The following is a 72,089-nucleotide window of genomic DNA, read 5'->3' on the forward strand; positions in this document are numbered from 1 at the left end:
TTGAGCTATGCCTTTAACATTTTTGTTATATGGGTTAAATTAGGTGTTTTTTTTTTTCCTTATAAGCATGTTTGATTTGGTTTTCTATTACTTGCAAAATAAAAAGATTAACTGATACTCTATCTTACACATTGCAGATTTTATTCTTCTAACATTTGCTTCTTGGGAAGGAAAGATGACTAAAACAGATATATGTCTGATAAGACGGACTGAAAAAGAAGGGAGAAAGAGAGAACAAATAAATATGAAATGATAAATTATCTTTGCTTAAGTTTTACTTAGGTTTCTTGTATCAGTATTCACAAACGAGATTAGTCCAGTAGTTTTCATTTTGTTCAAAGATATTCAAGTTTCAGATTGATTTTGTCTTGTATTTTATCAAAATATGGGAACTTTCTTTTTCTATTGCCCAAACAAATATCAAACATACATAGAATTACTACTTCTTTCACAGTTTGAATTATTGATTTGTGAAAGAGTCAGGACTTTTTAAATCTTTCTGTTTTTACCTTTAGATTTTTTTGTGTGTTTTGTTTTAGTCTCTTTTCTATTTCATTTTCTTTTGTTCTTACATTTCATTTTCCTTAATATGATTCTATTTTATTTTATATTTCAGAATTAAAGGCATGCATTTACCACACAGCACTATATTCAATATAGTCTAAGTGACTATATTTTGGGGACTCAAAATATTTCTAGAACTGGTAAATTCCCTGCACAAGAATCATCTTATAGTTGAGGCTGGGATGGGCAAAATATCTCAAAGCTGATCTTTCAAGGGAAACTGCTGAGAAAATGAGCCTTTGTCTATTTCTCTCTGTGACAAATTCACTCCAAACCTCAAAAAGTGGGAACCTAATCCTGATTAAAATGTGTTTCCTTAGTTTAAATTAATGTGTATGTAGAGCAGGAGACTTGAATTTTTAGTAGTGTTTTTCAGCTTTGCCTGTACATTGAAATTTCAAGGAGGAGGCTTAAAAATATGCTTGCTTAGGTTTGAATCCCCAAGATGTCAATGTAATTGGTCTGGGCTATGGCCTGTGCATTGGAATTTTAAATGTGTCTCATGTGATTCAATGTGCTGCCAAAGTTGAAAACCATCATTAGGTGGAAGCCAATGCAGTAAGAGAATACCAAAGGCCTTCTAATATCTCTTTTTCTAGTGCATTTTAGTCCTCTCCTTGAATACCATGAAGTTGGAATGTTAAATTTGGTATGAGATATTTATAGCTATATGCATTTCCTTTTGTAATGTATGAGGTCTCATAGAGATAGACTAATATTAGGAATGAATAATTTAGAGTAACCAAGGGTTCATCTACTTAGGGTTTCTTCTCTCTTCACCCTGCTTCAGGGTCTACAATCCCCACTGCTCTTTTTAACTAAATCTATCAGCAGAATGCTTCTCAGCAGGGGTGCTATGATTTTTTGTTTCTTGTTTGTTTGTTTTGTGGCAGACAACTTTATTTTGTGAGAGAGATGGGTCTTGGATTTCAGGATTCCTCTTTTACTAAGCCAATTTTCTGTCTTAGTTGTTGGTGTTTTATCTTCCAGTTAATGCATTTTTTCCTCATCTGTCTGCCAATAAGACCTATCATCTCTTCAAAGTTTCTTCAAAACGGTCCCTTAAAATTTTATCCATCTTTGCAGGACTTTGCCATCCAGGTGCTTTTGCCCACTAACTGGTCACTATGGATATTCAAATACCAAAAGCAAGTGGAAGACTTAGGCATAAAAGCAAATATATAATCTAGAATGAGAATATAATCATTAAAAATGGTGAACATGAAGCTGTAAAGAAACCATGCTAGTTTGTATGAAAATTTTTGTACAAGCTAAATACAGATGAAAATGAGAACTTGAGTAAAAATTTCTTCAAAATTGTCTATAATGATAATTCTTGGCTTACTAAAAGAGAATTTTATATTTTATTATTTCTTAACCTTCATTTTTATTTTATTTCCCTACTTGGAATCCAAAGACAGTGCATGCAATAACATTCTTTCCTCTATAATTTTCAAACAAATAATTTTTTTGCTAGACTTTAGCCAGTTTATTGAAAACATAATTACAAAGTCCTTTTCTCTTTATTTAAAGAACTGTTAATATATAATTATATTTTCAAAATAATATTTTTACATGATTGTAGATTTTTGTAGCTTTGTAGCTTTGGGGGTCATATTTTAAAAAATTATTAAGGAGATTACAGAGTATGGCAATAGGAGAAATACATTATATCAAATAGCAGGATTTTCTTATATTTTATTTCTGTTACAACCAAAAAGTAAGAATAAATATTACATGAGGTCACATTTTAGAGTGTTTCAATTATCATGGCAAAACAACCCCCCCCCCCCAAGATATAGTTGCTTAAAATAGCAAACGTTTTATAACCTCATTTTCCCATGGATTGGCTAAATTGAGCTCAGTGTTTCCTCTGCTCCATAGAACAGTGCAACTGGTACTGTAGTTATCTGGGAGCACAAACAGATCATTTCCATGACTGACAGGTAATGCTGACTATCAGACATAGATACATATGTTTGCAACATGTAGCTTGGTCTTATCAAAGCATGCAGGCTGGGTTGCAAGAGGGAGTGCCCTAAGTTCAAGCATTCTAAGTGGGAGAGAAGTTGCCAGTTACCTTAAAGACTGGGCCCAGAATAGGTTCAGTACTATTTCCAACATAGTCTATTGGTGAAGTAGTCATAGCCCATTTGGGAAAAAGTCGGGGAGAAAATAATTTACAGTTCTTTATGGGGAGAATGGTTTAGAATTTATAGTTATCTTTAATACAATATAGCATATTTCTTGTTAAAAATTATTTACAGTTCATCCATCTGCCAAATATCTCCAGCCTCTCTTAAGAACCCACATATTTTTATCACATTATGAAATCAAGATCAGAATTTAGGATTTCACCATCTAAATCATGTCCAGGTATGGATGAGATTCATGAGGCATAGGTTTTCTAAATTTGAAGATCTGTCAGATAAAGAGACCAGTTATCTTTTCTCTCACATAACCATCATGCAAGATGAGGCAAGGAAAGAGAAACACAACAGACAATTTCATTCAAAAAGGTGAGAAAACGAGATTCACAGAACAGTTACTGGTCCATGGCAATTCTGAAATATAGCCAGACTTACGTTTTCAGTTCTTTGATTATACCTCAGGTTTACCACATGGAAGTTTTTCTCCACAGCTCTGAGTCCTGACCTTTGTTTGGGATCTTGCTTCTGCCCTATGAGTCCTCCTTCCTTTTCCATATGGAATGTTTCAGATTGACAGTTGAGTTACTTTCACATCCATCTTCCTGCCCATAGAAATTTTCAGACCCCAAATCCATTTTTCAATTTGAACTGTATTTTACATCTTTGTTAAACTTGGTTGGTTTCTTATTCTTCCTTTGGATAGAAGTTATTTCTGAAAAACTCTTCAATGCAGGACCTTCTCTATTTTGTCTTTAAATGCAGAACATTGTGAGACAATGCCCTTAAGCTTCTTGGAGGTGCTAGCTCCAGTAGAGTGAGTCTAATCTACAAGCTCATAAAATTCTTGGAAACCTGGTCTGGCTAAAGGGTCAACCCTCCTATTCCTTTGAGACACTTGCCATCAGCCATAATACACTTCTTTTTCCTGTTAATTTCCATCATCCTAGTCTCCCCTAGTTATTCTTCAGATAACTTCCATTCTATCTTAAAGTAGTTTCATCACTTTTGTTTTGGAAAGGAGGAAGGGGTAAAATCATTTGGCTATAGTAATGGAGAATGAGGAAATGTAGAAATTAATTCACCTTAAAGCCTGGAGGAAAGTGAGACTTGAAAAAACAAACAAGCAAATAAAGCCACAAGCTCAGCTAGGAAGGATTGTGAAATTTGTGATTTGAATGGTAGTCCAGTTTTATTTCAGACTGAAGAGAGAAGGAAATGTTATGAGAAGTTGTTGGAAATACCAGAAAGTTTGCAGATCATGGAGTAGGAATTCCAGAGGAACTAGCATAAAGTTGGAGGTCTGTGTTCTATTATAGAATTTAGGGTGATGGTAGATAAAATTGGAATCTATGATTTTGGGAAAACTCCAATGAGGGAGGTTTATACATTCCCTGAATTGTAGTGTGTACATGTGACCTACTTTGTTCAGGGAAATAAAAGCAAAATTATGACATGCCATTTCTGAGTAGAAGCTTTCAGAGAAGACCATAGCTAGCCATACCTTCTTTCCCTCTGCCACAATAACCAGCAATCTTCCAGATTGACCCAGCTTCATCAGTTGGGTTTCCAATGGGAAGGACACCTGGACCAAGGCCACACTGGACCTCAAATGACCATGTAGTATGAATGAAAATAAAGCTATGTTCATGCAAACCACAGGGAGTTCCAATACCACTGTTACAACCACATAAACATGCCTATTCTGATTGATATAGGCAGTGACTAAAATCAGCAGGGAGGCACAACAAAATGAATCCTAATGATTTCTGAGATGAGAGGGATTTCTTGCTATGATACAGAATGTTCCCATCTAGGTATGAATGTGAAAAGATTGCTCCATGAGCCTTAATGTTATGTCATATAATAGGCTCCCAGGGCATGATTCTTGGAGCCTAGAAGACTTGTAGTGGTACTCACAGGCAGGCAGCTATGACTTTTACAGTTAGGAGAGCCTGCATCACCCAAGTAGCAGTTAACCAAGGCTTGGCTCATGGATCTTCTGAAGCCCTTCCTTATGCATTTTAAGGCTGAGCAATAAAACCAAACACTTTGTTTTTTAACAAAAAGGTATGTGTAATCATATTTCCTAACTTCATCTAATGTCTGCCTACTGCTAATAATCATCCATGAAGAATAATTCTTAAATTATGAAACATTAGATACTCTTCATCTAGGCGTCCCATTTCCTAACATACTGCTCTTTAAATCTCTAAATGAAAGTCTTTGAGAAAATTATTTTTATGAATATCAGTATAAAGCATACATATCAACATAATTTATGCTAAAGATATAAAGGGTCACTCGATTTTTCTGCCTTTTTATTTTGATTTCTGTTTTATCCATTTCATCTACGGAAATGGGAAAAAATCTGTCTTTATAGATACATATTTATTTTATTTTTTCTTTTGTCAGTGTCATGGTCTGTCCTTTATAAAAGGGGCACAATACCTAGAATCAGAAAGACTATGCCAGTCTGTGATCTCCATTCAGGACAGTGTCAAGGGATTTTTATCCAGATGGATTCTTTGAATTCCAACAGGCAACTTGGCCCCAAGCCAATGCAGGTCTATGGAGCTGCAGCATTTGGCATTGTCACCAGCTGCAGAATCACAGAGGATGTTTGCAGAAGCTGTCAACTGTCACCCATTCACAAGACAGCTTCCCATCCTTGCTTTTGTTAGCAAAAAAATAAAATATTATGTCTGCCCATTAAATATAGGTGAAATTCAACAAATGTCTCAAGTGTTCTGATGAATAAGTCTGCTCTATGGCCACTATAGAAAAGAACCTGAGAGATGAGTGTTGAATTCATGTGTGTGAAAATACCTCACTGTTCCTTCAAATGAGTCTGTGCCATTATGGTAATTAGCCTAAATGCACCAAACCACACACACACACACAAAGAATGCCAAAGGAAATGTTTTAGTGTGAATGGTTTTCCATCCTTATGGTATAAGACAGGGAGAAAATCATATGCCTGTTTTATTTAGGTACTTAATAGGTACCATAATAAATGATGGAATGAACAAAATCTGAACAGAAATAAACTGAATTTCTATGTCTAGAATTTAAAATATAATGTTGTGATTTCTTGCTTAAAAGTATGTCATTTTCTCAGTTGTGACTTTCTATAAGAGAGAGACTACTCAAATATTCAGCAGTAATAGCCACCAATTATTCAGGGATTATTGAATGTCAGGCATTGTACAAAACACTTCCTAACTCTATGTTTGTGTGAAGATTCTGAAATCTCTATAACCTTGGACCTATTGCCTATCTAATGTGATCCTCCTATATGACATAATAAACAGCATTTATGTACTGTGAGGAAAAAACGTGCTGTGTCTATGAAAATTATATGAAGAATAAGAATGTCCCCAAAGGAAAAAGAAATTGTTATAACAAGTGTCTTCCATTTCAGTATTAGTCAAATCTGTTTTTATACAGGCCCTTCATCAGATTATTCATAATTGAAAATTCTTTTTTAAAACATTTTTTTATCTTTTTACTTTGAAATATTTTCAAACTTACAAGGCAGTTACAAAAATAATACAAATACTGTTCAAAGAACTCCAATATTCCCCTACAATCCCAGATACCTAGATCCAACAATTATATTTTACATTTGCCATGTCTTTCTTTTTAACTCCTTATCTAAGTATCTATCTACCTAGCTGCCATCTACCCATTTCTCCATTTTCTGAACACTTAACTGTAGGTTTTATATATCATATTCTTTGAAAACATAATACTGCTATATACATTTCCTAAGAACAAGAATGTTCACTAATGCAATCACCTTGAGTTTATAAAGTTCAAAAACTTAACATTCATAGAAAGCTTGCAGTCTATATTCTAATTTTTTCATCGGCCCTGATAATGTCCCTTAGAGGCTTTTCTCCACCCTTGTTAAAGTCCATCCATGATCATATATTGCATTTAAGTATCTTTTTAGTTGCTCATTTTTTAAAAAATTGTGGGTATATATATACAACATCAACTTTCCCATATCAGTCACTCCCATGCATTCCATTCAGTGGGGCTGTTCATATTTCCACTAAGTTACTCTCACCACCTGTCATTACTAAAATTTTCCTATCTCCTCACACAGAAACCCTGTATGCCTTCCTATTCTCTCCAGCCCCCACCCCTGGCCACATGTACTCAGTTTTATGTTTCTATGAGCTTGCATATTCCCTGGTATTACCACAGAGTTTAAACTTAAAGTCCTAAATCTATAATAATCTCAATTGCTTTGATATTCAATATTATACGTAAACTATGTTCCTATAATCTTCTGTTTCCCCACCTTTGTGTATTTCTTAATCCAAATTGTGTGTTTTTATACATTGAGTCCAAAACCACTGATTTAGCAAGACATTTTCTGCACTTTCCTCTTAGATCCTATATAAGTAAAACACAGAGCTACAAACCAAAAGTACAATAGTACTGACATTTATTTTACCCATGTCATTACCCTCACTGGATAGCTTTATTTCTTCATGTGGCTTTGGTCTAGTTATATTGTCCTTTCCTTTCAACTTAAGAAAACTATCTTCAGAATTTTCTTGCAGGACCAGTCTTGCAGTGTTGAATCCCCTAAGTTTTTGTTTATCCGGGAATAGCTTAATCTCTCCTTCATTTTTCTAACACATTTTTACCAGATACAGAATTATAGATTGGCAGTTTTTTGCTTTTATCACTTTAAATATATCATCACACTGTCTTTTTGCCTCCATGGTTTCTAATCAGAAATTGACACCTAATCTTATTGAGGTTCCCTTTTGTATGAAACACTGCTTCTCTCTTGTGGCTTTCAGAATTCTTTTTATATTTGTCATTCAAATATTTGTGATTATAATACACTATCACATCGGTCTATTTGGGTTTATTCTGTTTAGAGTTTGTTGAGCATCTTGGATGTGTATATTTATGTCTTTCATTAAATTTAGGGAGTATGCAGACATTATTTATTTGAATATTCTCTCTGTCCCCTTCTCTGTCCTCCTTCTGAGATTCTCACAATGCATATATTGGTATACCTGATGATGACCCACAAATTTCCCAGGATCTGATAACTTTTCATCATTCTATTTTCTTTCTGCTCCTCAGAATGAATGATTTCAATAGTCTTATCTTCAAGTCCTCTGATTCTGTCTTCTGCAAACTCAGATTCGTCGTGGAACCCCTCTGGAGAATTTTTAACTTCTGGTATTCTGGTCTTTATTTGGTTACTTTTCATAATTTCAATCTCTCTCTTTGTGTTAAACAATCATTTTCCTGACTTCCTTTAGTTTTTGTTCCATGTTTTCCTTTAGGTCTTTGAGCATCATTAAGATAATTTTTAAAAAATGTCTTTGCTGGTATATTCCAAGGCTGATCCTCCTCATTGATGGCTTAATGTTTTAACATTCTCCTTTTGCCTGGGACATTACTTCCTGTTTCTTTGAATGTTTTATAACCGTTTGTTGAAACCTGGCCATTTTGATATTTTAATATGCTATTGCTGGAATTTAGACTCTGAGGCATCTGTTCCTTGAGGTTTTATCCAGCTAGTATTATGACAGAACTTCTTTCCTTGAATGCCAGGTGATAATTTTAAAAAGAAAGAAAGAAAGGAGACAGAAGGATGGAAAGAAAGAAAAAAAGTAATATAAGTAAACACCTTTCCTAATCTTTGCAGATTGACCTGTGGAAGCCCACTCCTTCAGAGCTTATCCTTACAAGGAGTTTGGGAAATAGCTCAGGCTAAAATATATGAGCTTCCATATCCTTTTACATGCTGTTTATACTGTTCTGGATGTCCCCCTTTCCCTAGGAAACTGTTTCCTGACAGTCCTGGATACTGCACTGCATGCTTTATGGCCAGCAATTCCTTGCACCAGGCAGCACAACTTGACTTTTCTCCTAACAGTATTATGTAGGAAAGAATGGTGAACCACCTTCTACATGTGTGGCAGCTTCTGGGATGTTGAGATCCTCAAACCACCACCAGACAGATTAAGCCAGATATACACGATCCTTTTTGAGCCATGCATCCCGACTTGACAGTGATGGAGCAGACCTCCTCACCAAGCTGCTGCAGTTTGAGCATCACAATCAGATCGCCGCAGAGGATGCCATGAAATATCAGTCTGGGGGAGTAGATCCACAATCTTTCTGACACTACTTCCATATTTGCATTAAAGGAGATCCAGCTACAAAAGGAGGTCAGCCTTCCATCTTCATTGATGGCTGACTCAGGCTAGCTGAGTTAGTGTTTACATGGTAAACACCAAGTTCTAAGCCACAGACCCAGGCCCCAGCAGACAACAACCAGAGGGATGCCATGCCCCTCACAGGGCAGCCCCCAACTACATACCTCCTGCTTGCTCCCTGCCTACCTGCCGGACATATGCTTTCCTGCCCATGTATTTCCTGCTGTCTGCTGCCTACCTGAACACCCGACCATTGGCCTGTCAGTTCACCCATTGTCATCTTTGCTGGGTGCTAACAAAGCTCTCATCACTCAAAAAAAAGTTGTGTATGTGGCAAGAAGGTTATTCTGCTCCCTCCAGAACAAGGACCAGGACTGAGCTGGTAAGGAGAGAGGGAAGGGCCAGCAGTAGATACTCCTGCTTTTAAGTAACCTTTTTCTTGATTCAGTGTTTGCCCTGTTACTAAGCCCTTGAACTGTTTTCTGGAACAGTAAGAAAGATATTCTGTCAGTCCTTGCTGGTTGTGAGAATTTCTGAGTGTGGATGAAGCCCAGAAGCATCTCATTCTGCCCTTTTTTTTTTTTTTTTTTTTTTTTTTTTAAAGATTTATTTATTTATTTAATTTCCCCCCTCCCCTGGTTGTCTGTTCTTGGTGTCTATTTGCTGCGTCTTGTTTCTTTGTCCGCTTCTGTTGTCGTCAGCGGCATGGGAAGTGTGGGCGGCGCCATTCCTGGGCAGGCTGCTCTTTCTTTTCACGCTGGGCGGCTTTCCTCACGGGTGCACTCCTTGTGCGTGGGGCTCCCCTACGCGGGGGACACCCTTGCATGGCACGGCACTCCTTGCGCGCATCAGCACTGCACATGGCCAGCTCCACATGGGTCAAGGAGGCCCGGGGTTTGAACCGCGGACCTCCCATGTGGTAGACGGACGCCCTAACCACTGGGCCAAAGTCCGTTTCCCTCATTCTGCCCTTTTGATTGGGGCAGAACCTATAAACACTTACTTGGATCCAAAATTTACGAGGAAAATCTCTCAAGTGTTCCTAATTTTGCTTTACTTGTTAAAAAACTAACTGCCTAGGCATTTGCTGGATAATAACATCACCAGCTTCAGAAAAGAAATTGAATGTAGAACAAGTTAAATTTCAGAATTGTCAATAATATAAAATGTTGGGAAACGGACTTTGGCCCAGTGGTTAGGGCGTCCGTCTACCATATGGGAGGTCCGCGGTTCAAACCCCGGGCCTCCTTGACCCGTGTGGAGCTGGCCATGCGCAGCGCTGATGCGGGCAAGGAGTGCTGTGCCACGCAAGGGTGTCCCCCGCGTGGGGGAGCCCCACGCGCAAGGAGTGCGCCCGTGAGGAAAGCCGCCCAGCGTGAAAAGAAAAGAGCAGCCTGCCCAGGAATGGCGCCGCCCACACTTCCCGTGCCGCTGACGACAACAGAAGCGGACAAAGAAACAAGACGCAGCAAATAGACACCAAGAACAGACAACCAGGGAAGGGGGGGAAATTAAATAAATAAATAAATCTTTAAAAAAAAAAAAAATAATAATAATATAAAATGTTAAAGATTTCTTCACCTTTCTTTAAAATGGTTCAGTCCTTGATGAATTGAAATGTTAATTTAAGTTGGGGTTGTTGCTAAAGATCAAAGAGCATACATTCCCTCGTTGGATCGTTCACATGCAAGCAAAGTATAAGATAAATAGCAAGTCCAAGTAAAGAGAAACTACATTCCTTATAAATTAAAGTCATAATTTACGAAGGCACACAGTAGTCACTCAATAACTATACAAGCAGTTGTAGCTAGATGGAAAGTTTTAATTTTCTTATTCTTAGTTCAAGCTCTACTATCCAACACTATTTTGGATGAATTTAATACCATTAACTTGTGCACATGCCATATGTACTTACTACCAGTAACTAGTGCATCTGTCAAAATGGCTACCAACTTTCAATTGTCTATCATTATTAGCTTCATCAATTTGCCTTCCTGCTACTCACCAGATAGATGCAGTTTTCCTGGGACATAGACTTCTCTGTTCTTTCCTCTGCTTTGTTCATCTAGAGCACAGATGAGGATGGAAGGAGCACCAGAAGGACCACTTTAAGGCTCCAATTAAAATTGATATAAAAATAATCCAGGTTTTGGAGTCTGTATTTGGGCTCAAACTCACACTTTCTAAAAATGTTCCCACACTTTTAAAAAATGACTGTGTGACTTTGGATCTAGTTGTATGAACTTTTGGTACCTCTATTTTCTAGTCTGTGCAACGGGAAAACATACTTAACTCATTAGTCAAGTGAGAAAACAGACTTTTAAAAGATTAATTGGGGTGCCCAGAAGATGGTGGCTGAGTGAACTTCCCTGATAGTATCTCCTACAGGGAGTCGGCTGGGCGGTGTTGGAGGCTCTTTGGGACCGGGCTGTTTCAGGATTTTTGCTGGTTGGAAGGTGTCTAGACATCGATTTGGAGGGAAGGTAACAGAGAGGATGCGTCTGTGAAATATACATGGAGGTCCCAGCTGCCTAGGGAAGATTCCCTCCTTGGGTGGGAGGAGCCGCGGCATCGGGCGCTGCCGCAGCGCGGGGGGCCACTGCAGCGGGTTTTTTTTTCTTTTTTTTGGAGGCTCTGCAGTACTGGGGAGTTTGTGGGCCCTGAGCGGCCTATTGGGGGGTTGGTGGGATGGGAGGCGCTTGCAGACCAACTTGGGCAGACAGACGGGAGTTTTATGGCAAAGCGGGGGGATTTTTTGATAGCGGACACAAACAATAGCGCTTCTGCCTAGAGCCATGCCCCCCCCCAAGCACGGCTGCTGATCTACAGTGGTCTTAAAGTGATAGCAACAAAGAGACGCAACCAGGGTCTTGTAGGGTGGGAGACGTTTGGAAGCTGATTAGGGGAATATTTTGCTAAGCGTGGGAATTTCGGGTTTGGACTCTGTTATTAGCATTTCAGGCTGGAGCCCTCCCTTGGGCCTGGATATTGATCTGAGTCATTAAATTGGCTGCAGCCTAGAGGCGCCCCAGGTGGCCGTTCCAGGGGACCACAGGTTGGGAGGGTTCCTGAAGTCAATTGGTGATATATCCACACAATAGACCCTAGTGAGTGAGTGAATTATAGGGTACAGAACACAGGATAGAGCTTGTGGATGTGACCTCACCCATAGGGCTGGCACCCAGCTGCGGAGATCCCTGAAGGCTGTGATGCACTGTGGTGCTCCCAGGCTTCTTGTTAACCGGACTTGAGGTTGCCAGGTCTGAGTCCCCTGGACTCTGGTGACCCACACCCCAGAGACTCACACCTCTTGAGTCCTCAATATCTCAGACTTTCCATCCCTGAATCCACCACGCCCTGAGGTCCATCTGAGGTCATTGAATGCCCTAGCCCTCAATGTTTGCATTTTTTCTTCTTTGTTTTGTTTTTGTTTTTATTCTGTTTCTATTTTTTATTCTATTTTTTTTAATGTTCTGATTCCTGGCATTGCATTATCCCCTAGTCTTTTCTCCCAGCGTATCCCCCAAAGTCTTTTTTTGTTTTTTTCCTCTCTCTCTTATCCCCCATCTTCTTCTTATTCTATTTTATCTTAACAATACAATAGGTGCTGCAGGAAACACCTCACATTTGCAGGGTTTCCTCATCCTCCACTGCCTCATTTCTGTGTGAATAGATTTTGGCTATCTACACTATCCCCTTTCCCCTACATCTTGATATCCTCCATCATGTACTATCTCTCCTATATTCCACCTCCCTTTCTTTGATCCACAAAGTGTCTAACTCTTAATTTCTAATACCTTTGTTTTGTTTTCTGTCTGGTATCCACTCTTGAAACTATTACCTTTCTTTTTGCTTTCCCTCTCTCACGAAAACAATAGCTTTTTAGTTCATACCATATCTCTCCCATATTCAGTCATCTACCTCATTATAGGTACTCTACCTACTGCTATAACTCTACACAATTTACATGAATCTAACCTCCATCCTCCCAGAACTCATATTGTTGCTTTGTTAACATATATCACCAATACTACTTTACACTTTTTCCTTGCTTACACAATTGCCTTTCCCCAGCACTAATACTTTCCTTTAAAGTGAACTTAACCAGCAATAAGAAATTAGAATAAGAAGAACAAAGCGACAAAGAGAAGATATAACACTTACGCAAAAACAACAGCTAATTAATCTCCAAGACTAGACAAGCTAAGGAACTGATTAAACCCGTCAAGAAAAAATGATGACCAGACAGCAACAAAAATCTACAAACCAAACCAGTAATCAGGAAAACATGGCTGAATCCAATCAACAAACTAAAAATCAGGAAGGGGAGCAGAACATCGCACAAGCAATGAAAGATCTCAGAACATTTATCACTGACAAATTTGATGAAGTAAAGGAAGAGGTTAAAAACATGAAGACAACACTTGGAGGGGAAATTGCAGAAATACGCAAAAAAATAACAGATATGGAAATGAACACCACAGTTCAAGAAATCAAAAATACACTTGCAGCAAGTATCAGCAGACTAGAAGAGGCAGAGTAGAGAATTAGTGATGTGGAAGACAGTGCATTGGAAATCAAACAGACAGTAGAAGTGGTCAATAAAAAGATAGAAAAAATCTAGCTAGGACTTAGGGACCTGGATGATAATGCAAAATGCTCAAACATATGTATTATAGGCATTCCAGAAGGAGAAAAGAAGGGAAAGGGGTCAGAAGGAGTGTTGCAAGAAATAATGGCTGAAAACTTCCCAAATCTACTGAAAGAGACAGATGTACATATCCAAGAAGCACAGCACACTCCACTGGTCATAAACCCCAACAGGCCCACCCCAAGACATATACTTGTCAAATTACCCAATGCTCAAGACAAAGAGAAAATTCTAAAAGCAGCAAGAGAAAAGAAAACCATCACATACAAGGGAAGTTCCATAAGATTAAGTGCTGATTTCTCATCTGAAACCATGGAGGCAAGAAGGCAGTGGTATGATATAGTCAAGGTACTAAAGGAAAAAAAATTCCAACCAAGAATACTCTATCCAGCTAAACTAGCATTCAAAATAGATGGAGAGTTCAAAATATTCGCAGATAAACAGAAACTGAAAGAGTTTACCAACAAGAAACCTCCCCTTCAAGAAATTCTAAAGGGAGTTCTGCAGGAAGAAAGAAGAAACAGGACAGGCAGAGTTGGAGGAGAGTGTAAGAGCAACAAAAAAGACAAAAATAGAAGGGAAAAAAGTAATACAAACAAAATATGACAAACACAAATCCAATCAAAATATGGCTAACACAAATAATTCCCTGAAAGTAATAACACAGAATGTCAATGGATTAAACTCACCTATCAAAAGATTCAGACTGGGACACTGGATAAGGAAATATGACCCATCTATATGCTGTCTACAAGAGACACATCTTAGACCCAGAGACTCATGGAGGTTGAAAGTGAATGGCTGGAAAACAATCATACAAGCAAACAATAACCAAAAAAAGGCAGGAGTAGCTATATTAATATCAGACAAAATAGACTTTAAATGCAAAACAATTGTGAGAGACAAAGAAGGATACTACATTTTAGTGAAAGGGACCATCTGTCAAGAAGATCAAACGATCATAAATATTTATGCTCCTAACACGGGTGCCTCTAAATACGTGAGGCAAATGCAGGAAAAACTAAGTGAAAAAATAGATGCATCTACAATTATAGTGGGGGATTTTAATACACCACTATCAACTCTGGACAGAACATCTCAAAAGAGAATCATTAAAGAAACAAAACATTTGAACAGTATATTAGAGGAGCTGGATCTAATAGACATATATAGATCATTGCACCCAAACACAGCAGGATATACATTTTTCTCAAGCTCACATGGAACATTCTCCAAGATAGACCATATGCTAGGCCACAAAGAAAGGCTTAAGGAATTCAGAAAGATCAAAATCATACAAAACAATATCTCTGACCACAGTGGAGTGAAGATGGAAATTTGCAAGGGCCAGAGGCCCAGATTTCACACCACAATTTGGAAATTAAACAGCACACTCTTAGAAAAACAGTGGGTCAAAGAGGAAATCTCAAAAGAAATCAATGACTACCTTGAAACAAATGATAATGATAACACAACATACCAAAATTTATGGGATGCAGCAAATGCAGTACTGAGAGGGAAATTTATAGCCATAAATTCATATATCAAAAAAGAAGAAAGAGCAAAAATTGAAGAACTGCACTTTTGAAGGAATTAGAAAAACAACAACAAAGTAACCCAATAGGAAGAAGAAGGAAGGAAATAACAAAGATAAGAGCAGAACTAAATGAAATAGAAAATAAGAAAGCACTTGAAAAGATAAACAAAACCAAGAGCTGTTTTTTTGAGAAGATCAACAAAATTGACAAACCTTTAGCGAGACTAACAAAGGAAAAAAGAGAGAAGATGCAAATACACAAAATAAGAAATGAGAAAGGCGATATCACCACTGACCGCACAGAAATAAAGACTATCATAAGAGGATAATTTGAAAAACTATATTCCAACAAAAATGACAATTTAGAGGAAATGGACAAATTATTAGAAACACATAAGCAGCCCATATTGACGAAAGAAGAAATTGATGATCTTAACAAACCAATCACAAGCAAAGAGATAGAATCAGTCATTAAAAACCTCCCAACTAAGAAGAGCCCAGGGCCAGACGGCTTCACAGGTGAATTCTACAAAACATTCCGGAAAGAACTAACACCAATCCTGCTGAAACTATTCAAAAAATCAAAACAGAAGGAACATTGCCGAACTCCTTCTATGATGCCAACATTACCCTAGTACCAAAGCCAAACAAAGACACCACAAGAAAGGAAAATTACAGACCAATTTCTCTAATGAACCTGGAAGCAAAAATACTTAACAAAATACTTGCTAATCGTATTCAACAACACATTAAATGAATTATACACCACAACCAAGTGGGATTTATTCCAGGTATGCAAGGATGGTTCAACAAAAGAAAATCAATCAATGTAATACACCATATAAACAGATTGAAGGAAAAAAATCACATGATTATATCTATAGATACAGAAAAGCATTTGACAAAATACAGCACCCCTTCTTGATAAAAACACTCCAAAACATCGGAATACAAGGAAACTTTTTGACCATGATAAAGAGTATATATGAAAAACCTACAGCCAACATTGTTTACAATGGAGAAATCCTGAAATCCTTCCCTCTAAACTCAGGAACAAGACAAGGATGCCCATTGTCCCCACTCCTATTTAACATTGTCTTAGAAGTACTTGCTCGAGCACTGAGGCAAGAACCAGATATAAAAGGCATTCAGATTGGAAAGGAAGAAGTCAAAATTTCATTATTTGCAGATGACATGATCCTATACATAGAAAACCCTGAGAGATCTACAACAAAGCTTCTAGAACTCATAAATGAGTTCAGTAAAGTCGCAGGTTATAAGATCAATGCGCAAAAATCGGTAGCATTTCTGTACACCAATAATGAGCAAGATCAGGAGGAAATCAAGAAACAAATACCATTCACAATAGTAAATAAAAAAATCAAATACTTAGGAATAAATTTAACTAAAGAGGTAAAAAAACTTATACACAGAGAACTATACAAGACTGTTCAAGGAAATCAAAGAAGACCTAAATAAATGGAAGAATATTCCTTGTTCATGGATAGGAAGACTGAATATTATTAAGATGTCTATCCTACCAAAACTGATCTACACATTCAATGCAATCCCAATAAAAATCAACACAGCCTTCTTTAAGGAACTAGAAAAACTATGAAATTTATTTGGAAAGGAAAGAGGGCCCGAATAGCCAAAGACATATTGAAAAAGAAAAACGAAATTGGAGGAATCACACTACCTGACTTCAGAACATACTACAAAGCTACAGTAGTGAAAACAGCATGGTATTGGCATAAGGAGAGACACACAGACCAATGGAATTGAATTGAAAGTTCTGATATAGAACCTCATATATATAGCCATATAATATTTGATAAAGCCACCAAACACTCTCAGTTGGGAGAGAATGGCCTATTCAACAAATGGTGCCTGGAGAACTGGATAGCCATATGTAGAAGAATGAAAGAGAATTACCATCTCACACCTTATACAAAGATCAACTCAAGATGGTTCAAAGACCTAAATATAAAAGCCAAGACCATAAAGATCTTGGAAAGCAGTGTAGGGAAACATCTACAGGACCTTGTAATATGAAATGGCTTCATGAATATCATACCAAAAGCACGAGCAGCGAAAGAACAAATAGCTAAATGGGACTTCCTCAAAATTAAAGCCTTCTGCACCTCAAAGGAGTTTGTCAAGAAAGTAAAAAGGGAACCCACACATTGGGAGAAAATATTTGGCAACCATATATCTGATAAGAGACCTATAACTTGCATATATAAAGAACTCCTATATCTTGAAAATAAAAAGATAGACAACCCATTTAAAAAATGGGAAAAAGATTTAAACAGACACTTCTCCAAAGAAGAAGTACAAATGTCTAAAAAGCACATGAAAAAATGCTCCAAATCTTTAGCTATCAGGGAAATGCAAATCAAAACTACAATGAGATACCATCTTACTCCCATAAGATTGGCAGCACTGAAAAAAACAGAAGAATACAAATGCTGGAGAGGATGTGAAGAAAGGGGAAAACTCATCCACTGCTGGTGGGAATGCAGAAGGATCCAACCATTCTGGAGGACAGTTTGGCGGTTTCTCAAAAAACTAACCATAGATTTGCCATATGACCCAGCAATACCACTGCTGGGTATATATCCATCAGAACTAAATACAAGGACACAAACCAATATATGTACACCAATGTTCATAGCAGCATTGTTCACTATCGCCAAAAGTTTGAATCAATCCAAATACCCATCAACAGACGAGTAGATCAATAAAATGTGGTATATACACACAATGGAATACTACTCGGCTGTAAGAAGAAATACACTACAAACACACGTGATAACATGGATGAATCTTGAGAACCTTATATTGAGTGAAGCAACCCAGGAATTGAAGGACAAATACTACATGACCTCAATGATATGAAATAAGCAAGCTGCCTCAGAGAGCTAGAGACTGGAAAAGAGGCCTCCAGGAAATCGGGGGGTGGAGGAAGGATGTGAGCCGACGTCTGCAGGGGTAGAATCTATGATGAGCTGGCGGTAAGTATGAGCACAAAGAAGGAACATAATGGGGGCAAGGGGTTGCCTTCAGGTGGGGCTTTGCGGGTTTGAGGGGGGCTGGGGATGGGCGGAGGGGTAATATTGCCCAAAAAATTGGGGGGAGGGAGGGGCAACATACGAACATAGGAGAGTATCAGGTGTTCGTTGAGAGTAAAATGCTGAGAAAATCGTATCAAAATATAATTAGGAGGGTTACCTGTTTAGGATGCTCAGGGGGTATGGTCTGATGCGGGACGGACTCCGGGGTAATGCCTGAAGGCTTATTTTGCCAGGGTGGGTTGTACCACTGGGTAGAGACCCAAAAAGTGAGAGTTGGGGTGGACCCACATCCTGGGGAGGACTAATGCCATCAAATAGAGAGAACTGTATCTCTTGTGAGAAAGGTTGGCTCCCAGGGCATTAGGGCATTTGAGAAAGTCAGGCCCTGAACACTGCTGCAAGTATCTCTGGACGTGGCTTCTTGGGAAATGGAGATTGGCTGTCGCTGTGGGCCCCAAGGGGAGGGGAAAATGGATGTGGAATGGATGGAACCAAGGTAAATGTGGGGACAAGAGAGGAGTTTCGTGAGAGTACACCAGGATGAATATAAAACATGAAATATTACACCAAAAACATATAGGGGACGACAGACTAATAATGTAAACCATAATGCAAAACATAGGATAACTAAAAAATTTAGAAAACTGTATATCCTAAAGTATGGACCACGTGGTAAGCACAGATGTCACCTTGTTTGAAAGCTATTGTTTCGGAATCTGTACATCAGTTTCAGGAAATATGATATGAATAAGTTAAAAGATTATCGCTGTGGAAGGGAAAAGGTTTTATGGTGGATCTGTGGGAGTACTGTATATTGTATATATGAATTACTGTGATCTAACACTCTTGTGAAGAGAAACTCAGTAATTAGAAAAAAAGAAAAGAAAAAGATAGGATGTAGAAAATTTTTCCAAATCAATATGTACTCTAGATCTAACCTTTAAACTCATTACTATATTCCATTTCACTAGTAAGGGAAACTGACATTATGTTGGAATTCACTTTACAGGAAGTTTTGGATCACAGAGTAGTTCAAAAATGGCAGTGGAGGAATACTGATACGGGATGTTATTGGCAGGCTATATATGGTTGACAGGGAGCTATACAGCACATAAGTCCAGGGTACATGGTAATGTTTAGATATACTCATAGTGGAAACAATTAAAAACAACAGCTGGGGGGGTACTGGGTTCCTGGCGGGGGGGGTCTCTGTCGTGGTCCCTGGGGGAGCAGCGGCAGTCCCCCAGGTGCAACAGTAAGAACCAGGAAGGAATGAGGGCCCAACAGTGGGCTCCTGATACTAATGGCTATGCTTTTGAGCCTATACACCTGCAATAAGAACAAGGCCTAGAGTAGCATTGTGCCTGGGAGTTTCCTCCTGACAGCCTTCATGTTACTCAAATGTGGCCACTCTCAAAGCCAAACTCAGCATGTAGATGCAGCGCATTCCCCCCAGCGTGGGACATGACACCCGGGGATGAGCCTCCCTGGCACTGAGGGATCACTACCACATACCAGCTGAAGATGCAACTAGAAAATGACCTTGAATTAAAGGTTCAATGCGGACCAGCGGAATATCCTTGTCTACATATAATAATATGACTTCAAAATGCTGTTTGACCTAATGTGAGGGGGACATGGAAAGGAGAAATGAGTTTATATGGCTACGAGTCTCTAAAAAAGAGTCTGGAGGTTGTCAGAAGGAATGCCCTTATGCACAACTGAGCAGAGTCTAAGAGACAGATAAAGTAGATACAACCCCAGGTATTGGTTCTTTTGAGGGATAAAGAGACCCACGGGTTCTATGGTCTTGGCAGATGGGGTTCACTGCCATGTCAGATGACCCTTCTTTGGAGCTGGTGTTTCTGCGTGATGGAACTGAACTCAGATGGGATCTCTTTTCACAAGACTTTCATGCTACTTTACTGGAATTGTAGTTGGTGTTGGGTTTTAAGATATATATAGGGGATTTGAATCTCTGGACTGACAATATGATAGCCAGGCCCAGAGCCTCAACAGACTTCAGCTCCTAGACTCTGATTTATTGGACTTACCCCACTCAGCTAACATGGAGTTGAAGAAGGTCAACCACCACACCATGGAGCCTAGAGTGTCTACAACTGAAAGCAGGAGGAGTGCATCCAGTATCCATGTGGAATCTAAGCCCCCACTTGACATAGAAGTGCAATGGATACAACCAATCCAATGTCCACAGAGAAAATGTGGCATTGGTGTGGGAAGGGTGGCCATGGTGGCTGCTGGGTGTGGGGAATGGGAGGAAGAGATGAGATGGGGAGGCATTTTGGGGACATGGAGTTGTCCTGGGTGGTGCTTCATGGACAATTACGGAACATTGTAGATCCCCCCAGGGCCCACTGGATGGAACGTGGGAGGGTGTGGGCTATGATGTGGACCATTGACTATGGGGTGCAGTGATGATCAGAGATATACTTACCAGGTGCAATGGATGTGTCACGATGATGGGAGAGAGTGTTGCTGTGGGGGGAGTGGGGGGTGGGGGCGGTGGGGTTGAATGGGACCTCATAATTTTTTAATGTAATATTTAAAAAAAAATAAAATTAAAAAAAAAAAGATTAATTTACCTGAGGGTTAAAAAGAGCAAGTACAGGAAAGTGTGTAGCTTGACATGCAAAGTCACTTAAGTTTTCTCAAAGCTATTATGAGAACAATTTTCTAATATGCCCACTCTTGTCCTGGAATAATATCAACCAAGGTTAGATATTTCATAGAATACATTTTTAGGGCACATTTTAAGTTCACAAACAAAACAAATTGGGAGTTTTTATTTTTCCTTTCTGAGAAAGAAAAGACAGGAGAATGGAGAGAAGGCTGAACAGCTGACAGGAGATCAGCTAAAAGGCTGAGGAAAATGAATGGATTTCTTCTTAAAGAAAATTGTCAAATGTTCATTTTTAAGTTATCTTTTTGCTATGTCTTTCTTACCTAACTAGATAGTCAGTAAAGTTTAGTATACATACAAATGTCTTCTATGAATGTATGTGTGTTTATGTGTATATACCTACATGTGCATATAAAAGAAGGAAAATTACTAGATTCCACATCTGTATTTATGCAGTAAGGAACAGTGACAACACATGTGAGTATGATAAGAAAACCCTTAAACTGAATGAATTCAGAGAGTGCAATTAATTAGAAACCAGAGGTAACCACGAAAAAATAAATCTTCATAGAAATTTGATGGGAGGCTAGAAAATCCACAATTTATACTTAATAGAGAGTTCGAGGTCAACTTGTTTTAAAATTGTTATCTCTAATGGTTGGCGGTCATGACTATCATTTAATGATTAATTATTTAATAAAAATAATTTATCATTTAATAAATACAGATTCCATGACTTGACATTCAGAGTTTCTGATTTGAGTAGCTTGTAAGTGGATCTCGGTAATTTATATCTTGTGATTCTGTTGACTAATCAGAATTGTTAATTGCAGTTTAAATAAACTTCCTTGTACTTTATATTTTAATATTTCCACTTATAAATAAAAATTAACAACTAATATTGCCTGAAGAAAAATAAAACAGATGATGGAGGTGCACAAAGCTATTCTTGACTGAGAATTATGTAAAGATTCTGTCTCTACAATATTAGAGGGCTGTTGCTTTAAAATATGTTCTAGACTTAAAAATTCTAATATGAGTCAAATAAGGGAAGCATGTGTCAATCCGTGATGTACTGAGTAAAAGAAAACACAATAGTTGCTAATGATTCTGGTGATGATAATGAAGTTGATTCTGGGGCAGGAATGGGATTCTAGGGAAGATTTATGATAATAGGAGGGTGGAGGATTAATAAGAGAAGGTAATTGTACAATAGAGGCTAAGAAAATGTTACAAGATGCAAGAACTCAGAAATTTGGAACCAAGTTTTAGTCTATTACTGAAATTTCTGTCTTCTATATTTGATGTGGAAACTGATGAAAAACTGATGAATATTTTGGTGAGAGGGATGGAGAGTGGCTTCTTTCAATAAACATGTGGACGGTAATTCGGATTTTTCAAAGAATAGGAACAAATAAGAGAATACCAATTAAATTTTACAATAAAGCAAATATAGGAGAGATATAAGTTAACAGTGAGATAATTAATTAACAATTATAGAGAAAAAGCATATGACAACAAGTACTTGCAGCATAAATAAAGAATTCTGGTCTTCGAATAAGGAGATTATGGTTTTCTCCCTACTTGACATAAATATTCAGGGTAATCGTACTTTAGAAAAATAATTTTGCTAGGCTTATTGCTGATAGAGGTTGATGTAGACAATTTCTTAGAACTTTCCAGTTCTAGTATTATAAATCTGAAGTGGTAAGTGGTAGAATTTTAATATAGAAATTATTGAGTTGTATTAAAAATGATCTGTAGTTCATTAAAATGTATTAATCTTGGTACATAAATTGTGTCAAATACAATGCTAATGTAAGATGTCAATAATAGGAGAAACTAGTATATGAGAATATTATGGTATCTCTGTAATAATTCTGTAAATCTAAAATGTTCTAAAATTTTAAACAATTATTTAAGAAATAAGACAGAAATAAAATAGGAAATTTAACAGTTTGGTATTATTTATGAAGTCCAAAAATAGATATTGGATTGTGTTTATAAACTGGTCTATTCCTCTGGGCAAATTAGATTGTATTAAATTCAGAAGTTTCATTTTTACTTGATTAAATTATGATTAGGGCCTTGACTTGCCACATTAGTAGGACATTGAGTCCCCACCCCCTTCATAGATGGGGACTCACAGAGAAAACAACATGGCAGAGGAGAGAGAGGAGTTTTGATGCTGAAGTCCTGGGAAGCAGACACACAGGAGAAGGACACAGGAATAGAGATGGCTCCATTGACACAGCAGAGGCCACAGGAAGAGAGAGAGCATAGTAGTCTACAGCTGACCTTGTAGAGAGAGCAGAGCACCTGAGCCCAGAGAGAAATGAGTCCTGAGAGAGAGAGATGAGACTTATTCCAGCTTACAACCAAGATTAGAAGAACCTGGGACCATGGAACCTTAAGAGGAAGAGGAAGCCTGAACCCTTGCAGACATTGGCAGCCATCGTGCTCCAACACTTGGCAATAGGCTTTGGTGAAGGAAGTAACTTACATTTTAACACCTGCTAACTGTAAGCTTCTACCCCAAATAATACCTTTATAAAAGCCAACAGATTTCTGGTATTTTGCATCAGCACTCCTTTGGCTGACTAATACAGTAAGGATATTTTCATTTGACTCATGTTAAAATTTAGAAATCTGATTATTTAGCCATTTGGCTAAATGCTAAATGCCAGACATTTGTGAAGAATATTACATATTTTATCTCATTTAATCATCATCAAGCTCATATTAATAGAAGGCCTAGAAGTTATGTTAAATAATTAGTTCAATGTTATACTCCTACCTAGTGGTAGAGCCAAGATTCAAACATATTTTTTTCTACCCTGAGTGCTTATTGCCGTAAGAATTATGCAACTTGGTCTAATCATTTTAGTGAGTGTGGAGCATGTTGCTAGATGGAGCATCATTGGAACACAGGCTCTGACACAACAGAAACTTTTAGCAAATGACTGCTAGCTAAAGCACCTGTTTGGGGGCTCCAGGAGACCAGAAGAGCACCCTGTCACATCCTTGAAGGAATGAAAGGTGGGTATTGCCATCTGCAGAGAAGATTTGTAAGTAGAGCACAGACCACTCCACACCACAGAAGATGATGCCCATCCTCCACTGGAGGCACAAGTTGCCTTGGTAGCTGTTCTGCAGCCGGAAGTGAAAGCTCCATTTCCCAAAAATGGGGTAGGAAGAGACAGTTGGGCACCAGCTTCAGCTACTGATGAATAAATTCAGCAGGCTATAGTATAATCCTAAGAATGGTTAAAGTTTGAGCCTGTCCAAGTCTGAAAGAGGCTGGTAGCCACCATTTTAAGTCTGCTCCTGGCACAAGTGGAAGCAGGGAGGACTGAAAATCACAGGGCTTGTAGGGACCGGCTTCTTTCCATCCAGATCAGATTACAGATCTAGCTTAAGCCCCAGCCCCACCTATGAGAGGGAAGAAGCTGGGCAGACCTGTACCAGCGTCTCTGGGAAATTACTGGCCAAACTGCAGAGACCAGTGATTGTCCTACTTTGACAGTGTAAGCTGCCCCAGGAGCTATTCTGTGGCTGAAATTGGAGACTCTGTTTCCCAAAAAAAGGGGAGGAGGAGATGGTTGGCCATCTACTGATGAGTAGACTCAGCCGGCTAAGATATAACCCAAGGAACAGCTAGGGGATGAATCTGTCTAAGTGAGAAAGAAGGCAGGAGCTGCCATTTTGACTCAGCCCGCAGCCTGAGAGGAAGCCAGGACCAAAAATCACAGTGATGATAGGAACCAGTTCTTTCACCCAGATTGACTTGCAGCCCTAGCCTAGGCTCCAACCCCACCTCTAGCAGGGAGGAGGCTGGTGGGCCCTGCACCAGCCTATCCATGTAACTGCAGGTTCCTTTGGATGGCACAGACTGAATAATCAGAAATCTACTGTGGCAACTGTGGTCATCTTGAACCCACACTGCCCACACCTGCAACTCCATCCCTGCCCCAGGCAGGGGAGAAAGGGGCATGAAGTCTCATCATTCTCTCTGGGCAACTATAGTCTAGGCCTGCACAAGTTGGATTATTCCACACAGCTGTGATTCTGTCCTACCCCCAGCAAAGGAAAAAGTTGGGAGAAGCTTCAGCTGTCCCTGGGGCAATGAGGGCAGGTTGAGCCTCCATAGCTTATAACACCAACTACATCAGCCTTGGCTTCTACTGCACAACAAGGAAGAAAGGGCAGGAAGCCCTAAACTAAAGAGAAAAACTGAACCCAGAATAAGTACTCTAGTAAGCCAGATACCAAGACACCAACAAAAAATTACAATCCACACCAAGAAACAGGAGGATATGGCCTAGTTAAAGGAACAAGATAAGCCTCCAGATGACGTAAAGGAGTTGAGACAACTAATCATAGATATTCAAACAAATCTCCTTAATTCAATGAGATGGCTAAAGAGATTAAGGATATTAAGAAGACACTAAATGAGCACAAAGAAGAATCTGAAAGCATGCATAGAAAAATAACAGATCTTATGGTACAACTTTTGAAAATTATTTGGTAGCATCTAAAACTGAGTACAAACATTCCCTGTGACTGAAAATTCTACTTTTTTGCATATCCTTAATAGAAATGCATATACAGTGTTCATAGCAGAGCTATTCCAAATCCGAAACTTAGGAAGAAGTCAAATGTTCAAGGAACAAAATATGTAATCTGTAAGAAGTAATATAAAACAATGACAATGAAGTACAATTGCACAGCACAACAAGGATAAATCTCATAAAATAAATTTTTAGAGCTATAAGCCATGTACAAACAGAACATATTGTGTAATTCAATTTTAATAAATTTCATAAACAGATAAACCCGTTTATGATGATAAAAGTTAACAGAGATAGTAATCTCTCACAAGACAGGTGAGACTTCTGATTAATGTAACACTCAATTTCTTTATCTGAGTGATCACTTCACAGATATACTTATTTTATAAAAATTTATCCAACTTTAAACTTAGGATTTTTTCATTTTTTCCACATTTGTTATATGTCAGGAAACAAACATATGCAGTGTCTAGAAATTAAATATGTGATGAATTTATAATGTGAGGAAGCTAAGATGAAATCCATTTCCCATTTCTGATTTAGTGACTTGGGGAAGATAATCACAGAGTGGAAAAGAAGAGGGTTATATTGGGAATGGGCTGAAGGGAGGTGTATTCACTTTTATTCATCACAATGTTAAGGGAAATTTAGCATGATTATTATAGAGAAGAGTCCCTTTTCGATAGCAAGAATTTCCACATATTTTTGTCATGTTCCTAGATAACCACTAAGGGACATGGAATTATAAATCTGATTGATCAGAGTTCAGAACATTCATTGTCCCTCATTTTACTAGTAGATCAGGTAAATGGGTATTAAAAGGTCCTTGATCACGTGTGGTTTTACTTCTCATCTAGATTCTGTTTGCTAGGTCAAGTGTTAAAGAAAATTAGACAGGGCCTGACAACTTGAATTCACACTTGATAAACCTCTCCTTACCAACCTCTCTGTGCATACAGTGGTACATAAATACTAAAGACCATATTTATTAGTAATGCCAACCAAACTATGATATTGCTAAATGGTCAATGTGCTCAACTAAATATTCACATCCTAGCCACCCTTCCAAATTTCAGTAACTCCTTGTGACAATTGGTTTAATTCTAGATAAATTTTAAAGCTGGATTCAACAAGATTTCTCACAGAAAACGTTTGTGATAAAATAGAAAAAGTCATCAAAGATAATAAAAAAGTTGTTTGAAACAGAACTGCTGCAAGGATGATGTGGTCAACTACTATGACAGAGAAGAAAATGATTGAGCAGATTTTCAGAGAGGAATAGGTGTTCATCTTTAACATGTTAGGCTTGAGGTATTCATCATACTGCCAAATGGAAATATTAAGTAGGCAGGCAGATGTATGAGTCTGGCTATCAGGAAAGAGGGTGGAGACCTGGGGAGATTCATCACTAAGAGTGTAAAAAGAGGATGATGACCCTGTAAAGGAAAGTGAGTAGTGAAATAGGAAGAAAAAAATCTGAATATCATTGAAGTCACATAAAGTATGATTATTAAGAATCTGGGAGGGTTCTCCTATGTCTGAATGCTAAAATAAGGTGAGGATAGAAAATGTATTATTAGAGTTAGCAAACTGGTAGCCTTTGGTGATCTTGTGAAGAGAAGTTTCAATGGAGTTTAGTTGTAAAGGCAAATATCTGAATGTAGTAGGTTTAGAGAAAATAGTAGGTGAGGACTTTTCACAACCAATCCCAGCTACTTCTGTGAGAAATGTGATGCAAAGAGAAAATGAGTGGGAAAAGTGAGGTTAAGAGAACTTTTGTTATTTAATTTATTTGAGATAGCATATATAGGATATTTATATACTGATGAGATTACCAGTTGACAAGGAAAATTTCATGACAAAATTAAGAAAGGAGGATATTTTTGAAGCAATGTCTGTGAGGAGGTGGGAGGATAATGTATTAAAACAAAATTAATTTTAGATAAGAGCATGAATACTTCTTTTATGAAAACAGATTTATAACTGTAGATACTTGAAGCTAAGAGATAAGGGGGTGGAGACCATTAAAACTTTTATTTTCATTAATTTATTAATCCTCCTTAGTGAAGTAGGACATACATTCAACAGCTGAAAGTGAGGTGGAGAACGAAGTGTCAGGTTTGAAGAACATGGGAAGGGAAGGTGCATGCTAAGTATATGAGTACATTAGGAAAATACAACATGACTGTCAGATACCATGGGAGTCTCATATTAGGTTTCTGCTCATGTATTTAAATCAAGAACAGTCAGAGAGAGTGGCTGTGCATTTTCCTCCAACTCATTTACAACTGAGTAGACAGTTTGATTTAACCAGGAGTCTACTATTCAAGATAAGTGGGATAGAGCAAGAAATGTACAAAGATTGTTTGCATTGACCTTAGAATTTAAGCTAGTTAAGAGAAAAAGAGGATATCAAGGGGTTAGGGTTTATGAAAATGTGACAGAGTCAGTACACTGGACATGCGCATGGATTGAATGATTGTTGGGGATGGGACGAGAGAGGCAGTGAACTACAAATATGAATATAATAGTCCAAGAGGAGCATGCATGGATTAGAGACTATGGGCAGACTGCAACTATCCATAAATGACAAATATAAGCTAAACCATGGCATTTAAATGGAAGACAAAGTCATTGGAGGAGAAGGATTCAAAACATTGATGAGAAAGAAATTTGTACACAGAGGTCATCAGGAAGAAAAACATAAATAATGATGAAGATCATGAGGTTGAACCAGGAGGATAATGACAGTAACAATTAAGTATAGTTGATATAATCTGTTCATAAGACATCCAGAAGTAGGGGGCTTTGTAGTACTGATGTGGGCTATGGGTGGAAGGCTCTTTGTCTCTTCAGAAATAACTAAGCTGTTTGACTTGTGTCTCTTCAGAAATAACTAAGTTGTTTGACTTGTGGGTGTGGAACGGTAAGAGGCTGCAGTCCTGCCCTTAGGGACGGTGACAGCAGGCTCCAGTCCCAGGAAATGTTTAACAAAGCAAGGGCTATAAACTTTAAGTATTTAGGGGAAATGCAAAAACCAAGGCTTATCTAAAATGTCTGGAGTCCTTGCTAAAAGCTTACCTAAGATGTGAAAGAGATATATGCTAATTGAAGCCTATTGAGAACTGAAACAAAGGGACCATTTGGCCTTTCCTCTCTGTATAAAAGACGTTTGAAAATCTTGTTCCGGGCTCGGGATTCAAACAGAAAGCTCCCGAGTCCGGCCGGCCGTCAATAAACCATTTTTTCCTTCTCAAAATCATTCCTGAGTCCTGGCCTCTCTATACACAATTAATTGAACTTCTCTTAAATTCCACAACATTAATGGCGACCACGAAGGGACAATAAATGAAGGCCAGAGACGGTAGCATTTTGCTGCCCCTTCCAAATCCCCGAGGAAGCCGGGAGGACTCGGGTGAACCCCAAATCTGGGCGCCCCTGGATTAAATTTAATCCAGAAAAGATGTGGGCTCCACCAGAATCTTCCCGACAAAATCAAGGGGCAATGGAAGGTCTGAAGAGAAAGATTCTGGGAACGAAAAAGAGCTCTGAACAGGGAAGAAGGTAAGACTCCCCAGGTGAGCAGAGTCTGGAAGGCCCTAGCTTTAATTGCTAGGAAGGGGAGGCTGATCACCTCCCGAGAGAACCCTAGTAGCCCCAGAAGGCTGGGGGGAAGCCGTTCTCTCTAGGCTTGGGAAAAGGAGGAAAACCGGGGAAAAGCCCTGGTGTTTTGGGTTTGTCTAACTGCATGTTAGAATCTGGTACTGGTCTTATATCCACTAAAGGAGTGGAGTCTCGATTTTAATAGGAAGGGTATTTATAGGTTCGAGTCCTAATATCCTGGAAATTGGTCTAGATTAAGGAAAACAAAACTTGGTTACAGGAAAATGGATCGGCTTTTCTGGTGGAGCTTGGTCTGGGTGTAAAGTTTAAACAGTGGAAAAGTCTAGCTGAAATCTTTTGTTATGGTGCTAATTTGTGAATGAATTTGCTTTATACCAAATGTTAAGTGTTCTGAGGTTTGTGATGGCTGTGGGGGCAGCCATGGTGAAATAAATATATAACTTGTGGGTCAGATTAGTGACCTTTGTGCTTCTGTCTGTGTCAGCTCAATGTTAGTGTCAGAGTTGTGTCCTTATGTAAAGTAGAATTACAGCTGAGCTGGAGCCCTCCCTTGCCATTGGCAAGGGAGTGAAATGATTCTGGGGCAAAAGCTGAGGAGTCTAGATGTTTGTGCATGTTCTGGTGTCTTGTCTCTGGTCTGGCCCTTTGCCGGGGCTTGGAGGCCATCTGTGTCCACGCCAAGCACCCAAGTCTGTTGGGAATGTCCCAGTCAGGGTGGCTGGGTCCCTGGGAGAGTTGCCAAATTTGAGTAGGTTCTGTCTGCCCATTTTGGCTGAAAGCTGGAAAGGGGGGAGCGGCTTGCCCCTTTCCAGTGAGTCCACCCTTCTATTCATAAGCCACATTCCTGTTTGTTGTGCACCCGACTGCCTGGAAGGGGGGGAAGTGAAGGAGGTGAAAAGCAGAATCAGAATAAATGCAGTAAAGTTCCCTCCTTAGGGTGTCAAAGCCAAAATACGTTTGCATTCTGCTCAGGTTCTTAGAAGGTATTGTAGTAACCTTAAGTAAGAGAATGTTCTGTGAAGGTAAAATTTGTGTTAAGGGTATAAATATAAAAGTTTTACAAAGCATTGTTTAAGGTATTTAAGTGGCTAATTGCAGAAAGTCATTATTTAACAAAACTGAATTGATAATAATAATAATAAAAGGCAATTTTATAACAAACTTATTCGGCAGCCAATCTCCCCTGCCAACTTGCTTCCAAAAAAACTGTTTCTGGTATTACATGCTACTAAGTATTTAAAGTGAAGAAAAGTTCATTATTTTAACAAACTTGTTTAGTATTAATGGCAATTATATGTTGCAAGAAGTTTGCCTGGTAACTTAGTATGTGGGATATATGGAGTGTGTTTTTATTGTTAAGGCAACAGAAGATGATTTTGTCCTAAGATAAAATGATTGATTATTGGAAAGAGTAGAGTGTGGGACAGAACCTGAATGAATACTGAAAGTGTAGAAGGTTTGTGGAAGGGAAATTTTTATGATTAAATTGAGTAAGATCAATATATAAAGAAAATCATTTATCAATAGCTTCTTGTGCTTTAACCTCATCATATCCTCAATGTTTGAAGAAGAGTCTTACCTCTTTTAAAAGAACATTTTATGTTCTAGAAATCAAATCCTGAAAAGTAGCCTTTTATTTCAAACTAACTGCAAGAGATTTATTCTTTCACTTTAAAGGAAAAATTAAAGTAATGGTTAAGTTCATTTAATATGTTATAAGTTGAATGAAAGGTATTTAAAGGTGTTATAAAATTAATAGGTTTTAAAAAATTAATAAAAACTGTAACTAAGAGTTAAAATCATTTATAAATGCATTTATATTGTAAAACAGTGGAAAGACAATAACTGAGATTATAGCTGGGTGAATTTAGCCTGAAACTATTATTTAAGTGTAAATTCTACACTAACCTTTCCTTTGTTTATGGTTGCTTCAGGCCTAACCTCGCCCTTTGCCTTTGCCTGTGGTTATTTCATAATTGAGAAGAGCTGGGACATCACTGTCTCCTCTTCTGGTATTAGTAACCCTTTCTCTCATGAATTCAAGTGTAAACTAAATAAATTGCTGCCTGATAGAATAAGGTTAAATGACCACTGGAGTTTTATTATCTCCAAAACCAAAAGGGGGGTGGAGGGGGAGAAGTCTCCTGCCTTGACGGTCAGTGTTCCTAAGAGTGGCAATTCATGAGAGAAAGCAGTCTGTCTCCCTGAGGCTTCAAATAGCCTCAGTAAATATATATAAAACTAATCTTGTTGCTTATCCAAAATTCTGCTAATTTCAAGGTAAAATATAAAGTTCTAAAACAATGGTGCTAAGGCATTGAGAACATTTTGGTTATTACAATCCATTAAGTAAGAAGGAAAATTCTTGTGGTAAACTGCATGGTCATAGTGCAAATTAAGAAGAGTTTCAAAAGTCTTTGAAAAGTTTAAAGTAACTAAAGTCATGTTGTTGTGTCAAACTATTCATGTCTGCCTATTTGCTCAAATTGTTGAGGTTAAATATGCAGTTATATAAGTAATATGTATTTCTGGACCCCTAATTAATTAAGTTAAACAGTATATAAAATAATGCAAATTACAAGTAATATCAATGAGTTGTGTTTGTGTCTAACTCTTTGTGTCTGCCCATTTTTAAAAAAAAGCTCAATGTATGTCTTCATACATCAGGATAATATCAAATTAACAAATAAAAATTCTTAAAAGAGGTCTATTCAAATTGTTAAAAATTAAATATGCAGTTATATTTATAATTATTCTTAAAGCCCAAATTGAACTAAGCAGGATGAAAAAGTCATAGAAATCTGATTATGGAAACAATTGAGAAAGGGCCTCCTCTTTGCAAGAGCTTTTAAGGCAAGACTAGGTGTGGCAGATTAAACCTATCTACTAGGCTAGGGAATTAAGAATCAGTTTGCCTGGTAATTTCCCAGTTTAAACCTTTGTCAGCCATAAATTGGAAAAACAAAACAAAACAAAACAAAGATTAGGTTAATTTTCACAGAAGAAAAATGTTGATGTAACCTGGCGGCCTGCTGCCTCAGTCTCCCACTCCCGGGTTGGACAGCAGTGGAGGAGACCAGTTTAGGCCAGTCCTATGGGCAGTGGAAGGATGCCCAAGAAGGAGCTAACTAAGTCGGTGCCATTTCAGCACTAAATTCTATTCCTTATTTGACAAAGGGGGGGAGCAGGTAAAAACTAAAATGGTTGGAATGTGATAGAAGAAGCAGTTAAATCAAACTTTTGCGTGGGAAAGTTAAATCTCAGATAAGCTGTAACTTCTGAAGTATCCAATCTATGGAAAAACAGGAAGAGCTTGCATGCTAGGCTTAGGGGTATAAATTGTGTCATTTTTCTTTGTTCGGGGCACCAGCCATATCTGGCTCTGCGCCCCTTCTTGCAAGATTGAGAATAAAGTATTTTCTTCTCCACAATCTGGTGAGCCTTATTTTCTTCCAGAAGATTTCTTTCCAATGAAATAAGGTAATTAGTGGCTCTATTAACAAATTTCAGTAAGTAAAGGAAAGTCCATAAAAACTATGGAGAGATCTTTCCTGGGTTATGATTTTAAAAAATTAAGTAATTGTGTAATGTGTTTTAAAACCTGGTAGTCAGTATGCATGTGTTTTAAAACCTGGTAGTCAGTATGCTTTTAATTTAATAATTTTGATAACTTAAAGAAAAGAAGTTTTTAGCTTCCTGTAAGGGAAAAAGAGAACATTCCTTGCATAAACTATAATGGTTTCAATTTTATTTAACTTGAGTGTAATCTCCCATAGTTAATTTATAAACTAAATTAACATATGTACAAAATCTTTACAGTAATGAAAATTGTAAGTTCACATTGGTGAAATTAGGCTAAAGGGAAAAGATTGTAGATATGCTCTCTTAAATAGAGAGTAAATTTCTTTCATTGGTAATTGTAATTTAGTAAGTTTATTTAAACATGAGGTGTCTAGTCAATGCGGTTATAGTCAATTATAAAGAGTTTGTAAAACATCTTCCAAACTGAAAATGTTTAAATAATTCTAGTTGTAGAAGTCATTGTTAACTAAAGAAACTTAGATTGGTATTGGTAGCAGAAATAACTTCATGATAATAAACCTGTCTGAAGGCCACTGCAAAATACACATTTAAGTAAATGGTAATAAAAAGTTGTCTTGATTCTATTGGAAATATTCTGTTTTCATTCTAACAATGAAAAGTATTTTTCCTCTATTACTAAAGTAAAGTACCTACTGTTATCTTCATAGTAAAATTGTGTAAGTAAATAGTCATTTGATATATGTATTGCGTTAAGTTGTTTAAAATATATATAAAACAAGGAATAAACTTTAACATTGTCAAACTCTTGTGCATTCGAACCAGGCCTTGTATACATTACAGGTGGCCTCTCCATGTGAGTTATTGGCTAGGCTGGTCACTGACCCCTCAATTAAAAATATGTGCTATATCAGTCTCTGGTTCTGCTCCTGAAGTCGATGGAAACTATATTGCAGTTTCAAGCTCCTGCAGCCAATAATGACTCGGTACAGCCAAGTGTACAATGGATATCGCCTCCAGACTGGCACTGTTCCATGGTGCCAGAGAGCACTATGCACCAGGCTAGTAGAATACTGGAAAATCTCTGGAATACTGGAAGGATGCTGCAACTTGCTCACTGCGTTGAAGAACATGCTAAGTGGAGCCATGATACCAGGAGACTGTAAGTAAAACTTAAACACAATTGGCATTATGGCCTGCTCTCATGGAGAGATAACATGTAAAGTATTACAAACCTGAAACTCAAAACTAATAATGGCAACTCTGAATCCTTATGCATTAAGTAATACATTAGTTAATATTAAGTGCTGTACTTTTATCCTGTACTAAATATATGCCTAATAATTGTAATGTTATCTTTTCTATTTTGGATCAAGTGCAGAAGTATATTAGACATGTTAAATTCCTGGTAAAATCATTTTCTAAACAGTTAATAACATGTCTATAGAATAAGGTGGCAGTCTCAGCCAGAGTCTCAGTTAGCAAAAGTGAGGCTTGCTTGCTGATGGTGAGTCACCTATTGAACAAGTCAAAATTGCTAGAAATTGTACAATGAAAACCAAGGTGTAAAAATCTTTATTCTGTAGTTCTGATCACTCTCACAGGTGAAAACTAAGAGTATTTCCAAATTAGTGTTCTAATCCTGAGTGAAGCCAGTTGCCCAAGGAGTGCCAGTTCACCAGGAGCATCTGACAGAGCGAATGAGTGTCAATCATTGAACAGCTTGGAATGTGTCTTCAGACAAAGCTAAGTGTCTGTTGCAATTTCTCTCTAAAGATGGATAACTTAAAAAAAGAATATATATGCTGTTCCCACCAGCTTTTAAGGAATGCCATCTTTATAGGCATCTAATCTTGTCTATCTCTGTAATCCAATGTGTCCTCTTTTAAAAACGGGTATTCCAAATTTTTAATTAAGTTTGTTTCTTTCAGAGTGAACATCTTATTAACCATATGAAAACTTCATCCAACTTCGTACAGAATGCCAGATCCATCTTCCTCCAGTTAGAATAAATTAAAGAGTTTTTACACCTTATTAGGCAATGACTACAGCCCATGGCCAGCAGGAAGCAGTTACAGAAAAGAGATCGTCTCCCTTCAGCACCCCTTTTAAATTAAAGGTGTAAACTCTTTAAGAGTAAAATAAAAGTAATAGATGGATCTGGAACCTGACTGGAAATCCACGTGAGTGCCAGTGGCAGCAGAATAACTGCGGGAGGCCCCTGCCCAAGATTCTGCTGTCCAGAATGAAAAGTTCTAAACTTCTAAAAACGGTCCTTGATGCTGTACTAAAGACTGATAAATAATCAGTCAAGACAACAAACAGTCATCCACCTCATAGCTACAACAATAATTATGCCAAAGCTTAGCAAGTAAACTTTGACAAAGGGGGGGAATGATGTGGGCTATGGGTGGAAGGCTCTTTGTCTCTTCAGAAATAACTAAGCTGTTTGACTTGTGTCTCTTCAGAAATAACTAAGTTGTTTGACTTGTGGGTGTGGAACGGTAAGAGGCTGCAGTCCTGCCCTTAGGGACGGTGACAGCAGGCTCCAGTCCCAGGAAATGTTTAACAAAGCAAGGGCTATAAACTTTAAGTATTTAGGGGAAATGCAAAAACCAAGGCTTATCTAAAATGTCTGGAGTCCTTGCTAAAAGCTTACCTAAGATGTGAAAGAGATATATGCTAATTGAAGCCTATTGAGAACTGAAACAAAGGGACCATTTGGCCTTTCCTCTCTGTATAAAAGACGTTTGAAAATCTTGTTCCGGGCTCGGGATTCAAACAGAAAGCTCCCGAGTCCGGCCGGCCGTCAATAAACCATTTTTTCCTTCTCAAAATCATTCCTGAGTCCTGGCCTCTCTATACACAATTAATTGAACTTCTCTTAAATTCCACAACAGTACCACTACCCAAAAGCCAGTGCATGACGGTTCTCTGGGCACACTAAGGATGATTTTATGAATGCAAAGATGAGTCTGACTTGATAATGCTTCATCTGTTTTATTGACCATTTTTATTTCCTCTGCCAGAACATAGGAGTAAATAATGTGATGTCCCAAGGCCATATTATACCTTTAAAAAGATTTTAAAGTTTAAAAGTGTCCTTCACTACTTCGTGATAAACTATCACATCTGTCTTCTGGTTCAGCCCCATTTCAGTATCCTAAGATCTTTTAGCTCAGTGTAAACTCCTATTCAGAGAATCAAATGTAAGTATTTGCTGCTAATATTTAAGTGTCCTAACAAATAACCTTGTTCAAAGTCCAGTGAATAGAAAATAGAAAAAAGAACCTGTTTAGGGAAGATGAATGGATTTAGTCCAAATGAAGGAAGCAGCTTTGAAAAACTTAATGAAGACTTCTGGACTCTAGACAATAAGTGTCAAAACAAATAAACAAAGCCTTGAATTTACAATTCCATTTAAAGCCTTCTCAGAAACTGTTATTCAGATCTATGTCTCATCAACATATGGGCATTTGACACTATGAAAACCTTCTCCCCTAATCCTTTCTTAAACTCTTTTTTGTTCTATTTTCCTGGCACTATTCCTTCTCCTTCATATTTTCTTTCCATTTCTCCTTCTGTTTTTCTACCTATTAATGTTTAGAGCTTGAGAAAGTTACTCAAACTCACTGAAATGAATTTTTGAACTGTATAATATTATTTATTATGTAGAATTGTTGGAAGGCCTAAATAAAAAAATGGAGGCAAAGCAGCTAACACAACCTTATCTGTAACATATTACTTCTTTCTTCCTATTCTTCCCTGGTTTCTCTTCCTCTGTAATCAATTAGCTTTGAACTTTCCTCATGTTTTTGTCCTAGATCCTCTGTCTTTCCTGAAGAATTGAATTACTTGAACAGCTTGATTATTATGTGAAGTTGTACAGTTCTCAAATCTACATCTCCAGTTTTGACACAGAAACTCTAGCCCCATAATCTCTCATTTTTCACAAGATTTCCACAGTCATATACCAGCCACCTTCAAATCTATATAAAAGAGTCAAACTAATTTCATCATCTCTGTCCCTTTCAAATCATTGCTTCCTTCAAAGATCTTATTTCTATCAGCAGTACTTTGATATTCTCAGTAACTCAGAATAAATGACCTAGGTAACTCTCAGTCCAAAAAATGGGACTATTTTATTTAACACAATGGGAGAGTGAATATGGTAGTTAACTTTCATTTGAAGAAAGTTAAACTTCCATTCTAATGAAACTTGTTCAGGTGAATCAACTATTGAATTGAAATTTAAATAGAGAAGAGAGTAACTCATTTGAAGTTCTGTGATAAATCATTCAATATATTACAGACTGAAAGAAATGTTCATGTCTTTAAGGGCAGAGAAAAAGGTGTAAGAGAGCAAAAAGATACTCTGATGAAAAGCACATCCAAATTCAGAGAAGCAAGGCCATTTGCAATGAATATCCTGAAAAGACAATTACACATCATTTGGAAGTATTTTCTAGTTTGTTGTGTAGATTGCACAATAACAAGAGGCTTTGTGTACATTTAAAACTGCCTGGAGAATAGATTAGAGTAGAATGGTAATATATGTGTATTATAAGCAGCATTTTAAAAATAAAACTGGGGTGGAAGATGGAGAATTAGAGAAGCAAATGAGGGGTCTTCTGTGTGCTGGGAATGGCAGATAAGCTGTGCTGCTATTGCTGCCATTTGGATAATGGGGCTACCACTGACCACTGTCTACTCTCTGGGCAGCTGGATAGTAGGACAAAGGCAAAGACACTCTATTCCTGCAGGACAGAAAAGTCTGTAAGCTCTTTCTCTTACAGCCACTGAGTCTTTTCAAATTGCTGTGAGAAACATAGCTCATCTAGTATAGTACAAGCCAACCTGCTATACACAACAGCTTTGAATAATTCCAGTATATTTGTCTGAAACATACTGGCATGTGCTCACTTCCTCACAATGCTCTATCATTAAAGGAAAGTCATGGAAGATAAAATGCAGAATAGCTGGACCTATAATGTATAATAGCAGGCATCTCCATAATAGCCAAAGTGCTGCATGTATTAGAAGTCATTTTCTGTAAGAGCTCACAATGAAAAGGAAGGGAAATTACAACATGAAAATGAAGGTGCAAAGTGGATGATGCTTCACAGCAGTGATGTGCTGTTACATGTCATTGGTTGACCTCACCTGTTTCTTTTTTTAATGTGGTATGAAAACTTAAAATATTTAATCAAAGTTATTGAAAAAGGTCTAATTATTTTTTCCTTTCCTTGTTTTCTCTCCACTTTTATTCTTTCCTCCACAATCATTTAGAATACTACCTTTGGGAATAAAGTAAGGGGTCTTAATTCATTTCATTAAATATATATGCTAATATATTTATGAATACACATATATGCATATATATGCCACACTCACACATATACATATCTCAAATTCATTTTATACATACACATACTTATTCTGAAGTGCATTACTTTAAGGGAAAAGTTCTAGGCCCAGTTAACAGACCTAGCCATATGTTTGTTTTTATATTTGGAATAATGAGGGAGACGCTACTCCTAAGGAAATAAATAAAAAGCACTTTTTAGATTTTAAAGTGAGTGAGGATATGAGCTGTTACTCTTTTAGAGGAAGCAATGTGGTCAAAAGGGAGATTCAGACAGTAATTTGAGATGGCTAGTGGATATGGTGATTTGAATTGAATGATGTATGGAAATTTCCAGAGAAGCAAGATTAGAGGGTACTAATAGGAATCTGTAATCAATAACCTATATAGTTCTTTTTTTCTATACATTCTTACCACTTAAACATATTATGATCACTCTCAAATTTATTTCTCTATAGAAAAAGTGAGGAATATTCTGCTACCAATTGTGAATATGGGAATATAGAGGGCTGAGACCAGAGCTCCATATATTTGATTAACTATCTGTGACACTGTTAATGTCATAGTCAACATTCCCCTGAAAATAAATTTTCAGTACTTTAAGTAATGTTTCTTTTATTTTACATTTATAAAAATAAATATCCATCTTTGCCTGCTGCTGAGATAGTATCAGTTTTTTATATTCCCTTCTATTTTTCTCTGACTTATTCTTTCTGTGGAAAGGAAAAGACTGATCTTGAGCTCAGTTGATTATGTCATTGATCTTAACTGTATTTGAAATTGTTTACCTCCTCCTTATCAAAATATTCTACATTTCATGGTTCCAGTGAGAATTGTGACCTAACACAAGGCAGTGTGAAGGAAGTTCATAAATAAATTTCACATCTAAAATCTCTGTGGTGCTTTGGAAAAACAGTTCTTTAAATACTATAGAGGCTTAATTCATTATAAGCAGGGGTATATTTGAAAATACATATTCTTTCAGAAATCCAAAACTTACCTTAATTTTTTGGTTATTGTTTAACCTTTAGCAAAATGTTAAGAAACCTTCATTATTGTAAAAGAGTGTTTTCATGTCAAGGCATGATTTAAACCCAATTTATCAAGAAGAAATCAGTCATTACTAATATATAGTTAGTGAATCATTATCTGCTTTGCCTAATGTAGGTAATGAGCTCAGAGGGTGGTTTGAGAGTGAAAACATAAGTCCATTAGGCTTGCTAAGGAGAATCTGTGCCTCTTTAACAATTAGCCAATTAACATCTTCTACCAGAAATCAACCAGCCAACCCATAAATCTGTCACCATCACCAAAACATTGAATTAGAATGCCTCTACTTTATGGTGCATATCCCCACTCGACTTCCCATAATATCTACTTAAGAATTTCATTCCTGTAAAAATGGACCAGCCATACAGAAATGGCAGATATCATTTTTTTTTGTGACCCAAATACCTGTAGGATGTTTATCTGTTCATTGTTTCTTCTTCTTTTTTTTAAAGATTTATTTTTTATTTATTTCTATCCCCTTCCCTCCCCCACCCCCATTGTCTGTTCTCTCTGTCCATTCGCTGTGTGTTCTTCTGTGTCCTCTTGCATTCTTGTCAGCAGCACAGGGAATTTGTGTCTCTTTTTGCTGCATTGTCTTGTTGTGTCAGCTCTGTGTGTGTGTGACGCCACTCCTGGACAGGCCGTGCTTTATTTTATTTTTTTCTGGATGTCCCTCCTTGTGGGGCTCACTCCTTGCGCATGTGTGACATGGCGATCCTTGTGCGCATCAGCACTGAGTGTGGTCCAGGTTGCCACATGGTTCAGGAGGCCTTGGGATTGAACCCTGGATCTCCCATATGGTAAATGAACACTCTATCAGTGGAGCCAGATCTGCTTCTCATTGTTTCTTAATCTCATTTTAACTGTAAGAATAAAAAAGAAATAAATAAAAACATAAATAAAACATGGTTGGTACCCTTCCTTCTAAAAGGCTACTCTAATTCTAGAAGAGAATACATACTCTTAATCCCAATGTTAGAATGCAGAATGATTAAGTCTTGAAGAGATATGGACAAAGTGTTTTGGGAACAAATAATCAGCAATGACCTTCCTGGAATTCTCAGGCATAGCTTCACTGAAGAGGGGACACTGATAGATTCCAGATGAAGGGTGTGATATGCCAGAGTGAAAAGGTGGATAACAATTTGAGAATATGGATGGGCATTTCACGAGGAGGGGCTGGATTATATTATACATATACATACATTCATATATATGTGCATATATGTATATGTACATGTATGTATTTTTCTATTTTGACAAGAATATGAGTTCTTTGGAGCAGAGCACAGGCTGTTTATTATTCACAGATAATCTTAGTACATGTTACTATGCTCCTGTTCACATAGGTAACATGATGAGGGCCTGAAATTCACTTGTGTGTGTGGAGTTGTTGCACCATTGGACAGGAGCCCTGAAATTATGAAACCCAGAGCTTATGTAGGGTGGATCACACATATGCCCCCTCTTCTAGAAAGAAAGAGAGAGAGAGAAAGGGAGAGAGAGAGAGGGAAAGATTTTATTTTATTATGAAATTTCAAGAAAGCTTTTCCTACTAGGGGAAAGGAAAGTCTCTACCTAGGAATTTGAGCAAATGACTCTGAGGGGAATACATCTCTAAATTTCTTGAACGAATATATTTTCTCTAACTTTTAAGGCATGTCTGCCATTCATTTACCCCCTAATCAAGTTATTCAGTGTCTGGTCAGAAAGCCTGAACAATGCAGAAATGTGAGAACAGTTCCCAACAGTAACAGCATGGAAAAAGGCATGGAAACTGGAATTGCTTTTTGTATTAAGAAGTAAGATATTTTCAACACTGACACAAATGATTCATATGGTCCTTATTCCATTATGAAATACTATCTGAAAAAAGAAAATAAATTTATATGAATACCAATTAGAAAACATTTTCAAAACTTTATGGTATGTTCTCAACCTTTCAAATGAGTTAAATGCTCTATGAACACAATACACACAATCAATCCAAATTATGCATTTACTTTTATACAACCAAAAATTAAGTTTTATTGAACTATAATACTTCTCACAATATAAGAAATATGAAAAAGAAAAGTGATGTCATCTTAATAAATGAAAATTTGGGAAAGGGAATATCTCATCAGCAAAGTACCAGAATTCTGTTGGCTTTTATAAAGGGTTTTTATTTGGGGTAGAAGTTTACAGTTACAAGGCTTTAAAGAGTCCAGCTCAAGGTACCGTAAGAGGTACTTTCTCTCCCAAAATCACTGACCATGTGTTGAACAAGATGGACGGTGATGTCTGCAAGGGTTCAGCCTTCCTCTTCCTCTAAAACTCCATAGGTCCAGCTTCTGATCACAGCTGTAGGCTGGCATGAGGCTCATGCTTTTCCTGAGGCTCATTTCTTTCCAGGCCCAACTGCTCTGTTCTCATCACAAGTTCAGCTGTAAACTATCAGGCTCATCTCTTTTCCTGGGCCACAGGATCCTCTGTGTATTTTCACTGTGTATCTACTTACATGCAAGAATCTGTTTTATCAGCCCACCAAGGGGATTGTAACTAAATGCTAAGTTACACTATAATGATGTGGTTGAATCAAAGCCCTAATCTCAACATAATTTAATCAGACATCTCAGCTGAATCTCATACAATTAAAGGGTTGTAACACCAAGAGGAACAGATGAGTTTATAAACATAATCTCTATCTCTTTTTGGAATTCATAAATAATCTCAAATTACCACAAGAAGAAAGTCAGCATATGGGCATTAGTCACAGTAGCTCCTTACTATTAATATACAAATTGATAAACCTGTAGCTACTATGATGAACGGACATATTCATGTGGTCCATACATAAAGCACCATTGCTTTTGTCTCATCTGTAATTTTAAATTCATTTACAGAGGGCTGTTACTTCCCCTTGGCTTGATGAAAAATAGAGTAGGTAGTTCCCATGATTTTGCTACTTCTTTAATAGCAACACTGATTCTCAACATTAGTTGTAAAATAAAATCATAGAAGGAGCTCTTAAAATACTATTTTTCAGGCCCTTCAACAGAAAAATTAACCCAGAAATTCTGAGTGAGGGACCTACATATACGTACATTAAAAACAATCCCAAAGTAATTCTACATGGAGTGAGTGTTGAGAACCGCTACTTTTTTTCACATAATACTTATCTACTAGCAAGTTCATTCATAAAGCACAATATTGATTCAGATATAGTAAAATTCAATCCAGTATATTAATCAATATTTTGAACCAGGCTTAAAATTAGATCATCTCTTCTTGCTTGAGCCCTCTATGTCTGGGTAACCTGCAAAGGGAAATGATACGGTTAGATTCTTGTTCTTTTGCACAAACCTTCTCCCTCACTATCAAGGTGCTATTTCTGACTCCTTCAGAACTAGAATGCAGAGAGATGGTGGAGAAGGAGCATTCTGACTTGACTAATATTATGGTACTGACCTAACATCTAGCATCACTGCTCTAAACTTAGAAGAAATCCAATGTTGATCTTTCTCTTACCATTGGCCAGAGTGAATGCTTTTCTATTCTACCTGGCCATGTGCAAACGTCACTTCTGGGATAAGAGATTCTCCTCCATTTTCTTTCAGCTGATAGGTTATTGCCTCTCTAGGCAAAATTTTTGGATTCATTTTTGACTTTCACGTATTTTCTAGAGAATTGCTTAAGCATCCTTTACCCTGAAAAACCCCAAAAATGCATGCCCATCCTCAGTACAGTCACCTGTGTTCAGGCTGGGCCATCAGGAGTAAGAGATTGCTTTGCTTTTTTTTTTTTTAGGTACAAGGGCCAGCATTGAACCTGGGATCTCATGCATGGGAAGTTGGCACTCAATCACTGAGCCACATCAGCTCCCCTGAATTATATTTTTATTTGTTTGTTTGTTTGCTTTGTTTTTAGGAGGAATCAGGAACTGAACCAGGAACCTCTCTGTGGTGGCAGGCACTCAACTGCTTGAGCCACATCTGATCCCCCAGATTATCTTTTTAATTTTTATATCATTTTTATTTTTTGGATGATATTTTTTATTATCTTTTTTAAAAGATACATAAATTACACAAAATGTTAAAATAAAAATATAAGAGGTTCCTATGTACCTCACTCCCCACAACCCCTACTCCTCCTACATCAACAACTTCTTTAATTAGTGTGGTACATTCATTGCATTTGATGAGTACACTTTGGAACATTGCTACCCAGCACAAATTATAGTTAATCTTATAGTTTACACTCTTTCTCAGTCGATATGGTGGGTTATGACAGGATATATAATGTCCTGCAGCTGTCCCTGCAATATCATTCAGAACAATGCTAAGCCCCAATAGCACACCTCTTTTTCCCCTTTCCCTGCCTTCAACAACTTCAGCAGCCACTGTCTTCACATTAATGCTATAATTTTTTCCATTGCTAGAGTCACAATAGTTCTATATTAGAATACCAGTAAATCCACTATAATCTGTATTTTATTCCTCCATCCTGAGAACCCAGGGATGGTGATGTCCACTCTACCTGTAAATTGAGAGGGGGCTTAGATCCCACGTGACTGATGAATGGAATTCTCCTGCCTGTAGCTGTAGATACTTGGTTCCCTGGTATGGTGGTTAACCATCATGATGCCCTTTTAGCTGAGCTGGGTAAGTCCAACAAACTGAAGAGTAGGTGTTGGAACTCTACTGAGGCTCAGGGCCCAGCTGGCACATAGACAGTCCAGAGATTCAAGTCTCCTGAGCATACACCAACCCCAGCATCAACCACAGGTTCAGTAAAAGGGACAGAAAAGGCATGTGTAGAGAAGTCACATCAGAGTTCAACTCTATCACACTCAGGAACACAAATTCCAAATTAGAGCCCACTGGCAAGGCACCAAATTCCAGAGCCATCTGTCATGACCATAGAAACTGGGTGTCTCCATAGCCCTCAGTAGCACCACTACCTGGCATTGTATCTACTTTGGCTGACTCTGAGATCTTGCCGAGAAGTATGTAAGCATGACCCCTCTAATGACCTCCCAACTCATTTTGAAGTCTCTTATCCATATAAACTCATTCATCTTTATCACTTCCCCCATTTATTCCAGGCCTTTTTCTAGTTGCATCACTAGCACTAGCTGGTGCTTGACAGTAATCCATCAGCATCAGGGAGGCTCATCCCCGGGAGTCATGTCCCATCCTGGGGAGAAGGTAATGCATTTATATGCTGAGTTTGCTTAGAAAGTGGCCACATTTGAGCAACATGGAAGTTCTCAGGAGGTAATTCTTAGGCACCCTGCAGCTCTAGGCCTAGTTGAAATTTCAAGAACACCAATTCATAAGCATAGTCATCAGTATCCCTGATAGTCATCAGTATCAAGGGCCCATTATTGGACCATCGTTTTTCACTGGTCTTTGCCCTTATACTTGGGAGATTGTTGCTGCTCCATTGTGGAGTATGACAGACTTCCCTAGAATGGGAACTCAGCACTCCCTCAGGTGTCATGTGATACTCTACCCTCCATGTCAATACCCAATGAATATCCAAACATATCTATACACCCTATATGCACATCATAGAGAACTCCCTCCCACTCATGCATCCCCCATCAATGATGCCTCACATCAGTGCTCCTCCCCTGCCATAGTTGAGCCCCTCTGTGATCCAAAATTTCTTAAAAAATGATGTCAATATATTGCCAAATTCAATTGATAGGAAAATGAAATAGTAATGATAGGTTTAAAGATTAGAAATAGAATACATAATAATTTAGAAAAATTAAAATAAAGTAAATATAAATTGGGGTATTAAAAAAATGAAAAATATAATAAAAATTTTTTTGATATTTTGCCTTTCATCACTGTAATAGATGTTGCCCTGTATGTACAGTGGCAAGGCAATTTCTTCCATTTCTTCCTCAGTGTCTACATTCTTTTACTTTTTACGTCTTCAAAAATGTTTTAGTTCAGAGTAAAGTCACATATAAAATATTGGGGACTGGGATTCCCATTTACCCAATGTCAATCCCTTTTCCCCCTTCCCAGCAATGATCTTTTTACATGTGGATGTTACATTTGCTGCAACTGATGTACAGATATTGAAATATAGCTACAAACCATGGTTCCATTATGGCTTACATTATGGTTCACATTTTAGAGTATACACTTTTATAAATTTTTGGTGAAGTGTTTCAATCATTGCAGGATCATGTAGAACACCTCCATTGCCAACGCATTACCCACCTCCATTGCCCACTCGTTACCCCCTTTTCCAACTATTCTATTCTTCTCTTCCCCTTCCCTCAGGGCCCACAGTGACAACCAAGCTTCACTGCTTGAAGGACAAGAATCACAGATACTTGCACCTTGCTGAGGGATTGACACAGTAGTCTGTCCTCCCCCACTGGAAGCAGTCCATGCTCTCGAGAGACATCCCCCCCTGTGTTGGAGAATGTCAGGCCTCCCCAGGATGGGGATATAACACCTTCCTGTTCACTGTATATAACACACTAATATAACACACTATGACAAGCGCTCGCACATTCCCTAGAAGCCTGCCCCAGGTGCATCCTGTGTAAGATGCCTGTCAAACACCTTAAACTAGTAACCCTTCCCTATTTTATTTTCTAAAATGTTTTCTCAACATTATAGTTTCAACCATATACCTGACAATCTCCTGTGTTTACTTGCTATCCCCCAACCCTCCCCCCAATTCCTTGTACCATCCTTCCAACCCAGGTCCCCCTCAAGGCTGCAAAACCCAACCAAATAGTATCCTTACTCCCCCATTTTATCCTCTCACTGCACAACTACTTACCTCCACTTTATCATAGATTTCACCCTTGTGGGCATTGGCTCACAATCTTCCTCTCCCCCATATTTCCTATAAGCCCATCTTCCAGTCTCTAGCACTCTGAGACAGCTTGATTTGCTTAATTCATATCAGAGAGGTCATGTAGAATTTGCCCTTCATTGCCTGGCTTGTTTCACTCAATATAACATACTCAAGATTCATCCATATTATCCTATGCATTAGTACTGTATTCCTTCTTACAGCTGAGTAGTATTCCATTGTGTGTATATATTACATTTTGTTTATCCATTCATCTGTTAATGGGCATTTGGGTTGATTCAACATTTGGCAATAGTGAATAATGCCACTTTGAACATTGGTGTGCATATATTAGTTTGTGTTCTTGTTTTCAGTTCTACTGGGTATATACCCAGCAGTGGAATTGCTGGGTCATATGGCAAATGCATTTTTGATGAACCATCAAACTGCCCTCCAGAATGGCTGGATCATTCTATATTGCCACCAGCAGGGGATGAGGATTCCCATTCCTCCACATCTTCTCCAAGACTTGTAGTCCTCTGTTTTTTTAGTAGCCATCAATCTAATGGTTTTAAGATGGTATCCCATTGTAGTTTTGATTTGCATTTCCCTAATAGCTAGTGATGTTGAGCATCTTTTCATGTGCATTTTAACCATTTGAATTTCTTCTTCAGTGAGGCATCTGTTCAAATGTCTTGCCCATTTTTTAAAGGGGTTGTTAGCCTTTTTATTTTTGAGATATAGAATTTCTTTATATATGCTGAATATTAGGCTCCTGTCAGATATATGGTTACCAAATATTTTCTCCCATTGGGCTGTCTTTTCTCTTTCTTCATAAACTCCTTTGAGGTGCAGAAGGCTTTAATTTTGAGCAGGTCCCACTTATCTATTTTTTCTTTTGCTGCTCATGCTTTGGGTATGAAATTCATGAAGCCATTTCCTATTACAAGTCCTGTAGATGCTTCCCTACATTGTCTTTCAAGGTCTTGATGGTCTTGGTTCTTATATTTAGATCTTTGATCCTTCTTGACTTGATTTTTGTATAAGGTATGAGATGGTAATCCTCTCTCATTCTTTTGGATATGGATATCCAGTTCTCCAAGCAGCATTTGTTAAAGAGGCCATTCTCTCTCAGTTGTGTGGGCTAGGTGACTTTGTTGAATATCAGATGACTGTATGTGTGAGGATCTATATCAGAATTCTCAATTCAGTTCCATTCATCAGTATGTCTATTCTTGTGCCAATACCATGCTGTTTTAATGAGTATAGCTTTGTAGCATGTTTTAAAGTCAGGTAATATTTTTCCTCTGATTTCATTTTTCTTTTTCAATATGTCTTTGGCTATTTGGAGCCTCTTTCTCTTCCAAATAAATTTCATAATGTTTCCAGGTCACTAAAAATGCTATGTTAATTTTTATTGGTATTGCATTAAATCTGTAAATCAGTTTAGGTGGGATAGACATCTTGATGATATTTACTTTCACTATTCATGAACATGGAATATTCTTTCATTTATGTAAGTCTTCTTTGATTTCCTTTAAAAGTGTCGTGAAGTCTTCTCTGTATAAGTCTTTAGTTAAATTTATTCCTAGGTATTTGATTTTTTAAATTTACTATTTTAAATGGTATTTTTTCCTTGGTTTCCTCCTCAGATTGCCCCTTATTGGTGTACAGAAATGTTGCTGATTTTTGCACATTGATGTTATAACCTTTGACTTTTCTGAGCACATTTATAGGTTCTAGAAACTTTGTTGTAGACTTCTCAGGGATTTCTATGTATAGGATCATGTCATCTACAAAGAGTTAAATTTTGACTTCTTCATTTCCAATTTGGATGACTTTTATATATGTTTCTGGCCTCAGTGCTTGAGCAAATACTTCTAACACAATGTTAAATAGGAGGGGTAATAGTGAGCATCCTTGTCTTTTTCCTGATCTTAGAGGGAAAGATTTTAGGATTTCACCATTGTAAATGAAGTTAGCCCTGGGTTTTTCATATATACCCTTTATCATGTTCAGAAAGTTTCCTTCTGTTACTATATTTTGCAGTGTTTTTATCAGGAAAGGGTGCTGTATTTTGTCAAATGCTTTTTTGGTATCTATAGGTATGATCATATGGTTTTCTTCCTTCAATCTGTTTATGTGCTGCATTACATTGATTGCTTTTCTTATAATGAACCATTCTTGCATACCAGGGATGAAACCCACTTGGTCATGGTGTATAATTTGTTTGATTTGTTGTTGGATATGATTAGCAAGTATTGTGTTGAGCATTTTAGCATCTAGGCTCATTAGAGAGATTGGTCTGTAATTTTCCTTTCTTGTGGTGTCTTTGTTTGGCTTTGGCATTAGGGTAATTTTGGCATCATAGAATGAGTTAGGCAATGCTCCTTCTATTTCAATTTTTTTGCAAGAGTTTAAGCAAGATTGGTGTCAGTTCTTTCCAGAATGTTTGGTAGAATTCACCTGTGAAGCCATCTGGCCCATGGCTCTTCTTATTTCAGAGAGTCTTTATGATTGATTCTATTTCTTTACTTGTGATTGGTTTATTGAGATCATCAGTTTCTTCTTTCAGCAAAATAGCTGCTTATGTGTTTTTAGATTTGTCCATTTGCTCTAAATTGTTGTTTTTATTGGTACATAGTTTTTAAAAGTATCCTCTTGTTATAGTCTTTATTTCTGTGGGGTCAGTGGTGATATCCCTTTCTCATTTCTTATTTTGTGTATTTCCGTCTTCTTTATTTTTTTCTTTGTTAGTCTAGCTGAGAATTTGTCAATTTTATTGGTCTTCCAAAGAACCAGCTCTTTCTTTTGGCTATTTTTTCTAGTGCTTTCTTATTTTCTGTTTCATTTAGTTCTGCTCTGATCTTTGTTATTTCTTTATTTCTTCTTCCTTTGGGGCTAGTTTGTTGTTTTACTTGTTGTTTAGTTGTTATTTTTTTTACTAATTCCTCCAAGTGTGCAGTTAGGTCTTTGATTTTAGCTCTTTTTTCTTTTTTGATGTATAAATTCATGGCTATGAATTTTCCCTCACAGTACAGCTTTTGCTGCATCCCATAAGTTTTGATATGTTATATTGTCATTTTCATTAGATTCAAGGTAATTACTGATTTCTTTTGAGATTTCCTCCTTGACCCACTGTTTGTCTAAGAGTGGTTGCTTAACTCAATCTTTGTGCCTAATCTGGTTCTCTGGCCTTTGCCAATTTCCAGCTTCATTCTACTATAGTAAGATAATTTATTTTGTATGATTTCAATCTTTCTGAATTCATTGATACTTTCTCTATGGCCTAGATGTGGTGTATCTTGGAGAATGATCCACGAGCACTTAAGAAGAATCTATACCCTGCCGTCTTTGGGTGTAATGTTCTGTATATGTCTGTTAGATCCAGATCCTCTAATATATTATTCAAAGTCTTTGTTTATTGAATCTCTTTTTAGATGTTCTGATGGTGACAATGGTGTATTAAAATCCCTTACTATAACAATAGGGACATCTATTCTTCCACTTAGTTTTTCCAGTGTTTGCCTCATGTATTTTGAGGTACCCTGGTTAGGTGCATATTTGTTTATGATTGTGCTTTCTTCTTGTAAGATTACCCCTTTTACTAATATGTAGTGTCCATCTCTGTCTCTTTCAATAGTTTTGCATTTAAAGTCTATTTTGTCTTATATTAGTGTAAGTACTCCTGCCATTTTTGTTGCTGTTGTTGTTATTACTTGCTTATAAGATTGTTTTCCAGCCATTCACTTTCAACCTCCTTAAATCCCTGGGTCTAAGGTAGGTTTCTTGTAGGCAGCATATGGATGGGTCATATTTACTTATCCATTCTGGCAATCTGTGTCTCTTGACAGGTGAGTTTAATCCATTAACATTCAGTGTTATCACTCTCAAGGAATTACTTATATTAGCCATATTTTCTTTGGATTTGTGTATGTCATATGTTATTTTTATTTCTCTTTTTGTCTTTTTAGTTGTTCTTACACTCTCCTCTAACTCTGTCTCTCCTGGTTTTTTCTTTCCTCCTGAAGAACTCCCTTTATTATTTCTTGAAGTGCAGGTTTCTAATTGGCATACTCTCTTGGTTTCTGTTTATCATTTTTGAATGCCAGCTTTGTTAGATAGAGTATTCTTGGCTGGAATTTTTTTTTCTTTTAGTACCTTAACTATGTCATACCCTACCTTCTTGCCTCCATGGTTTCAGATGAGAAAACAGTACTTAATCTTATTGAGCTTCCTTTGTATGTGATGGTTCTCTTTTCTCTTTCTGCCTTCAGTATTTTATCCTTGTCTTGAGCATTGGATAATTTGACAAGTATATGTCTTGGGCTAGGTCTGTTGGGATTTATACTGTTTGGGGTGTGTTGCACTTCCTTGATATGTACATCCATCTCCCTCAGTAGGTTTTGGGAAGTTTTCTGCCATTATTTTCTCTAACACCCCTTCTGTCACCTTTCCCTTCCCTTATACTTCTGGGATGCCTATAATATGTATGTTTGTGCACTTTGTATTGTCATTCAATCCCTTAGTCTCTGCTGGATTTTTTCTATCTTTTTGTTGATCAATTCTACTATTTGTTTGATTTCAGGTTTACTCTTTCACATCACTAATTCTTTCCTCTGAATCTTCAAATCTTCTGTTATTCACTGAGAGTGTATTTTTGATTTATTGGATTATGCCATTCATCACCATCACATCCGTTATCTTTTTGTGTATGTTTTCTATTTCTTCAATATGCTCACAAAGTGTTTTCTTAATATCCTTAATCTCTCCCATCATTTCATTAAATTGGTCCATGATATTTTTTTGGATAGCTTTGATTAGTTGTTCAATGTTCTGCCCCTCTTCCTGGTTTTCAGTTTGTTCAATAGTTTGGGCCATGTCTTCCTTATTATTGGCATGGTTTGTAATTTTTTGTTGATGTCTGGTCATCATTTCATTTTGATGGCTTGTTTAGTTGATTAACTTCTCCATCTAGCCTCTGACTTTATTTAATTGCTGTTTTTGTGAGTGTGTGTTAAGTTTTCTCTTGGACACTTTGTTCTTATTCTATTTCCTTGTTGTTGTCTAAGTTCCCTTGAAGGAAAAATATTAAGGCCAGGGAAAGCAAAAGAGGTAAGTAAAGAAAGAGTATAATAGTAGTATTGATAATAAATTTTAACAGATGAACCATGTAAGACCTAGGAGAATAAATATGAAACTCATGTAAGCTATATAGAGTTATAGGAATAAAAAAGTAGAGTACCTACAATGAGAATGGAAAACTGAATATGGAGAAGAATATAGTATTAATTAAAAGGCCAGCATTATCAGGAGAAAGGGAAAGAGAAAAGAAAGGACAATAGCATAAAGCATTAATAAAAGATAGAAAACAAAATTGAAGTGTTAGAAATAAAAGCCAGAAAAATTGGGAGCTAAACAAAGAGAGGTAAAATGTAAGAGCAAAAACAGAAGGAGGAAGATAAAAAGATGTAGGAAGGAAAAGAGATAACATTGGTAGCCAAAATCATTACACACAGAAAAGAGGAAACTGAGGATTGAGGAAGCACAGCAAACAAGAAACACACCAGCAGCATGTAATAGAAAAAATTAAAAAAAAAGAGGGGCGTGGGGGAATAGGAAGGTAGGAAAGACAAGAAAACAAACAAAAAAAACAGACAAGCCCTCAAGCAAGGAGTCCTCTTTGCAATTGAATAAACTGATTAGGAATCTGTCCTTTCCCCTTTCTCCCTTCCTCATTTTCCTCTCTCCCAGGGCAGCAGATAATCCATGTGAGAACTACTCTTTGAGATTCAAATAGGACCCTGGTGAACCAACTCACCACAGAAAATAATGACTCTCAGTCTCTTTGAGAGCACCCACACCTTGCAGGGAACCCTTAATATGCTCTTGGAAGTCTACCAAGCACTTCCTACTGTCGCCCTCCCTTAGATGTGTTGCACAGGATTAGTTAATTGCCTGACTCCATCTTCCCTGAGAACAATTTTCCCTATCCCAGGGCATTTAGGTAAATCAGGCTGCCTCAGCAGATTTGCCTCTCATCTCTTCCTAGTTTCTCCTCAAGCCAGCTGGTATGCCCCCCAAAGCTCAAAAAGAGGGGTCCAGACAATTGAACCTGCACTTCTTGGACCCCTCTGCACCCTTCATCAGAACCCTCCCACTCTCAGAATTTGTTCAGGATTGGTGGTTTCAGGGAATGCCAGGGTTAGGGGTTCACAGAGTGCTAGATTTGGGAACATGGTTTTGGGGAATCCAGGTTAAGGGAACACAGGGTTTGGGGAATGTTGGTTCTGGGATCACAGATCCAGGGAACTCGGGGTTCAGGAATTCCTGCCATGTGACCTGCAGGGTTTGGGGAATGCTATGGCTACCTGTCCTAAGGGAGGGGCTTAGCCTTCCCACAGCTCCAGGCACAGGCACCAGAAACCCATGGTTTTACCCTGAGCAATCACTCTTTCTTGCACTCTCTCCAGATCGATGTTCAGAAGCTTCCTGCTTTGTGGGTTCCCAAAACAGCTTACTCAGACAGGATTTTGTCCCCACTCAGCTGTTTTATTTTACAAGAGGTGATGTGGGTGCATTTACTCCTATGCCATCTTGCCCCCCCGCCCCCTCCCAGATTGTCTCTTGACTTTAAGTTTTCAATTCTATGGCTCAGCAAAAAGGAACAAATGTCATGCCAAAGCCTCTCTTACAGGCTTCAGGTAAAGACAGACTAATGCTACCATCTCTCCATATTACTGGGAGCCACAGCACATCTACTCCTAAAATCTGATTCACAAATCTTCCTCCTGATTATCCATTGCCCATTCTTATACCCTCAGTGTGGATAAGAGGTTTAAGAGACATCAGAAAAGTTTTTGAGCACTGATTTTTCACATTCTTACCTTAGTCTTATATCACACTATGGAAACTAATATTTACATTGCTGTAGACAAAATTTCATTTTAATGAACTTTTCTATATGGAAATTGCTTAACAAATAATAAGTCATCAACAAAGGCTAGTTATTGATAACTGTGATGATTAATATTATATTTACATAAGAGATACTGAAAATATTCACTTCATATGTAAGATCAGTGCCATCTTAGGAAAGCATATAAAGGTGAATAAGAACTTTCATTGATTAGAAATTTATAAAATTCAAAACAAAGACCAAAGGGTAAATAGACTGACATAGAAGACAGTTTCTCTGAGATCTTTGAGGATTTGTTTTTCTTTGTGCATATTTTCCTTAGATTCACTTGCAAAAGGGGAGTTTACTCATTAAGTCACCAAACCTCACTACCAACTCAACCTCCTTGCCTTGCCAAAATAACAGTAAGCCACAATTTTTCTAAGTAATCTTACTTTGTTAAAACATTTTTATAACATCTGTTCTAGAATGTGAAGATAAATGGAGAGAAAATATCCACATGAGTTTTTGCCATGACAAAGGAAAATCAGCAGATATACAAATATTCATCTGAAGCATGGAGGAAGAACGTCTTCCAGGGTTTATATGAGTTGGCCTAGCCATCTGCCTCCTGTTTCCAAATAGTTGATCCAAAATACTGTGACATGAAAAGAAATATTCCAAATTAATCATGTGTAAAAGTCTACCAATGGCTTCTGACTTTGATACCTTTCTCTTATTCTTCATAGCCTTTTTATAAAGAAATATATTTTTTCCTTGAACTATTTTTTAATTTATATTTGGGAAATATGAAAAGCATATTATCAGATGAACAAACATGACTAAAATTAACATCAGTGCACCTTTAATGTTCATTAAATGGTGTTTACTAATATAATGGTGGGAAGTCAGAATGGTGGTTGGAAAGATGGTAGAAAGCAGTGAGAGCAATAGAGATTAACTAGTGCAACTACAAATAAGACTGAAAATGAATAATAAACCTAAAACTGGTTATAATGGAACCATACTTGCTCCATGTTCCAAGAATTTGGTTTGTAGCATTTGTTTGTAAATGTAAGTTAACCCAAGCAGTAAAGGTAAGAAAGTAGAGAGAATTGTGTAAGCTGGTAACAAATATATAGAACCTGGAAATATTTATGTAATTTGTTTAAGAAGGTCCTTGTAGATGCCCTTCTAAATATCAAGAGAAGAATAAGATAGATGTATAAATTACAGAACTCTTTATCTTCCAATTTTGTTTTCTTTAAACACAATTTGAGTATGGGTATTTTGCAGACTACTGAAGATCTTATTTCTATTTTCATTGGTCTTGAAAGCATTGATACTTTCTGCATGTTAGTAAGATTGGTGAGTTAATAAGCATATGTCATCATATCTTAACTATTGATATTGTCACTATAATTTTCTATTGTCAATATTGTAAGAGTAACTCATCTAAATTGTTGATTTTCTTTTGGTGGATTTTTTGCTGTCAAGGAAATTATGAGTCAGTGTGAAAGGTTATTTAAATCATCACTTGAAATGTTGTAGATATATATAATTGTGCTAAATATTACTGTGCTAATAAGTTAATTCAGATATGTTTCCTTCACTTTCTCTTTGGCAAATAGGAAAGAAACCAAGACCCAGGAACTAGACCTAGGAACCAAGCATCCTGTCAAATTTGGATTAGTATCATTTTAATTGTGAAGTGTTTTGCTAGTGTCATCCCCATTTTATTATCCAAACTGGAGCTCAAGCAGACAACATAACTACCCACTGTGTGGCTTTCATTAGTGTGTGGAGGGACCCTTGCTTATTGTGAAAATGAATACCTGTCTTCATCTTTCTGGGCATGCCTCACTGTTGCCCAGGCAGAACGTGAGCATATCAGTGTTGAAGTTTCAGTCTCAGGACTCAATTGTGCTTTCCTTCACCACAGAAAAGAGCTTTGGCTATATTAGGTAGCCATATAAGGAAGTATAATCTTGTTCAGTCTCTGTCTCTATCATCAAAATAGGAAAAAGAGGTCTTACTACTGTCTATTTGGAATTCCATCATCACTTCTTGATAAGCATATATTAACTTTAGTAATGTAGAATTAGCTATTTAAAAGTCTTTGAAATATCCATTATTTACAGAATTAATTGATATATGGGTAGTTTGTTTCATTTTATCCTTTATCATTTGGATAAACATAAACAGAATAATATGACTGCTAATCAGAATTTTACAAAATAAAATGCGGATTAAAAATAGAAAAATGTATTCATTTCTAAATATTTAACCAGGGTGGTTGATTATTACCCTTTTGGTTCCTAGAAGATAGAGGAAAGTAAGGGATAAGGTAAAACACTTATTGCAAATACGTCACTAAATATCTTCATGTCCAAATAAATGTCTTCTTCTTCTATAGTACCAGTTTATATTAAGGAAATTAAGGATATCTACATGAAGAAAAGGTTAATTTAATAAATTGATATTGGCTTCCATATCATAATGCATATTTTGATCAGGAATGACTGAAGGTTCACGAAGAAGACATTTATGAATACAATTCATCAGTGGGATTTTTATTTGTCTGAGAGCTAAACCTATTCATTCATTCAGTCTGGATTTATATAAATGTGTATTTAAAGCTTACTATGTTTCAGGATAGGTGTGGGGGATATAGCACTGAACAAAACAAATCTCTTCTAACAGTTATAGGTAGCTTTGGAAAATATAAATAATGATGGCCTGAATAAGAAAATGTTATTTAATTTTCAAAGCAAATCTGTGAAATAAGTAATTTTTGCAATTCTCATTTTACAGATGAGAAACTGAGGCTTAGAGAAATGCATTAGGGGGGAGATACATTTGGCTGTCATAATAGAGACCCCTATTCAATAATTTTAGATGTTAATTTCTCTCACAGAACAAGAGGTCAGGAGGCAAACAGTTCATGGCTTCAAGTTGTTGCTTGAGTCAGTCCTCAAGGATCCAGCCTACTTCTCTTACTAATCTGCATTTCTTAGTATTCGGTTTTTGTCTTCAAGGTTGTAAGACTTTGCTCCTCTCTGAGTCATCAGACCATTATTATAGGCAGGAAGAGATAAATGAAAAAGAGGTAAAGGCAAAACATCTATCAAGAAAGCAAACATTTTCCAGACAATATTCATCTAACTTCTGCCTATACATCATGGGCTATAACTGCATTATTTAGTCATCATACCTGAAAAAGAGGCTGGGGAATGGAGTTTTAAGTTGGGTACATTAATGTTTTTATCAAAATCAAAATATTGGTGCTTGTACTTATGAACCTCGTTCTTGGGAAATTGAAACTTAGCCTAGTATTATATATTGTCTAAGAGTTACCTCCTAAAAGCCTCCTTGTTGCTCTAATGTCGCTTCTCTCTAAGCCAAATTCAGGATAAAACTTACTACCTGTTCCCAGCATGGGACATGACTCCCAAGTATGAGCCTCCCTAGCACTGAGGGATTATTACCAAGTGCCAATTAGCAATGCATTTGGAAGAAGACCTTGACCAAAAAGGGAAATATTAAATACAAATCAGTTTTTATGGTTAAGAGATTTCAAAGTGAGTTGGGAGTTCTTTCCAGAGATTATGCTTATGCACATCTCAGGAGTATCTCACTGCCACAGTGCCTCAAGCAGAGGGCCTCTTGAGGGCTCTAGAAACATCTATAGGCAGGACAGACAACCCCAGGAATTCGGCACCCTATCAGTGGGCCTTACCTTGGAATATATGATAAGCTATCCCCCCAATCTATCAGAGTTGGACTCATTTATAATTTTCCTATACATGGCTCTTCTGCCCAATTTATTTGAGCCTATAATTAGCACTATACCTATTAAACATGTGTCCTAGAGACTTAAACTTTCTGGCTGTTCATGTCCTGGTTGAGCCTTGAATCTTAGCAGAGTTGCAGCCAAAGCCTACCCGCCAATTCATTATACTCACCCAAGACAACTAACAAAAGGATGATGATGGACAGTGCTCATACCCAAAACAGAGAATATCTACAACTGCAAGCAAGAGAGTTCCACCCATCTGCCCAGGGATCTAAGCCCCCTCTCAACTGGAAACAGAGTGGGCATCACCATCCCCAAATTGTCAAAATTGAATGAACAAATATAAGGGGGTATGCAACTAGGGACTAAAGTAGACTTATTAATATTGTAGTAATGGAAGAACTTGTAATATTAATATAAAGGCAGTGGACACCAGAGGTTCTGAGGGAAAGGAGAGGGAAGAATGGGTGTAACATGGGACATTTTGGGGACATTGGATTTGCCCTGGATGACATTACAATGACAGATACAGGCCATTATACATTTTGTTAAGACATTAAAATTGTATGGTGCAAAGTATAAACCATAATGTAAGCTGTAGACCGTGGTTAGTAGCAATCCTTCAGTATGGGTTCAAATGTAACAAATGTACCACACTAATGAAAGATACTGTTAATGGGGAAAAGTGTGGGAGGGGAAGGGGGTGAGGTATATGGGAATTCCCTATATTTTCAATGTAACATTTATATAATCTAAAGCTTTTTAAAAATAAAAGAAAATCAGCAATCTCTTAGAAGGATAGAAGTAGGGAATGGATATTTAGTAGGAATAGCATATGCCTAAGGCATAAATTGTGAAGTTAGATTTTATTTAATATTTTGATTATTCATTTTTGAAGGAGGTAAGGTTTTGTTTGTTTTGTTTCCAGAATAGATTATTTGCAGGAATATATAGTTGCGGAGAGACCAGAGTCTTGTTTCAGATTAATTGGATGCTTGACAGGTTTGTGTGTGAGTTTGTTAGCTTTTAATTCTTACAAGCCAATGTAGCTGTAGGAATATTGACAGTGCAGAAATTATTTCTACACCATAGACAGTCTACTCCTCTCTATATTATTTCTTTGTGGGTTTCCTGATTTGAGTGTTTCCTCTGTTTCTCAAAATCAAACTGGGTCGGGAAACGGACTTGGCCCAGTGGTTAGGGAGTCCGTCTACCACATGGGAGGTCCGCGGTTCAAACCCCGGGCCTCCTTGACCCGTGTGGAGCTGGCCCATGCACAGTGCTGATGCGCGCAAGGAGTGCCCTGCCACGCAGGGGTGTCCCCGCGTGGGGGAGCCCCACGCACAAGGAGTGTGCCCTGTAAGGAAAGCCGCCCAGCATGAAAAGAAAGAGCAGCCTGCCCAGGAATGGCGCCGCCCACACTTCCCAAGCCGCTGACGACAACAGAAGCGGACAAAGAAACAAGACGCAGCAAATAGACACCAAGAACAGACAACCAGGGGAGGGGGGGGAATTAAATAAATAAATAAATCTTTAAAAAAAAAAAAAAAAGAAAACACATAGCAGTACCAGCTCAACAAAGTTCCCTCATGTTACCCTTTATATCCACACCTCTCTCCCAATCCTAACCCCTGATAAATACCAATTATTTCTTCATTACTATAATATATTATTTCATGAATGATGTGTGTGTGTGTGTGTGTGTGTATATATATGGAACCATGTAGTTTGTAACCATCTGAGATTGGCTGTTTTCACTCAGTACAATTCCCTTTAAGTTCATCCAATGTTTTGTGTGCATCAATAGTTCAATCCTTTTTATTGCTAAATAGTATTCTATAGTATGCATATACCAAAACTTGTTTAACCATTCAGTCAGTGAAAAATATTTGGGTAGTATACAGCTTTTGGTTATGATCCATAAAATTGCTCTGAACATTGTATACAAGTTTCTCTGTGGGGGAAAAAATAAATGTCCAAGAGTACAATTGCTGGGTCATATGACAAGTCTATTTGTAGATTTAAAAGAAACTTCCAAACTATTTTCCAGAATGAGTGTACAATTTTACATTTTTACAATAATCTGAGTATTGTAACTATTCTATAAATGTTCAGAGGTTGAAACTGATGACACCACACACACTAAGAGGGTATGAAATGTTTATTACTTATATAATTGAAGCAGGGCAGACAAACCAAGCAGGTCTGAAATGGCCTAAGAGAGCAAAGAAAGGAGACTGGCTTAGGCTATGTTATTTTGGTCAGGGTGTGTGGCTAGGTAAGGATTTTTGCTGCATAGGTGAACTTGAAAGGTTTGAATCTCCCAACAATATCAAAAGAAGGAGTACCTAGTGTTTCTTATAAGCTTGCCCAGATGTGGAGCAGAGAAGAAGGAAGATGAGGTTTAAAAGCTATCAATAGTCAGACATCAAAACAGAGTGAAACACCTCACTACAAGCAGTGATCCAGTTTATAAACATCCTCACCAGCATTTGGTTTTATCCATATATTTTTGTTGTTGTTTTTAGCCATTCTGATAAGTGTGTAGTGATATTCCTTATGGTTTAAATTTGTGTATTAGTCAGCCAAAGGGGTGCTGATGCAAAATATCAGAAATCAGTTGCTTTTTACAAAGGGCATTTATTTGGGGTAGGAACTCACTGATACCAGGCCATAAAGCATGTTATTTCCCTCATCAAAGTCTATTTTCACATGTTGGGGAAAGATGGCTGCCGACGTCTGCAAGGGTTCAGGCTTCCTGAGTTCCTCTGGGCTCAGTTCCTCTGTTTTCTCCACAAGGTCAGCTGTAAACTATGAGGTTCTCTAGGCTTTGCCTCTCTCCACAAGATCAGCTGTAGACTATCAGGCGAACGACTCTGCCTCTTCCCTGGGGCTCCAGTTTAAGACTTCAGCATCAAACATCCAACATCAAAACTCCAACATTAAGAACCCTCAACTCTGTCCTTTGCCATGCCTTTTATCTATGAGTCCCCACCCACCAAGGAGCAGGTACTCAATGCCCTGATGGTGTGGCCCAATCAAAGCCCTAATCATAACTCAATCATGCCCAGGTACAGACCAGATTACAAACATAATTCAGTATCTATTTTTGGCATTCATAACCATATCAAACCGTTAAAATTTGCATTTTCATTATGTCAAATGTTGAATAACTTCGTATATGCTTATTTCCTATCTGTATGTGCTCTTCATTGAAATGTCTGTCCTTATCTCCCAATTTCTAATTTAATTTTGGAGACTTATATTTTTAAAACCTATTTAAATTCTGCAAGACAACACAAATATACTTTCAGAGCCAAATGTAGACAATGAAAGGTTTAGAAATCCATGTACCCTTATGCTGAGATCAGCTCAGCAATAGGTTGGCTCAAAGGGAAGGCAATGCAGAACTTTATGAAATAAAAGACAGAGAGACACAAGAGAGGAGATAAAGATGGGACTGGGGACTCACAGCTTCTGGAACTGAGACACAAGAGAGGAGATAAAGATGGGACTGGGGACTCACAGCTTCTGGAACTGAGAGCCTTGACCTTAGTTTCCACGTTGTATTTACTGGAAACTACTGAGCAGCTGTTTGCTATCAGAACTGCAACATCATCTACTATAATAGGGAATAACTGCAACATCTACAGCAAGGCAACATCTACAATAGAACAGGTGCAACATTTACAATAAGGAATAGGTCATACAAAGTTCAAATACAGTTATTTTCCCACACCATTATCTACCAATTTTAGACACTTAATGTTTCAGTTGTAGTGATATGCTCAATAATTTAGGAAGCCCTGAACATTTTTCAGTGCAGAAAACTTTGTTATCAATCTGATTACCTCAAATTTCCTTATAGAGTATTAAGAACGTTTTGCTATTCTTGTGATCACAAGTCCTTTTACAGGAGCTTCTGGTTTGGCTGAAGTCTTTCATTGAGTCATTTTTTGCAGCTCTCCTATGTACTATATCCTTGAAATTTTTTACATTTGGAAATGAGTACTTGTCCCCTTTACATTTTATTGACACCTTGCCTGGATATAGCACAATTGGGCCATGCTTTCTTTCCCTTAATACTTTGTACATGTTGCTCTATTACCTTGAGGCAATGAATAAAGCTGTGGAGAAGTTCCAGTTTCCATTAATTTTTCCTCTTATGCATTTGCTCTGCTTGGCTACCTGAAGACTTTGTGGTTTATTTTTAGAATTAAATTCATATAACTAGGGTGCATCTCCAAGTTGCTTATTCTGAGTCTATATTTTTCAGAAATATTGAAGGTATTTTCTTATCTGCTATTTCTGTACATTGAATTCAAGGAAATTATCTTCTATTTTAGTTGGGATTCATTTTCAGTTCTAATTTATTGGATTCTCCTCTTCAGAGACACAAAGAAACCTTTTGTTTGATCATATATATATATATATATATATATATATATATATATATATATCAATGATCTTCCCTCACGTGACTTGAATGTCTTTTAACGCTGAGTCTCTCTGATTGACTCTAAACTTTCAATACCAGTAATTTGCTTTTGTGTTTTCAATCACTTACTGTTTTTAATTCTCAGTTTTTTTGTTTCTCCCTGTTTACATAGTTTTAAACTTTCCATGGTCATCCCATTCCAGTACTATTTCATTTAATTTTGAATTATTTTCATTGAAAACGTATTTTCATAAATTCTTCTATAATAAGATTTTTGGAGAACTCTCTTATTTTCTCTGGGTTTTGTTTTTTTGTGTGGTTTTTTTTTTGCTTCCATAAGAGGTTTTTTTCATGCTATATTACTTTTTTCCCTTTAGCATTTTGCATAGATGCCATATCATTGTTTTGTTCCATATTGCTCATGCTTTTTCCAGATTTCCCTTGTGTCAACATGCTGCCTATGAATTATCCCTGGCTTTCTGCCACCTTTTTCTGAGTTATTCATCTTCTTTTAAAGGCTTGGGACCCTAAGTGTGGTGAGAAGGAAGACTCAGCTTAGTCCACTGTGATGGTCAAATAATAGTCTTTGTGCTTTCTTTTCACCTCTTGAGCGTTTTTTTGTGTGCCTAGTTCATGCCCCTCTCTTTCTGCATTTCCCTTTCTCCAAGACTCAGAGAGTTCCTAACAATCTCTGCAAAGTCCTAGAACTTCAGCTTTGCCTATATTTTTATATTGGTCTGTCCCTTTTTCTTTCCTCATACTTCTCTCATTTCTTTCCAACATCAAATTCTACTCGCCAATGGAGAAGAAGCATGTTAACGAGAGGTTGTGTTTGACCTTATATTAAAACCCATAAGCTGTTAAAGAACAAAGGTAAGTGATCTCCTGCATGCACACCATGCCCGGAACAGTGTTTATTTTGAAATTCTTAGAGACAAGAGCAGTAGTTAAAGTGCAGTTCCCTTCTTGCACTTTAAGCATTATAGGATGCTGAACAGCATCACTGGCCTCTACCCACTAGATGCAGTAGCATCACTCCCTTCCAGCTGTGAAAACAGAAAACCTCTCCAGAAATTGCCAGATAGTCCCTAAAGGTCAAAATCACTAGCTGAGAACTACTGCTTTAGGTACAAGCATTCTGATTGTTACTTCATCCCTAGATAGTTATATGTACCGGCTTCTGAGAGTGGGCAGACACCACCTGGCCTCTACTACTCCGATATTATATTAGTTCCATTGGAATGTGTGTACTTAATTAAATTTCAGATTCTTCTACTGGTGTCTCTTGCACATCAGAAACTACCACAAAGCATTTCAAAGATGCTGGTGCTTTCTTCATCCATATAAGTCCTTTGTGTTGTTTTGTTTTTATCTGGGAATGGAAGAAAAACTTTTGTCTTTAATAAATATGTGTTGAGGGATGTATTTTATCCCTAAACTTTAAAATCAATCCCTGCATAATACTCAGGGTTGGAGTAGGCAGGCAGCACAGATAGAAAAGATGAGAAAAATTATCTCTTTTCATCTGTCCTTCCTTCAGCTCAGTCCTCTCTAAGTGTTTATGTTTTTTCCTAAATACTTAGGTATACAATTTTTTAAAACTCTATAAATCTTGATATTACATATTAGTTTGAATTGTATTAAATTGCTCTTTTAGTAGGTCAGAATTGATCTCAAATGGCAATTTCATGTGGTTCAATGTAACACATGGGAAGACAGGTTAAACCAGGGATATTCTCTCCGTAAGAATTACCTAGGATAAAATGTTAAAATGTAGATTTTTGAGCAGTTTCTCTGAGATTCTAAGTCTTTAAGTCTGGAAGAGGCCCAGGAGTCTCTACTTTTAAGAAATATACCAGATGATTCTAATAACATAGTCTAAAAACCATACTTCAAATAGAACTTATTTTGTCATTTTAAAATTCAATATGTTGTTTTTATGTTTCCTGAAAAGAAGTAAGCATGTGGTTTACATTTAAATTAGAGTCTTTTGGGTTTAGGAAACTGAGGTAAATAAGGAAACACAAAGAAAATGTACATTAGTATGCTGAGGGTAAAGCAGCAGCCCTCTTCTACTGTCTCACTCTGTGCCTCAGATGCTGATACTCATGCTGGAGCAAAAATAGCATTGATGCTGATCTTGCCTAATTTTTCTAATATCTTCTATCCATGGGTCACCTTTCACTAATTCCATTGCAAAATTATTGGAGTGCAGGCTCGGTGGACCTGGGAAGCTGGTGGGAAAGGGAAGAAGATGAGCCCTGAGTACACACTACCATCTGAGGCTTTTGGTCTGCTTTCTGGACTCAGCATCCAAGCTTCACCTACTATTCTGGCTCTTACTATTCTTCTGTTCTCTCCCTTTTTCACAATGTCTCTTTTCAGAATCCTTTCAGCTATTGAAGATATATAAATATATTTCTCCTCATCTTTTTCTCTCCATGTTTTCCAATTCAAATTTCATGGAGAGATTCATGGATTGATCAAACTCATTTCATTTTCCTCCAGGCTACATCAGTTCATTCCCATATCTATAGGTTTGCTATCTTTGTGGCAGAAACCCAGTGCTAAGTTAATAAACTGTGGCTGGGACTTGGCTTACACATAAATCCCATCCTTTTAATAGGAGATACAGATAGGAACATTCGTTTAGAAATTACTAGCAAATCTGGCACCATGACTGTAAAGTCTAATTTACTCATGAAATAAATGGGAAGGACTATGCAATATGTGGGCAATTTTCTTTACTACTCTTTCTCCTGTCTATTCTTAATGTCAGAGCCCAATGTCAGAAGAGCATTCTGAACTAAATTCAAATAGAATCACAAATTCTATAAGTTTTTAGAAGGTCTGAAAATTTTCTTCAAACTGAGGAGTCTAAAACAGATAAACTACTGTATATGAATCTGGAACCAATCAAGGACACTAAAATGAAAGCAAGTACAGGAATGCCTTGTACAATTTCCAGGCATTTCCCTTTCAGATATTCACTCAAGCTTGGCAGATGACAGTGCCAGTTGTGATTACAAATGAATTTTAAGGAAAACATCTTTAATCTTCTCATGTGCCCCCCCTTCTATTTTGTGCAGATGTTTCAACATGTTTCCATTCCATTTCCTGGAGGAAACACTAGGTAATGGAGAAGACTGACTCTACTGTGAACCCTAAACCAAGAACAAACAGCCCTAGGCATTTGTCTGGGCAGGAACTCTCAGTGGCAGGACACCTCCCCATACCTGGTATATAAATACCCACCCTCAGTTGGTACAAGTGTCTCTCATCTCCATGAAGTGGGGCTGCAGACCCTACCTGAGCAGTTCGCCTCCCCAGGGTCAGCCCTAATAGGCTCTCTTCCACTGCTCTTTGGCCCCTTTTTGCTGTGTGAATTAAAAAGTGATCATTTGCTGAAAGTCTCCATTGTGCCTGAGCCTGTGTTCCCATGATCACCATATAACAACTCACTCCAAAAAGCTAGTGAAGAAAAGCTAAGTGAAAACAAGAAAAATGAATATCAGAAACGAAGAGAAATGGAATGTCTTGTAATAGCATTTCTTTCAGATATGATTAACATGATATTTTATTTAATTCTGATTAAAATATGAAACTAAGTTACATTAGAAATAACTGAGAATTAATCTTTATATTGAGGTTCTTTTAGCCTATTTAGGAGATTCCACTCATTGGGTTGAAATTCTCTCTCAGTAGTCAAGATAATTTATGCACAAGTATATGAGGAAATCATTTTTATGAAAGTACTTAAAACCTTTAATGACACCTCTGGTCTCTTTCCCAAAGAAAGAGATCAACATTTTAAACTTCACAGGCATTCCCACTGATAACAATTCTGTTTAAATAAAAGAGAATTAATGAGTTTGACAAGCTCTTCCTTCATTAATAAGGGACAAGCAGAGAAAGAGATTAGAAATAAAGTCAGACTATATTAAGTCTCCAAAGAGGAAATATTTTTAACCCTAGATTAGATTATAACACTGACATGGTGTTACTCTACAGATTGAGGGTAGAGATGCGGGACAACCTTTTGAGTCATGAAATTCGGGAATGTGGTTGTGACAACTCTTTCCTTTTTGTAATCCATTCTTTGCTATTATGTTTGAGATTCATTGCATGCTTTTTGCTAGACCAATGGCCTATGACAATGGGCCAGGGAGATAATACAAAAGTGAGATTTTGGCAGTGGACTTGGCCCAGTGGTTAGGGCGTCTGTCTACCACATGGGAGGTCCGTGGTTCAAACCCCGGGCCTCCTTGACCAGTGTGGAGCTGGCCCATGCGCAGTGCTGATGCGTGCAAGGAGTGCCATGCCACACAGGGGTGTCCCCCGCGTAGGGGAGCTCCACACGCAAGGAGTGCGCCCCATAAAGAGAGCCGCCCAGTGCAAAAGAAAGTGCAGCCTGTCTGGGAATGGTGCCGCACACATGAAGAGCTGACACAACAAGATGACGCAACAAAAAGAAACACATATTCCCGTGCCACTGACAACAACAGAAGCGGACAAAGAAGATGGAGCCAATAGACACAGAGAACAGACAACAGGGGTGGGGGCGGGGAGGAGAAATAAATAAATAAATAAATAAATAAATCTTTAAAAAAAAATAAAGTGAGATTTTGAAGGCAGCAAAGAAAATGTATAGTATATGAAAAAGACAAGGTTGTTGGAAGTGGCTATGGCTCAATCAGTTGGGCTCCCGTCTACCATATGGGAGACCCTGGGTTCATGTCCCTTGGCGTCTTTGTGAAGGCAGGCTCGCCAGCACACCGCAGAGTGCTGCCTGGCTCACAGACACAGCAGAGAGCTGACTCAGCCAGGTGACGTGACAAAAAAGGAAGACAAGCGAAAACACAGAAGAGTGCGCACCAAATGGACACAGAACAGATAGCAAACGAGCCACAAAGGGGGGGGGGGGGAATTAAAAAAAAATAAGGCTGTGCTGATAACTAAAATAGTAAAGTGAAATACATTCCCAGTGTCCCTTAACAATAAGTACAGCATCAGAATGCTCTATTCCACAGGCATACTGGTCAAAGTTGATGAAAACTCCTAAGTCCTGATAATCTTTTCACCACAAACAAATTGCTCTGTGACCTCATAGCTCTAAATGAGGTTCTCTCTTTTCCTTCATAAATCATAATTTCCTTTTTTTTTTCATAAATTATATGAAGGCACTGTAGTTGTTTCAACAAAATAAAATCCAGCTATCTGTCATATGTAACTTTAATATGTTAATGAAAGCATGTTGCACATTGATAAGCCATTTTGCTACAAATATACTAAAGAGTCCTTCAATATTTACATTTTTTCAGTAACATAAACTTCTCAATTTTAAACATAATGGAATATCATTCTGCTGTTAATTGAGTTCTTACTATACGTACGATACTCTTCTTGGTGCTATGAAGGTTATAAAGGCAGCCTCAAGAAATTAATCCCCCCGGGTCCCGTAGGGTTATTTATATGTGTTTAAAAACAAACAAACAAACAAAAACTTGTCACTCTACTTCAGTATACTTTCCATGCTTGAGTACTTGAGTTAAATTGCTAACATGTAGATAAATTTGTAGCAATATTTATTTAGAAATTATCTAGATAATTCAGGTTAAAATATGCAATTGTGAAGAAAACAGAGAGGAAAGGAAAATTTCCAGTTAAATAATCTGTAGTTCTTTATGGCTATACCTGAAATAATGATGTGGTAGTTCAAAACAAAATTTTGATTTTGTTATTCAGATAAGATACAATAGTCCTATATCTGAACATATTATTTTTTTAATGACAAAAACTATCATGCTTGATTTTCTGTTTTTATTAGTTGAAATTTGTAAATGTACAATTATAGAGAAGTTTATTTTAAAAGCTTCTTTAATTATACTTTATATATCATATGCTATTAAATGTGCAATTCTCAAAAATAAATAGTGCAATCTACACAACTCTGAAACATTTGATTGTGTTGTTATAAATTCTACTTTATAGAAGGAGGAATTTCTCTTTCCAAATTTCTGAGTGTACATATAATTATTTCTGTCTGTTTTCTGTTTCTCTATTTTTGTTTTTTTTTCCTCAGTAACGTTGTTTACAATAAAGCAAGTTTGTTCTTCACTTCTTGCATTACATTGGGGAGTTTTGAAATTCCATATGCAATGAACTAATGTGCTTTGTTCAGTGTTAGGACAAAAGTCTGTGAGCACTGAAGTGTAAGAAGACAATCTATTGTTTGTTCTCTTTCCTCAGCCACACTATCTTCTACATATATACCTGAAGCCAAGAAATATAGATTTATAAATCCATAGGATTAGAACAATCTACCTTTAAAAGCAACTTAAATCCTTCAAAATGAGATCTAAAATAAAGAACATTTCTGTGCTGAATTTGTAGCCAAAATCAATACACAGAAAACTTGAAAAGATTTGACACTATATTGTCTGTTTAAACACATACAAGCAACCATATTTATAGACAGACAGAGTTTAAAAGATAAAGACAATCTCCAAAACTCAAGGACAACTTTACCATCATGGGCCTCTACAAAAGAGTCTCAGGGAAATGTCTTGGACTGCCGAAAATTATTCATTACTGTATATCTCTTATTTTTTACTATCTCAGTCCCATCAACCTGACTCTAATGGATATGGTTCCATGATCCTACATTGCCCCTGCTTCAGCCTTTATAGACTTGACATTTGTATTCATTCCTATTAGCATTTCAACCTTGATTCTGACTTGACTTACTTGCCCTTTTAAACTCTCTTGACATTATCATGTGCTACTACTTGAGCTCCAGTTCCAAAGCTTATTGAGCAAAACCTATTGACTACTCCACCCTCAAAACTCATATATGAAAAAAGTTCATTACAGTCATAGCCAATGTAATGAGCAGTACTCAGCTTTTCCCATAATTATACAACATTTACTGAATGCCTACGCCCTAGGTGCTAAGGACATAAAGATAATACCTCTATAATTTAAAATATTTCTTTTGCAAATGACAGCCTAAATGATATATAACAATTAAGGTGTGTTATTGGCTCATTTTAAACTGTAGAGTCTGTATATACAACCGACAGATGGTGAGGGCTGATCCTGTGACTCAACACGGACCTACAGCATTTCCCTTGCTTCTTTGATATGTTTATTAGATTCACCCAAAGTTTGGCTTCCTTTGTAATTTCAGCAGCTTCCAGCAGCTTTTAGGGCTAAATATTTTTGTTTTCCTGGCAGAAGAGGAAAAAGTTTTTAGAACAGCAATGCCAGTAAATGTCCTGCCTCTGCTGACCATGGCTTGAGTCATATTTCCTTCCAGGGATTAGCAAATTACATTCCGTAGGCCAAATCCAGCCAGTGACCTGTTTTACTGTAGGGAAACTGTGAATGTTTTCTTTTTTCTTTTTGAACATTTTAAAAGAGTTTTAAACAAAAAGCAGAAATAATATGCAAGGAGACCTTTGTGGTTTGCAAAACAAAATATTTACTATTGTCGTTTTATAGAAAAAGTTAGCTGACCTCTGCCTTGAACAATCTAAACTGCCAGGCAATGCGATGTATTAATTGGCTTATGCCTGGGGCACGTGCCAATCCTATTGATCAAATGGCTGAGTTTGGCTGAGGGGGTTGGACATGAGTTCCATGGATACCAGATTGCTGAAATTGTGGGAAGAGGTGAATTTCCAAGCTAAACGAAGGTGAATGGATAAAGGAAAGAAAATGAAAAATGGCCCATTATTCCATACCTGAGGAGGTCATATTCTAGTGGTGGAGACAAACATACTCATAACTAAAACATGACAGGAATCATGATAAAAATGGGAATAAGATGCACGGGGTTTAAATACAAATGAGGGAAGGCACAATTCAGATGAGACAAGTAGACTTCACTTGCTGAGAAAGGCATTTCAAAAGTTAGCCCTGATAAACATATACAAATTTTAAGAATATCTTAAGAGAAAAAGAACTGCGAATGTGAAAGCCTAAAATATGAATGGTTAATTTTATTTGGATTTTAATAAATTGTCTTCCAAGACATCAAACCCAAAAACTACCTGTTTCTGCTTTTACATAGGGATCAAAGGAGACATTCAAAAGAATATGGATGTGATGATTAAGTTCATGTGTCAACTTGGTTATTATGGTGTCCAGTCATTTGGTCAGGCAAGCACTGACCTGATTGTTACTGTGAGAGTATTTCATGGAGTTAAATCATTAGTCAGTTGATTGCATCTATGGTTATTTATATCTATAATCAACAAGAAGAGAAGTCTCATCCAATCGGTTGAAGGTGGTAAGTGGAGAAATGATGATTTCAGCAGTCAGAAAGATTTTCTATCGCTACTTCAGCCCTCCAGCTTCTCCTTCATTTCAGTTCTCTACTTTCAGTCTGCCCTATAAAATTTGAACTTGCCAATCCCTGTGGTTGCATGAGCCAATTCCTATAATAAATTTCATATTTATGTGTATGTACCCTGTTGGTTCTGTTTCTCTGGAGAACCATGACTAATACAAAAGGCTTTTGATTTCTTTGAAATATAGGCAGAGAATTGAAGAATCTGTGGATGTAGATAGAATTTAAACTGTACCTTAAGCCTTTGTAAGCAAATGAGGAACTAAACAGAAGATTATGTTAATTATACCATAATTCCTTATCAAGAAATGGGCAATTTTTCATAAGAACTAATAGGACTGTGTTGGCAGAATTATTCCAGACATGATCAAGGCATGTTTGAAAGTAATTTTTCTATTTATTATTTTGTATTATACAATACATATCTTATCATTGTAAGACAATTAGAAAAAAACATAAAAAGATATACAACCACCTAGAATATCATCTCCTTAAATAAGGTCCTGTCTCTGCCTCTCGAAGTCATTTCCCTGCCTCCTGAAGATCTGACCCCACTTCCAGGGGTCAGGACCTGACCCCTAGAAGCTCTGGTCCCACCCCCAGAAGCATCAAACCAGCCCCATGAGGATCTGACCTTGTCCCTTGAAGACCTGGCCCACCATTTGAGCCCCTCAAGGTATCTTCAGAAGCTCAGAGTTCACTCTTCGAGAGTCTGGCCCTGCCCCAGGAGGCTTATCACTTCACCCCCCAAATACCAAATCCCTCATCTCTAAATTTTAAAGTCAGAACCCACCAAATCCTAAAATCCTATCCTTCTAAACTTGTCACTACAAATCTCAATTTTACTCTCAGGAGTCTTAACTCAGCCCCAGAAGTGTTGCTAGAATTTCAGATTCCATTCGTGGGGTTCTATGTTGTATTCTAAAAATTCCAAATTGTTTTCACAGGATTCAAAATTCCACTCTAAACCCAGCCAGGAGATCTAACTTTGATATCAGACCCTCTGCCTCCAATCCCCTGTCCCTGGGAGTCCCTGTTCTTCACTAAGGGCAGTGGATGCCTCCTGCCACAAAGCTTAAGTGGTTCTATAATAGTAAACACAGCTGAGTACAAAAAAAAAAAAAAATCAGCATTATTCAATTCCTGTGTGAGTGTGTGTATGTATGTGTGTCTTATGAATACACATTTGTGTGAAATGAACATCATAAACCCTGGGACTCCATATGACCTATTTAATATACATATCCATATTTATCAGCAAAAAGAGTCTGATTTCATGAACCACGTACCTTAAAAATTTATGTAGCCCTTTACTTATTTTTATTCTTAAAATGTCCTGCATGGAGTTTTTCAGAGAGAAACATTAGGAGAACTTCCCATAAATCTTCCACTTTTGTTTTCTATTTCTGGTTTTTCACAGTTCCACAGTCAGGAAAACTGCTAGAAATCTCTTCTGTGCCCTCTTGTCCATGAGGGTGCAGTATTAAACCAGTGCTCCTTAGCTCCTCCTTTACCCTCATGCGCCTACAATCCTCCTCCTGGTTGGGGGTGGCTGCTGAACATTTTGGTTCCTGTGATGGTTCCGCTCCAACCAGATTTTTCTAACGATTTCAGTATTTCTCCATGCTCTCTGCAGTCTCTTGTTCTTCCTGGAATGAAAAAGCGAAAAATCTTAGGAAACATGGTCTTTCTCTCCCACTGAACATTAGCTTTGTTCTTAAAAAGAATTTCACTTTATTAATTGAAAAATTGCCTTATAATAGCATTTTTTCCTCAGTGAAAACTGCTTTTGCAAAGGAGAGCATCAAATTTATTTAGACCAATTGGAGACTGTGGTAGATTGAATTATATACCTGACAAGAACATTTTGTTAATCTTGAGCCTCATTCTTGTAGATATGTGCTCATTTATAAATAGGACCTTTTGAAGAGGCTATTTTTAGTTAAGGTACAGGCCACTAAGAAGTATGGGACTCATTTGGACAGAAGAAAGATATACTAAAGAAGTACAGCTGTTTTTTGTTGTTGTTTCCCAAACAATTATATTAGGAGATACTATTAGTAAGTTTCTTGGATGAGTTAAAAGAAAAGTAATGTATTGACATGAGCTGAAGTGTTTGACTAGAAATTAGAAAAGAAAAGCATTTACAAAACGGAGTAAAGTAAATATACCTCTTCCATTACGGCAGGTTGAAGGGATGAAGGAGAGGAAAAAGAGAGAGTAAGGTCTGTCATTCCCAGTAGTAAAGGATCCCAACAAGAATTTACAGGGAAAGTACAAAACAGGATATGGCTACATGATATGCCTTGGCAGACACATCCATAGGCATGACAATCTTCTTCCCCAAGAGTGTTTTGCAATTAGCAGAAGGCAAGATCTAAAAAAGTTCTGAACACAGTTAGTGATTGGCTCTCCTTCTCCGAAAACATGATGTTACAGAGGTTTCTGGGGATGTGACACAAAACAATATAAATTATATTTTCCTTAAACCAAGTGAAAGGAAGCACAGCATAAAAATTTCTTACACACCTATGTACTGATAGTAAAACCTATTACATAATAAGTCCCTTTTATATCTTGAAGTAACTTGAGTAAGCCTTTATCCTCACAATGAAATCAGTCTAAATGAGACAAAAAATGAAATTACTAAAATTGGCTGACTATGTAAGGGGATGAGGCAGAGAATCAGGAGACAACCCTCTCATTCATGGATTGAATGGAAATCCTGCCTATGTGGTACTGTAATTGGTAACTAAACCATCCACCTATAGTCTTACAGCCACATAACTATTGAGCATAAAACTCTGAAAGATCTTGTAGTGAATGC

This window comes from Dasypus novemcinctus, chromosome 3 (genome assembly GCF_030445035.2).
Source record: "Dasypus novemcinctus isolate mDasNov1 chromosome 3, mDasNov1.1.hap2, whole genome shotgun sequence".
Lineage (NCBI taxonomy): Eukaryota > Metazoa > Chordata > Mammalia > Cingulata > Dasypodidae > Dasypus > Dasypus novemcinctus.